Genomic DNA, 57,479 nt, shown 5'->3' with positions numbered 1-57,479 from the left:
AAATGTGACAAGCAATATGTGGCACATCTGGGTGGAAGAATTTAACAGTAACACATGGATCTGCCAAGGTTTCCTTCTCTGTTGTAGCAAACCCTAGAGTCCATGTTTGAATAACAATGTCTTAAAATGGCAGCTCCTTCATCAGTCTGGACCCAATGACCAGAGCCCCCCATAATAAGCCCATGTTGGACATGGCCCATAAGCAAGAAATATCCCTCAGTAAGTCACTGAAGATTGGGGGTTGTTTGTTACCACAGCAAAACATGGTCCATCCTGACAGGTACATAGTTTTGCTTAGCAGAATCCATAGTGCCTTACTATTTCCTTACTATTATTCACTAAGGTGCTAATTAGCCAATGATGGGGTGAAAAACTTAATGAACTCAAAACTGGGAACTCTTCACTCCCCCTTCTCTCACAAGCAAGCCCATAATGGCCACAATTCACTGGGAACTCATTCCAGGCAACTCTGGATCTGTTTGACAATTAACTCCCACGTTCCCAGAATTCTACTGGGCTGGGTAGCTCTATAAAAATCTGTCTCTCCGGAGGCTATTTCAGTGTTGATACTTGTTCAAAAACATTCAGCCAAACAAATGTCCCTTAAAAAGCTAGCCATCTAACCACCCAGGCAGAACTGGAGCAGCATTTTGAGGCTAGCTCTCAGGAACCAGCTCCAAATGAAAGGAAGAACATTCCTCCCAAGGTGGCATCCTGTTTCTCAGTAACTCAGGCTGCATGTCTGCTGTGGGCTTCCATGGTTACCAAGAGATCTGGTCTCCACAATTCTCATGATTCCCACTCAGTTACCATGGCCACAGCACACAGTTTGAACAAACATTTCTGACCTCATTTGGGTCTCACACTTGAAAAGTAAGACATTTGGAGCATGAATTCATTTTGAAACATAAAAATCAATTGAGGGATTTATAATTTTGAAGTACTGTGATCAAATGAACACAAGCCATGCCCTAGGAACCTCATTTTTCCACCCACAGGAAAAAGAATGACTACATAAAAGATCATTCAGAACACTGTTGAAGTTTCCATATAGAGTATAGTTTAAATAATAGTATCATATTGATGAGAAAGTTCCTGATTTTGAAATAATGGTACTGTGGATAAGAGAATGACCTTGTTCTTAGGAAATATACCCTGAGGCATTTAGGGGTGAAGGGTAGTGATGTTTTCAACAAACTCAAACTGTTAGTATGAAATAATAATGGTATGGAGAGCAAGAAAAAGCAAATATAATAATAAAATGTTAACAAATGGAAAACCTAGGTGAACAGCCAAAGTGTTTATTCTACTCTTCTTGAATGTCTTCTGTAGGTTAGAGATTTTTCAAAATAAAAAGTTTTTTAAAGATCATGCATGTTCCAGATTAGTGACTTTCAAACTTTTTTTAATGCTAACCCACAATAAAATATAGATTGTATTAAGCAATCCAGATATACGCATATATAATCTGAACAAATGCATACAAATTAAATAAAAAGTTTCACAAAACAATGTGTACTCCTATAATATTACAGGTGATGCTCTATGACTTTTGCATTCCATCTTGTTTTTGACATGGTGGTTACGACTTCTTATATTGAGTTAATGACCACTAACAGTCACAACCTGTTTGAACACACCTCTCAGTGGTCCTTTCTGCAACATTTCTAATACATAATATTACCTAGAGATACACAAGAAGTACGGTCACCAGGAAGAACTGACAACTTGATGCACCTTGAACCTGGGTAGGCTTTGAAAACCCAACACCTTTTATAACAACAGTAGGAAATATATTTTCTGCTGGCATAAAAATGAAGTTAGGGAGTACAAAGAAGTCACATCTATAGTAATTTTTTAAAGTTTTCTTAAGAAAAAGTTGGATGAAAGAAATGCACCTTGAGTTCCTTTATGCAATTCTTATTACACTTCCTATTCCTTGGACTAGCATATTTACAGAACTCAAAAATATATATAAATGTATATATGTACATACATACTTTACTAGGGTATATTCACATTTGTCTATGCAGTTTTGAGCATCCATGTGTTGTATAAATATAAAAATTTGTAATAGGTGCTTCCCTTTGTAAAATATCAATATCTTCTCATTTATCTGGGTGATATATTAGCAAAAATGTCTTTAAAGTTAAAAAAGAAAAAAAAACCAAAGAAAACCCACCTCTTCAAATACACAGAGAGGAATTCAGGACACAAAAATTAGGGATTTCCAGAATGTTGACAAATGTAGTCATCACTACCTGTGTATGGAGAACAGCTTGAACAAGTGTTTAGCAGACATACAGTCTTTGCTCTGACAGTTGGCCAACTCCCTCCCTGGGAAATATCTCAGCTTCCCTCCCTAGCTACTTGCTGCCTCCTTTCCTCTTGGCATTTAGTCAGCCCCAAAGTGTGCAGCCCATAATAATTTCCACAGCTAATAGGATCATCCAAGCTGGAGACTCCCTGTCCTGCTAACATAGCATTTCTGTGTCTTCTGGACACTCTTCACACAAAACACTAAGAAAAGATTTTGTGGCCTCTCCAGAGATTCACAATGCATGTTTGCAAATTGAAAGACTCTTAAAAGTCCCACAATAGTAAAACCTGTAAACTTTTTTTAAATCTTAGGATGTTACAAACTTATTTGTCCACAGATATTACCCCCTCTTTTTTCCCTACCCTTCCCTAAAGTTCCTTTCTGCCTAAAGTCACCTCTGAGAATAATTATGGAGTAAATGAAATGGATCTTTGTTTTAACCACCCCTAACATATCTCAGACTCCAGGAACTGCCACCACCCATAGGTCTAAGTCCCTCTCCCATCCCCCTTCTCTCCTATCCTGTCCATTTTCCTGGACCTTAGTGTCCTCAGGCCCAGGGGGAAGAGGATTGTGGTAGAAAACAAAGGGATTGAGTCTTACGAGTTGCCCCATCAGGAGAATTAGCACAGTACTTAATTCTTAGCCAATAAACTGACTCTAATTCAGATATTGCAGTCCCTGTTTCCTGGGAGATGGGGGGGGGTATTGGGAGGAGGGATGGAGGTGGAGCCTTGAGGCCCTAAGAGTTTCCAATTCCTAGCCTTCTGGTAAGAAGGTCCATGTCCATTCTTGCTTCTCTTTTCCAATTGATGCCCACATGACATAAGCAGACATCCATACCAGAATGTTGACCTAGGGCCACCTCTGGAGGCAAACTGTTCCTTCCATCTTCCACTGGAATTTCACCACCTGTTCCCATCCTGTTCCCCGACCATGAACACCTTCAAACCCAATTAAGTATATTATCCCCCACTGGCCAATGCCACCCCAGTGTGGCAGGGTCAGCATGTCTGCAGGATAAACACCACGTGCTGGGCCACACTAAGCAGGAGACTAGAGCCAAAGAGAAATAAGGTGTTGTGGCCTGAGCTTCCCACCCCAACCGAGGGAAGGATATCAGACAGTGAGGCATTGACTAGCCCTGTGGTGATGTTGGTGGACTCCTCCACTGGGGCCATCGGAGCCAGCAGCTTGGAGAGAAGACTGCTGAACATGTTCACAGTAGTAGCCACTGTCTCTGAAGGTGGGCCTGGGCTGGATGCAGTGAGGTTCAGATCCTCAGGGTCCATACAGAGGCCATCAGAGGAGTGCCCAAAGGCCACCTGGCTGAGGTCCAGGCCGGCCACAGAGCCCGGAGAGGCACAAGGCACATCGGTGACATGCCCAGAGCTCTCCATCCAGTCTTGCAGCCACTCCAGGCCGCAGTCACAGCGCCATGGGTTGCGGAAAAGAAAGAGGTGGCCCAGGAAGAAGCCAGGCTGGAAGGAAGCCCAGTTGAGCACAGTGAGGTGGTTGCCATTCAGGTGTAGAGCAAGGAGGCCTGAGAGGTTCTGGAAGGCACCCTCCTCCACAAAGGTGATGCTGTTGCGATCCAGGTAGAGCAGCTCGAGTTCAGCCAGGTTGGCAAACCATGTGCGCGCCACATGGCCCAGGGAGTTTCCACCCAGGTTGAGAGTGTGCAGGCGGCGCAGGCCACGGAAGGCATCAGCAGGCAACTCGGCTAGCAGGTTGTCATTGAGCAGTAGGTACTCCAAGGCACCGCAGTCGCGGAAGGCACCGGTGTGCACCATGCGCACTCGGTTAGCCTGCAGGCTAAGTGAGCGCAGGCGCCTCAGGCCTTGCAGGGAGCTGGAGGCCACTGCTTCTATACGGCTGCGCTCTAGGTGCGCATGCGTCAGGTTGGCCAGGCCACGCAGCGCACCTGGCACGCGGCGAAACAGGTTGTCGAAGGCGGTGAGCTCCCGCAGGGCAGGAAGCTCAGCCAGAAGGCGCTCTGGCACGCTAAAGAGGCGGCAGGCTGTCAGGTCCAGGCGGCGCAGGCGGCCCAGCGCGGTGAAGGTGCGCGCATGCAAGTATCGTAGTTCGCCGTTGTGTGCCAGGCGCAACTCTGCCAGGCGTGGCAGGCCCTTGAAGGCACCAGGCGTGATGAAGGACAGATTGTTGTGGCGTAGCGACAGGCGACGTAGCGACGGCAGCGTGCCAAAGGCCCGCTCACCCAGGAAGCGCAGGCCGTTCCGGTCCAGATCAATGGAGGCTGCCTCGCACGGGAACTCGGCTGGCACCCGCAGGAGGCCAGCGCGGTCACAGCGCACCAAGCAGCCGCGCTCCAAGCTGCTGCAGGAGCAGGCCTCTGGGCAGGTGCTCTTGCAGGCCTTCTCTGCCCAGGCGCTGGGCAGGCTGAGGACCACCACTTGGGCGGGGTTTAGGAAGGGGGAGAAAAGACAAAACAAGGAGTGACCATCAACCACAGGGTCACTGAAGGTAAAATCCTACCTGTCCGCATGGCAGGATGCAGCCCTCCACCAAGTTCTCATACCTTCTGCATAGCAGCATCTTCCAAATGGTCTCTTTCGGCTTTCTAGACCTTACACAGGATTCCCCACACCCTAGCATCCCAGTTATCTTAATCAGCAAAACACAGCTGGAATCCCAGCATCTGACCCCATTCTAACCCTCCCTCCTGCCTATATCATCATTTGTGCTCCCCTAGAATTTGACCTAGAAGGTGTGTTGTCTGCATGTGTAGGGGTCCTCAAAGGCATCACTGTGGCCCACACTTTAGGTCTATACTGCCCAATCTAGCCACATGTGGCTCTCAAGCATTTGAAATGTGGCTAGCCCAAATTGAGATACGCTGTAAGTAAAAAATACAGACCATATCTTAAAGACTTAGTACCAAGAAAAAGTAAAATATCTCATCCATTTTTATATTGATTACATGTTAAAATGATATTTTAGATATAGTTGATTAACTAAAATATTAAAATGAATGTCAACTATTTCTTTTTAAGTTTTTAATGAGGCTACTTGGAAATGTAAATATATGTGGCTTGCAATATATTTCTATGGGTGGTGCTGTAATAGTCCCTCTCACCATAAGAATTTTATTCCTGGAAACCCCTATTGAGTAACTTAAGCTTCATAAACAAAGGAGAATTAGAGAACAGGAAGCTGGAAATGAAAAAGCCTATCAATCTTTTTGCTTTAACAGTCACTAAAATGAAGCCATAAAGACAGCATACTAAATAAACCATCAATGACCTTCTTTCATATCTCAAAAGAATGATTGTGGATACTGTGTAGTTAATTTCCATTCACCAGCCCTTGCTCTCTACATCATCATGGGAAAGAATGGTGCTTATAAATTAATCTTTTTTCTGATCATTTGAATAGAGAATCAGATAAAGACTTCAAAAGCCCTCCCAGTAGGCTTGCCACCTGCAGCAAAGCAAAATGGCACGGTCTGCTTCCCTTTGGAAGCCAGAGGTCCCAAGCCCCATCTTGAGTTCCAATGAAAAGAGCAACCTGAAAGATGCATATGTTTTATTTTCTGGGCAGGTACAGGTCACAGGTACAGTACATGTGATCTGAACCTCCTCAGCAGTACTCCCAAATTCCCAGTTATCACTACTGGCCTACCATTCCATTCCCCTCATGGTGTACACATGACCCTGCCTTGCCTATCCAAGCCCTTTGGGAATCCGAAGGTGCAGCCACACAGGAATGTGCAAACTGTGCTTGCTGCCGCCTCTGTATGTTTGGTGAACTTCCAGTGTCTTTTCAGTACATCGGTTGTGCACACTCCACGTTTTTTCAGCTGCTGATAAGGGGATTTGGCCCTTTCAGACATGGCAGGGAGAACACTCAGCCCTTTGAGCAACCCGTCAGTTGTAAATTGTAGTTAGTTCAATATTCTTGTTACAGAGGCTTGACTTAGCTTTTCCCTGTCCCTAAGAACTGTGAACTAGACACCAAGTTTACAACAAGGTTCTTGGACCCTGTGCTGAGCTTGGCTATAAGCGGGGCAGCTGCTGACCTAGAGAAATACCAGTTTGAGAGACACGGCCAAGAATACAACCTTAAGTCCAGGTGTCAGCTGGACATATGTGGAACTTTTTTCTATCAGCTCTTCCAACTGGGTCAAGTAGAAGGCATCAGGTTTCTTTACAAATAGTCCTTAATTCTACTCTCTTCTCCTTTCTAATTAACAGAAATGTACTCTCAACCATATGACTCATGTTTCTGCTCCACAATAGCTAACATTGTTCCAGGCACACTGTATGGCTCAGTAAATGGTTACAGAGTTAAATGGAATTGATGCTTTCCTCTCTAATGATTCCTGAGAGAGGATGTAATTTATTTTAAAAAAAAAACTCTTTGTTGAGGAATTCAAGGGATTATGACATACAGGATAAAATCGATTTGCTTGTATAATGTAAGAGATCAAAAATGTAGCTGCTAATTTTTTTAAACATGCAAGAGGAGTGAAGTTTTTTATTGTATATCCTTTTTACATTTTAAAGCTTGAACCATGTCAATGTAATGCCTATTTCAGAAAGTAAATTAAAGTTTATTTTAATCTTTAAACACTCAAGATGTTGTCACTATTAGACCTGTTTTCAGCCTCTGAAACTTTGATAGCCATTACAAATAACTAATTTACTAGGTTATTTAGTTAAATTTATTTTTTAAAGATTTTATTTATTTATTTATTTATTTATAGAGGGGGGAGGGAGGGAGAACTAGAGGGAGTGAAACATCAGTGCAGGAAAGAAACATCATTGGTTGCCTTTTGCGTACACTTCAACTAGGGATGGAATCTGCAAGCCAGGCACGTGCCCTGGTGGAGAATCAAACTGGCAACATGTTGCTTCACAGAACAACATCCAACCAACTGAACCACACCTGTCAGGGCTATTTAGTAAAATCAAGTAAATTCTCAGAATACACAACCAAACTCCAGTATTGGCTTACCTAATATGAAGACTAACTACCTGCTTAATAACCCAGGGACAAGGGCACTAAAACAATTTTTTAAATAAATAATAACATATTTGGGTGAGTTCTGCTTGCAATAAATGACTGAGTAGTTTGTATTGGACTAATATTCCTGCCAATAACTGGTGTAAACTATGGGGGAAAATATTTTTTAAAAATTTTGCAGGCACTGGAAAGCAACCTAAACAGGCAATCAGAGCAGATACAACCCTTAAAAGGAAAGAAGCAAACTAGATGAGAGCCACATTTAACTAGTGTTTCCTCTTGGCATTTTCAAGTCCACACTGTACACAGGGAACAGAGCTCAAAGACAAAGCAAGTCTTATTGGACTGACAAGTTAAAGGTCAGAGAATTCAGCTGCTGCAATGGCTGGAAATTGAGGAGGGATAACATGGAAAAGAGGAGTCCTAAAGTGCATATCATATATGTGCGGTGACTCCAAGGAGCCAAGAACTGAAGGCTAAAAGAGCTAAACAGAGATTTCAGTAATTTCCTAGTAATGGGAGATAGATTAAGAGTTCAAGGTCCACACAGTGAAAAGAGCTTGTACAAATACCTGGAGCTTTCCATTGAAACCTGAGAAGGTCACACCTTTGGAGTAAAAACTGTTTCCCAGGACAAAGGGTAAAACTAAATTAGGCCTATTCTAACAAAGCCTAAAACCAAGCCTCTTAGCATCAAAGTGATTTGCCAGTAATTTAACTAAATGCCAGAACAAAATTCAATACTCTTCAAAGGAAGGGAAGAGAATCTAGAGTTTCTATAACTACCACCTATGATATCCAGTATACAGTCAAATAATATTAGATATGTGAAGCAGTAAAACATGACACTTATCAAAAGGGGAAAAAAATAGTTAACCGGAGCAAACCCAGAGACAGCCCAGATGTTGAAATTACCAAAAAAGGATTTATTATAAATATATTAAGGAATTTATAGGAAAAATACATATAATGGGTGAAGACATGAGAATTTGAATTTTAGAAAAGGCATGGAAACTCTAAAAATGAAGCCAGTTCTTAGTACTGAAATAATAGAATGTCTGAAATGTTTTTTAAAAAAAAATCATTGAATAAAAAAAACAGCAGATTAGATACAGCAGAAGAAAAAATTAATGAACTTGAAGAGAGGGCAATAGAAATTACCCAAAATGAAGCCCAAAGAGAAAACAGATTGGAAAAAATAAGATCAGGGCTTTAATGACCCGTGGGATAATATCAAGCAATTAGATTTACATGCATGTATTTGGAGTCCCATAGGAGAGAAGAGAGAGAACATGGCAGAAAGATAATTGAAGACAATTTCCAAAATGGAATTTAAAACAAGCTCAGCAAACTCAAACTAATATCACACACACACACACACACACCCTAGGCACATCATGGTCAAACTACTGAAAACCACATAAAGAGAAAAATTTTTAAAGCATCCAAAGAAAAAAGACACATTACATAGAGTGGACAACAATAAAAATGATGATTGACTTCTTATCAGAAACAACAGAGGCCATAAGAAAATAGAATTACTGGTATATCTTTTAAAGTGCTGAAAGAAAAGCAAGACCTAGAATTTTATAGACAATGAAAATACCTTCACAAGTGAAGTAAAATAGAAATACTTTCAGGCTAACAAAATTTAAGAAATTCATCTCCAACAGATCTCCTGTACAAGAAATTAAGACATTCTTTATCCTGAAAGAAAATGATTCTAGATGAAAATCATATCTATAGGAAGGAATGAAGAGTAATGGAAATGGCAAATATGTCACTAAATAAAAAAGACTAGTCTTCTCACCTTAATTGCTTAATAGACAAGTTACTGTTTAAAGCAAAAATAATAATGTATTGTGGAGTTTATAATATATGTAAATGAAAAATATAATAACAAAGAATCAGAAGGGAGGTAAACTGAATTGTACTGTTATAAGGATTTTATATTATTCATGAAATAGTATAAAATTAAATCAAGGTAAACCACACAGGTAAACAGGAACAGAATCACAGAAATGGAGATCACATGGAGGGTTATCAATGGGGAGGGGGAGAGGGAAGAATGGGGGAAAAGGTGCAGGGAATAAGAAGCATAAATGGTAGGCACAAAATAGACAAGGGGAGGTTAGAAATAGTATGGGAAATGAGAAGCCAAAGAACTTGTATGTACGACCCATGGACAGGAACTAAGTTGGAGAAATGATGCGGAAGGCGGGGTGCAGGGCGGAGGGGAATAAAGGGGAGAAAAAAATGGGACAACTGTAATAGCATAATCAATAAAATATACTTAAAAACATAGATGTGAGGATCGTGTGTGTGTACATATACATATACATATATATATACACATACATGTACACACACACACATATAACTATCCAAACAATAATGATGGTGACAGAAGGAAACTTGACTTTGGGTGGTGAGCATACAACACAATGCAATATACAGATGACATTACAGAACTGTACACTTGAAACCCATATAATCTAATTAACCATAGTTACCTCAATAAATTTAATAAATATTTTAAAACCAATTCTATAGTAACATAATAGACAACCCAATTAATAAATAGGAAAAATGTTTGAAGACACACTTTACCAAAAAAGATATACAAAAACTGAATAAACACATGAAAAGTTGGCCAACATCATTAGTTGTTAGGGAAATGCAAACTAAAATAGCCACCTATGAAAATTAGAAAGAGTAACCATACCAAGTGTTAGGGAGCATATGGAACAACTGGGACTTTCTTACTGCACTGCTGTTGGGAATGTAAAATGGTACAGCCTTGGAAACAATGTGGCAGTTTCCTTAAAAGTTAAACATATACCTACCTTGTGACCCACCCATTTACTCCTAGGGAAATAAAAACATATGTCCATACAAAAGACTTGGCACAAAAATTTCCAAAATTGGAAACAACACAAACACCCATCAAGAACTGAATGGGAGGGAGGGCGGGGGGCAAGGAGGGAAGACGGTTGTAGGGCTCGAGCTGGTGCCCGAACCTGGGTGGTCTGAGGGGCACGGAGACTCGGGGTTAGGGATCCTGCAGCATAATGGCGGCCCGGTATGAGCCGCCTAACCCTCCTCTTCCCCTCTGTGGTCGCCGCCGCCGCCGGAGTCGCCGGGACCCTTTGGTCTGCGTGTGTTAGTAGTAAGGCCGCTGCCCGTCCGTCAGCCCTCCGGTTTACCGGCGCTCCCTCTTACTGCCAGCCCGAGGGTCGGGCTGGCGAATAACTCCTACTCCCATCTCACCCACCAGTCAGCCGGCCGGGATCATGGAGGACTTGAAGCTGGAGTTCCCCTCTCTCCCACAGTGCAAAGAAGACGCCGAGGAGTGGACCTACCCTATGAGACGAGAGATGCAGCTACCTATACTACAGAAACATGGAATAACCCATATAATATGCATAAGACAAAATATTGAAGCAAACTTTATTAAACCAAACTTTCAACAATTATTTAGATATTTAGTTTTGGATATTGCAGATAATCCAGTTGAAAATATAATACGTTTTTTCCCCATGACTAAAGAATTTATTGATGGGAGCTTACAAGCTGGAGGAAAAGTTCTAGTCCATGGAAATGCAGGGATTTCCAGGAGTGCTGCCTTTGTTATTGCATATATTATGGAAACATTTGGAATGAAGTACAGAGATGCATTTGCTTATGTTCAAGAAAGAAGATTTTGTATTAATCCTAATGCTGGATTTGTCCATCAACTTCAGGAATATGAAGCCATCTACCTAGCAAAATTAACAATACAGATGATGTCACCACTCCAGATGGAAAGGTCGTTATCTGTTCATTCTGGTACCACAGGCAGTTTGAAGAGAACACGAAGAAGATGATGATTTTGGAAGCATGCAAGTTGCGACTGCACAGAATGGCTGAATCAAGAGCAATGTTATAGAAGATGTGAATTTCTTTTGGGGAAGGAAAAAACACTAGAGACAATAATAATGTAAAATGGTAAAAACACAAGTAGTTTCTTTTCAATTGTATGTTGCTTCCAGATGTGTTTCTTTACAATCTGTTAAGCAACATTTTAAGATGTTGGATTTCTGCATTAGATGGCACTGATGGTTTCACTCCTTTTCTCTCTCTCTCTCTCTCTTTTTTTTTTAACACTTTACAATTTTATTATAAACAAAGAATTTTGGACTTGCAAAGAGGTATTATTGCAATAATGCACTTTTCATACTTGAAATTTATTTGTATGATATAGTTATTACTTTAAACTAAATGCAAGTTAGGGGGATTTGTTTATAAAATCTGGGTAATTTATAACAAAAGAATTTCCTAAAGTTTGCTAAAAATTCATTGTGTTCTATATATTACATTTCAAAATAATTTTACAGTTCAATTTTATGATGGAACCTCTTACAGAAACATTAACAAATGCAGGAATCTTGCACATTTCTTTCTTAGTATAATTAAATAACTCAATCTGTTTTTTAAAAAAACTTCTTGATTATTACTAATCTTTAAATCATGACATTAGCCAACTACTTAAAGATGATCCAAGTACTGCTTCCTTTCCTATTATCTTTCTAATTTGTTTAGTCTATAGAAAAAGTTTAATGAACAAAAGATGCTTTTTGCATTTCTCAAAAGCCAAATGTGTGTGTTCTTTTTAGAGTTGCTTAGCTTGTTTTTCTTTGTCCAAAATGGTTCTAAATAGAATATAAACCAATGTAGCAGTATTTTTTTCCTAAATGAAGCCCAAAAAAGAAAAGTGCCTTGCATCATTAAAAAAAAAAAAAAAACTAAAAATAAATCCTCATGACCTCTAAATTAGTATGTAGAACAATGAAAAATTTTAACAATCTGAGGCTTGAAGAAACCTCAGTAAATAATTTGGAAATATTTACTCCTTATTTAATATTGTCTTAATGACTCTTTGAGGTTGTTCTGGCTCAGATAGAAGCTTTTCTTTGAAGGTTCATTTACTGGGGAAATTGATTTGTGGGAGACTTGAGTATGTTTTAAATTAGTGTTTTAATCAGTTCTTTACCTTGAGTTAATCTAAAGTCATTTCATAGATCCTGTCTTTCCCTATTTTTATTTATATATTGTTCTAAGAAAAACATTTTTGCTATTTTAAGTGTGTCGTAAGGGAGGAGGGGAGTGTTTTAAATTTTTTAGTTGATAATTTAGGTTAGCACAAACAAAACGCCTTTCTATCTCACTTTTATCAGTCCTCTCTTGAGGTGCTTTATTTCCATCCGTTCCCTTGGTACCTGCCAATAGGTACTATGCAAGGTAACATTACACCAAGTTACTTGCTTGGCTTTTCCTCCCTAAAATGTAATAATACAGTAAAAGCTTCTTTTATCCAGCATAGCAGGAGAGTAGAAATGAATTAAAATTGCTTTGTTAATTAAGAGTTAATTCCTGATGACCCAGGTGTTATTCCTCTTCTCATCTCCTTTCCCTTTCTCTATTTTACCACCCTGAAAACAAATACTGTTAATTCCACTGTGGTCTTGTATTCTGTTGTGTGATTAGGTCATTTGGTGTGGTAGAGTCAAGATTTGCATTAAGTGTTCAGAAATTCCTGTTGGTAAAGTGCCAGGTAACACAGCTTTCCTGTAAATAGAGCAGTATTGGGTAAGTCAGCAAAGATCTCTCTTGTAATCTATAATATATGATGCTTCATTTAGCAGAAACTCTGCTCAAAAGAATCTTCCTAGTAGTACATTTAGGTTTTAAAATTAGGTAAAGACTTTTAAAATTAGTTTCTTAAGCACACATGACTCTCTAGTAGTTGGGCCAAAAAATATACATTTGGTTATGTTTTAATTTATAGTTGGTAATTTTCCACTTTTCCTAACCACTGTAATTTTTATGTTGTCACTAAAGTGCCTGCCCAGCACTGTATATTGAAGACCATCTCTCACAAACACTAGGAAAAGGGACTGTCATGTGGACAAAACATGTTTATTCTTCCTTTCATATAAGAACATTGCAAATATGTTTTGTCTTGGATCCGTTCTTCCACCTAATGTTCAACTAGTTCTTCCCATTTTTCCAGTTGGTTCCATTTCTGTAATTCCTTTATTTCCACTGATGTGTTGTGATAGTTAATTACATTTAGCCAATCATGATTTATTTTCTAAATATTTGAATAATGTGTAAGTGATATAGTACCAAATTTTAAACATTAAATATGTAATCTGGGCACAGAATTTAAAGTGACCCTAATTGCATTAAGACATGGGACAACTGTTTTATTGTCCATTTTGAAAGTGTGAAGCTTAAATATTGAAAATATTCAAACTGGAATGGCAGTCTTACCTTCTAATTTCAGTTAACTGGTTCATATTTTTTTATCTAGTAGATGTTTAAATAGCAGTTACTTTTGCTTATTTTTATCTACTTCATGGTGGAAATGTTAAATTTGTTATAGTTCTTGCTATGAACTCTCAACTACTTAACTTTTAGAGCAGAATATATGTTTTGGGGGGATTTTGTGCTTCACCTGAATTTAGAAGTAATGTTCAGAAAATGTTAAGCATGTCCTTTTTAGAAAATACAGGGTTTCTAATTGTCTTATTACCATGGTAATTCAAGTAAATTAGAAGTATTTAACTGCATTCTTGAATTATAAAGTTGGGGTGTGTATATATGCATATATACATATATCAGGGTCTTAACTTGATGTAAAGTAAATGAGCAGTTACCTGGTAGACTTTTTTTTTTTTAAATAACTGGCTTAGCCCACACTTCCACAACAAAGCTTCACTTTAGTATTTACTTTATTGTTGTCCATTCAACAATGCTCCAAAAAAGGCAATGTTAAGAAATAGCTGAGAATTACTAAAAGATTTTATTTTATTTTTTTGGTTAAAAAATAAGTTTCTAGGTCTTTGAATGCTGGATTTCTTTTTTTCTTCTTTTTTTGTCTTACCTATCCATGGCAGCTAAAAAAAAAAATCACTCAAAATATTCAGGTTTACATGTTAGCTCTCTTTTTAGGGAGTTGCCATACCTCACAGTTCAAAGTGTATTCTATAGATCAGTAACATCATACTGACATGTAATTGCAATTTACTATGCAGCAAAAATTCAAGAAAAAAAATAATCTACAGTGTCTACTTACCTTTGTATAGGCAGTTGATTACGTTACTCTGCTTTCAACATTTGTACTTAGATAAAATGCTTATGTATGTATAGGAATGTCACAGTGCGACATGCTGCTAGCCCGGACACAAAGTATTAAAATTATTTTGTGAAGATTGGTGGTTGTATTAAAGCTGTTGTGCCATTATACCTCAAAAAAAAAAAAAGAATTGAATGGGTAAACAAATTATGATTATCCACACAATGGAATACTACTCAGTGATAAAAAGGAATGAACAATTGATATGTGCAAAATGGATGAAGCTCAAGACAACTCTGCTGAATTAAAGAAACCAGATGAAGAAAAGTACATACTATATGATTCCATTTACATAAAATTATAGAAGCTGAAGATTAGTATATAGTAACAGATCAGTGGTTGCTTGGGGAGGGTTGGGGAGGCAGGGTAGGGCAGGAGAGAGGGATTATAAATTGGCTTGAATCTTGGGAGTGATGACTATGTTTATTATCTTGATCTTGAGTATGTTGATTGATGGTTTCATGAAGGTTCATTTTAAATGTGTTTGGTTTGTTCTATGTCAAATTATACCTCAATAAACTTGTTTTCTTTTTAGAGAGAGAGGGGTGAAGGGAGGAAGAGAGAGAAGGAGGGAAAGATACCATTAAGGGAAGGAGTACTTTATATGTGGCTTGTGGACAGAATAGAAAAACATCTAAAGTGAATAATGAAAGACAACTAAATAAAAATGCAAAAGACTGGAACACTGCAAAAGAACATATTAAATAGCCATTAAGCACATGCAAAGGTGCTCAACATCATTAGCCATTAGGGAAGTGCATTTAAAGCTACAGTGAGATTTCCCTACACACCCAGTAGAATAACTAAAATTTGAAAGACTGACAACTCCAAATGTTGGTGAGAATATAGAACAACTGGATTCTCTTACATTGTTGGTGGGAGTGGAAAATAGTTCAATAACTTTGGAAAACTTTGGCAGTGTCTATTAAATCTAAACATATGCCTTCCCTATGACTCAACAATTCCACTCCTAAGTATTTACCCAAGTGAAATGAAAAAAAAAATGTTTGCATAAAGACTATACAAGAATGTTCATAGTGGCTTATTCGTGATAAATAAAAACTGGAAATTAGCCAACAGTTTAGTACAGAAACAAATTATAATTTATTTATATATCAGAATTCTACTTGGAACAAAAAGGAACAAACAAGTTATGTTGAGCAAAGAAACTTAACCAAAAGCATACATACTGTGTGAAAGCATTTCTATGCAGTCCTAGAACAAGGCTGCTGGCAATGGCACTAGGAGCTCCAGAGAACAAGGCCTACAGATGGGCTCCAGTGCAAGACAGCAAATATGTACAGGACATGGTTTAGGAATGTTATCTGGGTGATATGAGCTGTATAATGCTACTCAAATTAAATTTTATGGGTTTCATTTGTTCTTATTAACAACCAACTTTTAGTGTTTGCTCAGGGCTAACCTTGCTACATACATTATTTCACTTAAGATGACAATCCTACAAAGTAGTATTCTTTTCTCACAAAAGAGGAAACTGAGGTTCAGGATGGTTAATCAACACCAATCTTTGTTTTTTTGTCTTTCCAGTATACTGTAGTACTCCCCGCCCCATATACCTAACCTTTCTGAGGTTCCACTTCTTTGTGAGCTGAAGGGCCTGCACTTCCTGACCTTTGCGGGACCTTCTGGCTCTCATTTTTCCATGGTCTAGCAGTAGCTGTTGCCAACCACCATGTCTAAGGAAAAAAACACCTCGCCCAGAGTTCCATGTGTCTCTACCGCCTCCTCCCAACCACAGCTATTTGGGCCGAGGGCGAATATTTGGCCCAAGCAGAGTCACATTCATTCCTTCCCTGTGAACATGGAACAGACAGTGAAATCATGTGAAAACCAACCTGTATGTCTTCAAGGCTGGAATTTGTACCAAAGCCATGTGCAGATCAAAGCTATAGGGAAGCAGCAACCAAGGTGTGGGGTCAATGGACATGGCCCTTCCTCTCTCCCTGGCCAGAAGGAATGTATTGTTTTGGGAATGGATTATAACTCCCTCCTTACCTTCTTTTGGGAGCAGCTTCTGGTCCTGTGACTGCTTCTTGACCTTTTCTTTCTGCATGTACACAGAGGTAATGTAGTTTAGAGTCACAAGTAGGACATGTACCTCCTTTGTCTGGGACCCTGTATAACAAGCCTCAGAGTGGAGGAGGTGTTGTCTCTCTCACACAAGCCTGCTGCCATCAGTGCACTCCCTTGTAGTGTGAGTAATAAATGGGATGTCCACATAATGCTATTCCTTTAAGTGGGGTTTTTTTTTCCGTAATATTATGAACACTTAAGCAGCTCCCTAGTTTGGGGCTCCCATGTTACATAAGGACAAGGTGAGGAAGCTGGTGTGCTGAGAGACTAGAACCAATGTGAGAAAGACAAAGCTGGAGGTCAGGGAGTGTGGGAAGCTGCTAGCCAGCTCTGTAACGCCCTGCTATAGCTGTTTCTGTGACATTTCCCTGTTTTCATTTCAGAAACCCACTCAAACCATCTGCGTGGACAAGTAGATTTCTGTCCCTTGTGACAAAACCATGTCTGATAATAGTGGACATTAGAGATGGTTTCTGGCTCCCCAGAACCTTGTAAGCACTCTTTCTACACTTAGGGAGTTTCCTACCTTGTAAATCCTGCCTCTTCCAGGTTGAAACCAGAAACTTTCCCCATTGCCTTGCAGCTAGGGCCCAAGCACGTGACCTAGCTTTGTGGATCACATACACCCAGTGAGACTTGGATTCAGAAGTAGGTGTCAGGCAGTAACCATTTTCTGGACAGTATGATGGCACGGGCACCAGGCAAGGGCACCTGCCTTTTAGGCTGCCATGATGGAATTTCTGACACCCAGCACCCAGCTTGACTTCCATGAGCTTCCAGGTGGGTTGCCAGTGGTGGTGTCCACATGTTCTTTGCTACAACTGCACCACTACCTGGTTTAGGCATCGTTCCAGGCAGTGGGTCTCCAACTAGGAAGCCTGGGAACAACTAACATGCCTAAATAAACCCCTTCTCAGCCTGAACGACCTATAGTGGGTTCTCTGGTTTGCAACTACATTCCTGAGCAACATCCTGAGTAAGGCAATTTCCCTTAATCTCTGGAGTGAGAGACATTACCAACACTGTAAGAGAATCCATTTCCTCCTCAGGGCCCCTCCCCCTTTCCCTGAGGAACCTTGTGAACTCTTTTCCTTGAAAGAGAAAACTAAAATTCAAGACCAGACAGTGCCCTTCAACTAAAAGGAAGCTCCTTACCATTCATTGCCAATACAGGAAAGTGAATTCCAATTTGTTTAGGCTATCCCTAATTTTTCCAAATCCAAATGAAAAGTGGCTTCTCCTGGAATCAGCAGTGATCATTCCAAAAACAAATCTTGGCTGTTCAGAGGTGAGTTCCATGGGAATGCTTTAGCCAGAAAAACATTTACCAAATTAAAATAAAGATCACAGTTTGTGAGAAGAGGTCAAACATTGGCAGTTCTTAGCAATTCCTGTTCTCACACTGGTATTTTTGGAAAGGATCCATGTGAAAATCTGAAAAGGCTATTCAGTGCTTTTATTCCCAGTCTGAGGTACAGAGGGGAGATGAGAAACTCAGAAGGACTGGCCACAGCTGAGCCAGCCTCTGTTATAGCTCCAGGATTCACATGTGGGGCTTCTTCCAAAGCATTCAGTCTAGAAACATTAATCCTGAGGGTGTGGCTTCTCACTCTGGTTCTCTCATAAACTCCCATGACCACTGCCTTTCATTCCTGCTCTCTCAGACTTTCATTTCTGTTTTTGTTTCTCATCTCACACAACCTTGCTGCATCTCAGTTTCTTCATCTATAACAGGTGGACAATTATGAGGAACAGATGAGTTGGAATGCTTGAAACAGCTGTGAAAGCATTGAGCAAAGCTAAGAATAGGCTCCATAAGCCACTGTTGTCACAGCATTAAATCTCACCAAGGGACCGGTCCTTCAAGGACTATGTGGAAGTCTGCCCCAGTGTAGAAAGCAAGATACCAAGTATAAGAATATTGAAGTTATTACTACAAGTAGACTGCAAGGAGGAGTCTAGAATAATTCTCTATGTGAGTTGCACATGAGACCCACCTGAGGAACTTTAAAAAAAAATTTTACTTATTTTTAGAGATGGGAAAAGAGGGAGAAACAGGGAGACAAACACCAATATGAAAGGAAAACACCGATCAGTCGCCTCTTGCACATGCCCCGGCTGGGAATTGAACCGGGGACCATTTCACCATTTGTGAGTTGGTAGAGTGGACAACACTCTACCAACTGAGCCACACTGGCCAGGGCCACCTGAGGAACTTTTAACCAACCCACAACTCACAATGCCCAAGATATACACCCGACCAATTACATCAGAATCTTCAGCAGTGGAACCCAGCATTAGTCCAGTTAAAGCTATGCAGGTGATTCCAACAAACAGCCCAAATCAAAAACCAAGGGTCGTAGTGGGCCAACTTTATAAAAATGGGATTCATCTGTGTGGTATAAAATGTTACAAGGTGTAACATGGAATCAGCATATGCCCCAGCAGTTCCACTCTGATGTATGTACCCAAAGGAATTGAAAGCAGGTGTTCTAACAAATACTTCTATACAAATGTTTATAGCAGCTCTATTCACAATAGCCCAAAGATGGAAACAACAAATGTCCATCTACAGATGAATGGATAAACAAAATGTGGTGCATCCACATAGCAGAATATTATTCTGCCATAAAAAGGAACAAAGCACTGGCACATGCTACCACGTGGATGAACCTAAAAAGCACTATGCTATGTGAAAGCAGCCAGACATACAAGGCCATATATTGCATTGCATGATTCCATTTTATATGAAATGTCCAGAAGAGGTAAATGCATAGAGACAGAAAATAGATTAGTAGATTACGGAAGAGTGAGGCATGACAGCTTAATATGTACAGAGTTTCCTTTCAGGGTGATTAAAGTGCCTTGGAACTAGATAAGGGTGATGGTCACACAACATTGTTCAGTGTACTAAATTCTGCTGAATTGCACACTTTAAAATAGTGAATTTTATCTTATGTGAATTTTACTTCAATAAAAGAAATGTTGCCCTGGCACATGTAGTTCAGTGGATTGAGTCTCAAGCTGTGAACTGAAAGATCACTGGTTTGATTCCCAGTCAGGGCACAGGCCTGGGTTGCAGGCCAGGTCCCCAGTTGGGGGTGTGCGAGAAGCAACCAATTGATGTTTCTCTAACATATCAAGGTTTTTCTCCCTCTCTCTAAAAATAAATAAATAAAATATTTTTAAAAAAAGAAATAGACTTCTGGCCAATATGGAGGTATACATAGGTACACTTTGCCTCCTCACACAACCAAAAGGAGGACAACAACAAATTTGAGAACAAAAACAACCAGAACTGCCAGAAAATCAAACTGTATGGAAGTCCAACAACCAAGGAGTTAAACCAGAAACATTCATTCAGACTGGGAAGGAGGGGTGGAGATGGGCAGCTGGGATGGAGAGGACACATGGCAAAGCTGCAGCTGGAGGACCAGGCAGGTGAGGCATCGGCTGGCAGTCCAACATTTGTATGGGATAAACCAGGGAGAACCACTGGGGAGTGTGACAGACTGTGCAACCCAGAGTTCCAGTGTGGGGAAATAAAGCTTCAAACTTCCAGCCTCACAAGAGAGTTCGTTGGAGAGACCCACGTGGTCCTAGAATGTACACAAACCCACCTACCCAGGAATTGGCACCAGAAGGGCCCGATTTGCTTGTGGGTAGTGGGGGAAGTGACTGAAAGCCAGCTGAGAGCCAAGCAAGGGGCATTGCTCCCTCTCAGACCCCTCTCCCACATATAGCGCCACAACACAGAGACATGGGTTGCCCCGCCCTAGTGAATACCTAAAACTCCGCCCCTTACAACATAACAGGTGCGCCAAGACAAAGAAATATGGCCAAAATGAAAGAACAGATCAAAACTCCAAAAATACAACTAAGCAATGATGAGATAGTCAACCTATCAGACGCACAGTTCAAAACACTGTTAGTCAGGATGCTCACAAAAATGGTTGAGTATGGTTGCAAAATAGAGGAAGAAGTGAAGGCTATGCAAAGTGGAATAAAGAAAAATATGTGGGGAACCAACAGTGAAGGGAAGGAAATCAGGACTCAAATCAATGGTTTGGAGCAGAAGGAAAAAAGAAACATTCAACCAGAACAAAATAAAGAAACAAGAATTCAAAAAAATGAGGAGAGGCTTAGGAACCTCCAGGACATCTTTAAATATTCCAACATCTGAATCATAGGGGTGTCAGAAGGAGAAGAGGAAGAGCAAGAAACTGAAAACTTATTTGAAAAAATAATGAAGAAGAACTTCCCCAATTTGGCAAAGGAAATAGACTTCCAGGAGGTCCAGGAAGCTCAGAGAGTCCCAAAGAAGTTGAACCCAAGGAGGAACACATCAAAGCACATCATAATTACATTACCCAAGATTAAAGATAAGGAAAGAATCTTTTTTTGGTTAAAGATTTTATTTATTTATTTATTTTTAGAGAGAGGGGAAAGGAGGGAGAAAGAGAGGGAGAGAAACATCAATGTGTGGTTGTTTCTCACATGCCCCCTACTGGGAATGTGGCCTGCAACCCAGGCATGTGCCCTGACTAGGAATCAAACCAGTGACCCTTTGGTTCGCAGGCTTGGTGTTCAATCCACTGAACCACACCAGCCAGGGCTAAAGATAAGGAAAGATTCTTAAAAGCAGCAAGAGAAAATGAGACAGTTACCTACAAAGGATTTCCCATAAGACTGTCAGCTGATTTCTCAAAAGAGACCTTACAGGCAAGAAGGGGCTGGGAAGAAGTATTCCAAGTCATGAAAGGCAAGGAGCTACAGTCTAGATTACTCTACTCAGCAACACTATCATTTAGAATGGAAGGGCAGAAAAAGTGCTTCCCAAATAAGGTCAATTTAAAGGAGTTCATCATCGCCAAGCCCTTGTTATATGAAATGTTAAAGGGACTTATCTAAGAAAAAGAAGAAGATCAAAACTATGAACAGTAAAATAACATCAAACTCTTAACTATCAACAACTGAACCTAAGAAAAACTAACTAAACAACTAGAACAGGAACAGAATCATAGAAATGGAGATCACATGGAGGGTTATCAGTGCGGAGGGGGAGGAGGGAGAATGGGGAAAAGGTACAGGGAATAAGAAGCATAATAGGTAGGTACAAAATAGACAGGGGGAGGTTAAGAATTGTATGGGAAATGAAGACAGCTGTAATGGCATAATCAATAAAAATATACTTAAAAAAAGAAATACTACAAGGTGTCCCTGAATCTGAGCAAACAGCAGAAATAGGTCCTTGTGTGGTGTACTGACTAGCCCCTGAGCTGCAGAGATGCCATGGTTGCTGGGCTCACATGCTCCACAGACTGATGTCTCAGTGCAGACCAGCTGAGGAATTGCTCCTTTGGAAGCCCTTAGCTCTTCTAATATGTGCTTTTCCCCCCTTGAGGTTTGCTAAAACAGTTACTCATGGAGTTTCCAACCACAGACTGAGTTTCAAGTGTTTCTTCATTTTCATTGTTTTCAAAGAACTTGTGCCGCATGAAACCAAAATAGCAAGAGAGAATATGGTCAATTTTCTGGGTTCAGCAAAATCTCTTCAGCCACTTTGGCTCTAGAAGTCATTCCCTTCCCACTCTTAGCAAATTCTACCCCAATTGCTCCTCAGGCAAGATCCAGTGCTGGATCTTCAAAACAGAACAGGCTGGGGAAAGGGGTACAGAAATTCAATGGGGGAGAGTATCACTTGGCTTCCGACCTCATGGTGACCTCAGAACTTGCTTCTGACACATTTTGTGACAGGAAAGAAAGGATCATGGATTCATGTTCTAGCTTTGTTGGCTAATGTGAATCATGAAGGATGGAAAAGTCAGTCCATCTCCAGAAGGGTAGTCTGCTGATGGCCCTCACAGGCCCTGTGGATCTTGAGGTAGAGAGTTGTCCCATCTAAAGAGTAGAGCACAAGGCCTCAGAAAAGCCTTGGGGAGTATAGTTTCATATTGCCCCAAACTGGAAACAAATGTTCAGCAACAGGGGAAGGAATAGACAAATGAATATAACCATATGAGGGAATACTACACAGCAGTCAAAAGGAAGGAGCCATGATCTATGCAGTAACATCAATGAATCTCTCACACATACTGCCCAACACTCCACAATGCCTGACTCTCAGTGATGAGGGATTTTTTTTCTCCCTGGGGGGCAACTGTGCTCTCCCTACAGCTTTCCTTTTTCTTCTTAAATCAAGTTGACTGAGGTATAGTTAACTTACAGTAAAATCTGCCCATTTGAAGTGTACAGTTCAGTAAGTATAACAAATGTATTCACCCATGTAACCACCACAGTACTCATGATTTATAACATTTCTACCACCCAGAAAGTCTCCTCAAGGCCCTTTGACAGCCGGTCCCCTACCCATCCTTGACTCCAGGCAACCAACAACCTGTTTTCCGAGCTATAAATTAGTTTTGCCTGTTCTAGAGCTTCACATAAGTGCAATCAAATAGTTATTTTAGTCAACATTATGTTTGTAAGGTTCAGCTATGTTGCTCTGAATATCAGTTGATCATTTTTTTATTACTGAATAGTTTTCAATTGTATGAAGGTACCTCAATTTGTGTGTATTCAGTCACCTGTTGATGGGCATTTGGGTTGCTTCCAGTGTTTAACTATCACAACTAAAGCTGATGTAAGGACTGGTGTGCAAGTGTTTTTGTAAACATGTGTTTTCATTTCTCATTTATCTAGGAGTGGGATTACTAGGTCAAATGGTAAATAGATGTAGAACTTTAGATTCACAGGGGTGTCAAACTCATTTTCACCGAGGGCCACATCAGCCTTGTGATTGCCTTTAAAGGGCTGAAGTAATTTTAGGACTGTATAAATGTAACTACTCCTTAACTGTTAAGGAGTTGAAATTACATTCGGTCCTTTGAAGGCAACCACGAGGCTGATGTGGCCCCCAGTGAAAATGAATTTGATACCTCTGCTTTAGAAGAAACTGCCAAGTTGTTTTCCAAAGTGGCCAGACCATCTTGCATCCCCACCAGCAGTGTATGAGAATCCCAATTGCTCCACATCCTCATCAGCACTTATCATTGTCTGTCTTTTTTATTCTAGCCACCCTAGTGGGTGTAAAGTGGCATCTGATTGTAGTTTAAATTTGCATTTATCTGATGCCTAATGATGTTGAACATCTTTTCACATACTTATTAGCCATTTGTATGATTGTTTTGATGAAGTAGCTATTCAAATTTGTTTGCCTGGTTTTAAAAATTGGGTTATTTGTCTTGTTGAGTTATAAGAATTTTAAAATATATGGGTGTGTATGTATATACTATTACAATATCATATAAAGGTTTTGCATCTGGAATATATATGCAAGACCTTTATCTGATATTGTAATAGTTCTAATTTGGGTGGCTTCACCCATTCCACAAACCCTTATTAAGTACCTACTATGTCTTAGAATTTAGAAACTACAGGATGAATAAAACACAAACCCTGGCCCTCTTTAAAGACTCAGTTTAGAGCACAGGTGGCAAACAAAAGGCCTGAAGGCTGAATCCGGCCCTCCATCTTGTTTTATCTGGCCCGGCACCTTGTTTCTACTTGGCAGCAGCACTGAACTCCTTGCCCCTAGTTAAGGAGTAGTTACATTTACATTTAGTCCTAAAATTACACTCGGCCCTTTGAAGGCAATCTCGAAACTGATGTGGCCCCTGGTGAAAACTAGGAGTTTGACACCCCTAGTTTAGAGCAAGCCAACAGTGAAGTACTCTGTAAAGCAAGTTAAGAACTAGGATATTATGCTGTGAGAAGCAGGATGTCCCCTCCCAATAGGAAGGGAAATTGGAATGGGATAAGAGTCTCAGCCCTTCTAGATCCTTGTTTCCAGAGAATGTCTGTTTCCATTTTGCCCCAGATTTACTCTGCTGTGAGGCACTTCTGATCCATTTTTTCAGGTTCATTTAATTGTTTTTCTCTAGTTGAGGAGGTAGGGCTCTATCTCTGCCTGCTGCTTGGGAACATAGCGTCTGTAATCCTTGTGACTTGTAGTCAAAGCAATATTGTCTGTGCTGCTGAGTGTGTTTTAAATGAAGTGCCAGGGGATGTCATTAATTTTAAGTGCATCTATTGTTAGCAAATGATGTCACCACTAAGCTCTCCAACTTGTCACAAGAAGTCTAGATGTATTTCGGTTTCCTGCAGCAGGGACAGTTCCTGTTTTGCAGCACACAGGCTGTGAATACTGTCCATGTTCTATAAGGAACCAGAGAGCTTTTGGTGCACATTGAAAATAAAATTGGCTCTTCAAAGTAACCATTCTGTACCAATGAGTCAATCACCTCACATTCTTTCTAGGTAGGGGGAATGGCAAGGAGCTTGCTGTTTGTAATTATATAAATGTCAACCTCTGTCCTTTGCAGGCTCCTCGAGGTAGGCAGTCATGTACTATTTATCATAATGTTCCCTGTGCCTTGTTCCAATTTTTTCCTCATTTATTTCTTGGGTCTCCCATAAAAGAGTGTAAGTTTCTTAAGGACAAAGTCTATGCAATCATCTCTCATAATTTCCCTGGAATGTATTGAAAGTAAAGTGTGTACCTCTTGACTCTAAATCGAGCAAGTTCTACTTTTAGAAAAGGTAGAATAAAGAGTAAGAAAATTCACCCTGGCTGCTGTGGCTCAGTGGATTGAGTACCGGCCTGTGAACCAAAAGGTCACCAGTTTGATTCCCGGTAAGGGCACATGCCTGGGTTGCAGGCCAGTCCCCAGTAGGGGGCACATGAGAGGCAGCCACACATTGATGTTTCTCTCCCTCTTTCCTCCCTCTCTCCAAAAATAAATAAATAAAATCAAAAAAGGAGTAAGAAAATTCTATTACCATTTTAGAATTTTCTGGTAAAAATTTTCTCTGCCAGCACTGCTATTACATGGGTAGTTATAATCTCAAATATTAGGGTCAGAAAACAGATTCTTTGTTTAGAATTATTACCTGCAGAACTTAACAAGGAATTTTTTCCTTGGGCTATCTTAGATTTGAGCACCTAGAGCTGTAGAGGTGTAGAAATAAAAATGTGATGAGTCTACTGGTTCTATTAAAACCCATGGAACAACAGGGCAAAAACTTGGAAAAAAACTTTCAACATCCGTAATCACACAGTTCCAACATGATAGTTTTCATTTTAGGAAAGCCTTTAGGAAGCTTTTAGGAAGATGGTTTCTTTAAGGGATTTTTTAACTTAAATGAGCTTACAATAATGTGATCAGAAAGCCACTATAGTTTTTGGTGACTACATTAATGAATTCATATTTGCAATTAGAATAAGCAAATCACCAAAAAGTTATTTCATATATTTGGCTCAGGAGTTTTGTTTTTAAATCAACAAAAAAACCCACCACCTACTGTTTATCTCTCATTCTCCATCCCCTCCCCGCCAATCACACATTAAATGAAATCTAATGTGAACTGGTGTCCAGGTACACAGCTATCATGGAAGCCAGTTGAAGACTGTGCTCCTTGGGTTTGCATGCATCTTCTATGAGCTTCCCAAGCCCTGCACCTACTGGTAACTGACTGCTGGGGGATAGAAGGAGCGGACCTCAAAACTCACCAGGCAGCAGCAGGACCAGCATCCCGTGACCTCTCACGAACCTGGTGGCTTACAACCACCCACCTGTGGGACCCCTACCTGAGGGGAAAGAGCACAGGTCACCAGGTGCCCAAAAGTGGTCCCTAGAGAACCAGGACAATCAGACACCTCCTCATACCTCCATACTTCCTCCTTGACTGCCCTGCTTTCTCCCTTTTCGTCACACTCATTTCTCTCCATAATCTTGGTGTTAGGCTAAGGAAAACCAGTAACAACAGCCAATCAGAAGCTCCCTGCAAGGCCCTGGATGGCGTAGCTCAGTGGATTGAGCGCGGGCTGGGAACTAAAGTGTCCCAGGTTCGATTCCCAGCCAGGGTACATTCCTGGGTTGCAGGCCATAACCCCCAGCAACCGCACATTGATGTTTCCCTCTCTCTCTCTCTCTCTCTCTCTCTCTTCTCCCTCCCTTTCTTCCCTAAAAATGGATGAATAAAATCTTTAAAAAAAAAAAAAAAAAGAAATACTTAAAAAAAAAAAAAAAAAAAAAGAAGCTCCCTGCAAACTGAGAGCTTGGATCTGTTTAGAAACCCTTCTTCAGGCTAAAACCCTGACAACAGCCACTCAGTTGGACTCACTGACAATCCATTAAGAAAATCGACGGAGGGGAACCCTCTAAAGAGAAGCATTAGTGAATAGTCCCCAAATGTCACTTACCGTTCTGGGGGTCCTGCCTGGTCCTGCTCTTCCTCCTCTGAGGCACCCTTGGGCTCCCCCAGCCCATTCATCTCCCAAGTCAGGCAGCCACAGATGCTAAAAACCCTCCAACAGAGAAGTAAGGTGGGGGTGCTGGTGAACTGGGGTCAAGGAAGAATAGTTGCTTGTGCAGGTTTGAGAGCTTTTTTTCTTTCTCCAGATTTAATGGCAGGAAAATCCTGTATCAGATGAGGATTACCAGCGATGAAAGAATGTGTCTGCCTTTTGAATCACTAAAGCCTGTGGCAGATTTTGCTGACACACCAATCGGCTTTACCTCTAGGCCTTGGCCTCTCCATCTGCCTGGCCCCTTTCTCTCCTTAAACCCTCTGCAGACCCCACTTCCTGCCCTGACCCCAACCCCATCCCCAAGCAATATGCAGCCAGAAATTGGCTTCCTGCCACCCAAAGAGCGTTACCAGCATTTGCAACAAGAACACGTTATATAACTTGGAGAGGTAGGGAAAAGCCAGGACAGCTTAAAAATAATCATGTTTTCCCGAAATGCAGGCTGCTGATTTTCCTTTCTTTGGAGTGACTGATGGTGGATGATCCAAAAACATACTAGGGAGAGGGCCCTTCACGACAATCAGGCTAGAGACCCAGTTCGAGGGTTGAATATGTGCTGGCCACCGCCCAAGGCAGCAGGTCCCTGGGCCATTTTCAGAAGCTGGCAGGGGTTTCTCAAATCCATCAGGACTCAGTGAGGCCCTTGCTGCTCAATGTGTGGCCCAGCAACCAGCAGCAGCAGTAACATGGGGGACAATTAGAAATCTGGACTCTCAGCACACCCCCCCCCCCCCCCCCCCCCCCCCCCCCCCCCCCCCCCCGCTACCCCAGACCTCTGGAATCATCATCTGCATTTGAATAAGATTCTTATGCTCATGAAAGTTCAGGAAGCCCTGGTTTAGGGGAGTAGTTGTGGGGTCTGCTCTAGGTGTGGCTGCTGTTCAGATGTCCCCACATTTTTGTAGCCCCAGCACATCCATTAGGCCTGGCTGTAGGGTCTGGCCATCTGCTCTGCTGGAACCGAACTGCCAGGTGTCTATGGCCACCTACCATCCTGGCTGTCCTGGCCAAGCTGGCTTTGGTGTTGGAGGCATCCTTTGCAATCTTCATCCTGGACCTTGGCCCAACAAAGCCTCTCCTCACTACCCCAGCAGCAGGCCAGAGGCTTGCTCTGTGCGAGCAGCCTGTCTGCACCTACACTTGTCTGTGGCTTATGGTGTGGACCTTGCATTCAGTCTTCTCCAGGCTAGCTGGCCTGTTGCTCTGGGTCAAGGATCTCCCTGAGGAAGACTTTCTCAGCTTGTGAAATCAGACATTTCTCCTGAGTGGAAAGTAAGGAACAGACACCTTCAGGGGAGATAGGAAGGGGCTCATCCACCAGGTGACTCCAAGTCAGGGGACAGGCAGCCATAGAATCAAAAACTTGTCCCTAAGGGGAAGAGGTTTTCACAGGAAATGCAATTGACTGGCATGGCCCCAAGAGAAACTTCAGACAAGACCCTTTTATCCAAAGATCTAGCTAGCCCTGCCCCCAGCCATTCGTGGGTTGCCAGGGTAGTTTGCACCCTGCTGTCTCTCTGTCACAATGCATTTGTTGGCTGATAAGAAGGGGCAGAAAAGGGGAAGAGGGCTGTGCTAAGGGAGCATGTGAAATAAAGGGGGCCTAGGATGCAACACTTTGCCTTTGTAGGTGGCCTTCTAGAAAAGCTTCCCTCCACAGGGAGGGTGGTAGGAAGCCCTAGCATTTCTTTGTAATTGCTGCTGCATTGGTGGGGAGCAGTTGTCAGGGTCTCAGCAAGGGGCCTCTAATGAAAGGCAAAGGCAGCATTCCTCCTTCCATTCAGGAGTTCAGATGTTCAGCAGCCTCCTATGGGGGGCTCTCAGAAGAGACTTAGATATTAAAACAGAGTTCTATTTCTCTGCTCCTGACTCCTCCTGTTTGCACACATCACATGATCACAAGACCATTCCTTAGGGCCAGAGGGCACGGGCAGGTTCACTCTGACACCAAGTGGAACAAAGCCAGGTGCTTCAGTTCATCTGATATGAGACAAATGAGGCAAACTCAGCGATCGTTTCCTTCCACACCTTTATTTACAGATGAGGAATTAGTCCCAACTGCAACGTGAAATGTCCTTATGCTTAGTTCGGGTTCCCCCAGCAGCAGATCCTGAAACATGGATATGAATGGAAGCCCTTGATTTGGGAAGTGATTACGTAAAGCACCAGCAGGGGAGTGGGGAAAGTAGAAAGCAGTGGTGCTATCAAGGCTGTGTGAACTGTGGGCAAGTGCTGTTTAATCTGTGGCCAACTATGGGCAATGGTGTAGAGCACATATCTCAGATTCTATCTCAACTGCAGGGTAGGGAGCCAGGGTGTTTATCCACCAACTCCCACCCTTGGTAGAGGGCTACTCCCAGAGGCTATGAGGGCTGTTCATTCTGCAGCAACCTCTGGCTACCAGGCAAAATGAAATAGATGCACTGATACCTAAAGAAAGCTTCTTTCCTTGGGTCATCTCTTTCAGCACGTCAGGGCCCAGAGTTCCTTCTGAAAGCTCAGAGTAGCTAAGCTTCCCCGATTGGAATTGGTAAATGAGCACTGATGACCAAGGTTGCATGGTGTGTGGAGGGGTACAGGGACTTTTACCCAGTGCATAGCTGCCCTGGCTGGGATGGGCTCGAGAGTCTCGTCCTGCTCTGATGGGTGAGGCTGCCCGTCACCAGCTCTGTAGCTGGTGGCTCCATCCTACATGGGGCAGCAATAATGGAGGCTTTGCCTGTTATTCGGAGAACACAGACTGGCCTTTTGCCTTTCTGTACTGTGGTCACAATTGACAGACACTCCAACCCTGAATGGCAGGTTCCCGGGCTTTTGCTCCTTTCTTACCCCACCTCTCTCCCTGATGAAAGCCCACCCTTTCTGGCAGGTTTAGCACACATGTTACCTTCTCTAAGAAATGAGCCCCTTCCCAGCACCCTTACTCCTCCCACAGGCATCAGTCTTTCCTGTGATAGTGTTTGGATGGGTCTGCACTTGACCCAAATCCTCACATTGGGCAAGGTGGAGGGAGATAAAGGAGGAGTCATGGGGTCAATGGACACACCCACCCAAAACCACATTCTGGGTACCTGGGACCTCAGAACTCCCTACCCAACAAATTCTGAACCCACTTTTATTAGTCCATCCTCCTGAGGGTAGGCTGTGTCAGCCACTACTGTGCACACTTGGAGAAGTAGCCCCATAAGTAGTAGCTGTTTGCTCCTGAGGACATGTGGGAGAGGACCTTCATGGATGGACCCAGTCTGTTAAGAGAGAGAAGCCCATTGATCTGGGGCTACTCTCTTTGCCACCATGTTCTAATTCAGAATTAGTAAAGAAGTGCCAATACAAAGAATTTAAACTTGAACTTGGCCTTCCAGATTATTATTGAGGTATCTCTGACAAGGTAATAGGCTAGAACATATTTTATTTAGCAGTTTGTTACTTTGATTTATAACTTTTAAATACTTGAACATACGGTATGTGGGCCCATGTGTTCTCTTGCTCCAGGTCCCATAAACATTAGGGGCAAGCATATGTTCTACAAAAAGGCTGTGATACACAATGTTTGCTAATGAAGCCCATGTGAGAATGTGGCAGGAACTATAGAAAGAGGACTGGGATGGGTGACACCCTTGACCCCTGGCCCCACCTTTTTCTGGGACTTACTGGGTGGTCTCAGGACAGGCACTCCCACTTCCTATTTATAATACATTCCACCATCTACGGCAGACTACAATTCTTCAAGTGTGGTAAACTGAGACCCACAAAGGTTAAGTGATCAGGATGACAGATGGAGGTGGAGCTAAGGCCCAGTCCTCCTCCAACCCAGTCCCTGGGTTTTTCTTGGACCCTAGCAAGACAAGGACACAAAGGATCCCATCCCTGTGGCCACTCCCGTTGCCTGCGTGAGAAGAAGGGGGAGACTGCCACTTCTCATCAGGCACTCCTAAACAAACTCGACTGCACCCATCCTGTGTCTAAAGCACCTAATTCCTTTGTTCTCTATTAACAAACCATCCTACTTCCCGTTGTTTCATTTCCAACCTTCCAACTGAAACCCAGCTCCATGGCGGCTGGTTAGATTAGCATGATCTCAGGAACCTCCTTTCTAGAAAAGGGAAGGGGGAGGGGCAGAGAAAACAGCGCCTACATTCCGTTTTGCGCCGGTGGAGTGACGCCCCCCAACTGCAGGCCCTGATATAGTCAAGGTGTGGCTCGCGCCCTGTTCGGTTCCCCGGGGCACAGGGCACGCCACTGCGGTAATTGAGGGGCAGTCGGCAGCCAGTCACGAGTCTGGACGTTTCAGCCCAGCCCCGCCTGGTTGGCAGCCCCGAGTGACACTGTGGTTTTTTCCCCTTAAGGTTATGTCCTTGCGAAACCCCTGCAGCTTCTGCCGGCATCCAAAAAGCCCAGCCCCACCCGGAGGGCGAAGAGGCGGGGAAGCAGGCCGCTGAGCGCCACTTCGCCAGGCGTGGCCGCCAGGGGGCGCTGAGGCCCCGGAGCCGGGGCAGACCGCTCACCGCTCTCAGCCTCCTCCCGCCCACCTCCCCCGGCCCGCGCCGCGCCGCGCCATTCTCACCAGCTCCGTAGGGCGAGGGCGGGGGCGGGGCCGGGGCAGGGAAAGTCCCAGGGCGAGCCTGTGCCGGAAACGTTAGTCACGCACCTGGAGCTGCAGAGAGTCCGGCTGTATGGGATGCCTGGGCTAGGGCCTGACTTACCAAAGGTCACACCCTGGGGAGGGTCTCCCAGTACTATGCCCTCTTGACCCAGCCACATAGTTCTGATGGTGGCTGATAACCTGTTTGTTCATTTGTACAGGAAGAGCTGGCCCAGGATCCCTTCCTGCAATTTTACTCTACACTGTCCACTACCCAAAGATATACCTCCTTGGAACCTCATTTGAATTCTTTTTAGATTGCATCCAAAGGAGGCCCCTTTTCATTTCCCAAAAGAAGAAACCAGAGCTCCTTGAAGAAAAGCCTGCTTCTAGGTCTGGGGCAGGCAAAATACAAGGTCTTGGAACATCATATTATTTGAGAAGTCAAGCCATCAAGATAGTTGGGTGACAGGAAGGTTAAGTGATTCCACTAGCCAAAGGTGGGAAAAGCATCAACAAGAATAGTGACTGTAATGAGAGGCGAAAGCGCGAGGAGGGGGGAGCGTGGGGGAAAATTAAAATAAATTTAAAAAAAAGAATAGTGACTCGAATGAATTGAAACATAGCAAGTAAAATTAACGTATATTTGTTTGATCCATGACTCTATACTGATATCTTTAAAACTTCATCAGTATGGAACACAATAGAGAGCCCAGAAATAAACCATGTCAATGTGGTCAGTTAATATTTGACAAAGAGGCCCAGGCTGGTGTGGCTCAATGGACTGCACACCTGACTCTGAAGCAAAAGGTTGCTGGTTCAATTCCCAGTCAGGGCACATGCCTGGGTTGCGGACCAGGTCCCCATTAGGGGGTACATGACTGGCAACCACACACTGATGTTTCCCTCCCTCTCTCTAAAAAGAAATAAAATCTTTAAAAAATATATTTGACAAAGGGGGCAGGAACATAAAATGGAGTAAAAATAGCCTCTTCAATAAATGGTATTGGGAAATCTGGACAAGTACATGCAAAAAAAAAAAAAAAAGAAAGAAAGAAACCCAACCACCAGCTTACACCATACACCACAATAAACTGAACATGGATAAGACTTAAATATAAATCATGACACCATAAAAATCCTAGAGGGGAACATAGGTAAGAAAATTTCAGATATCCTATGCAGCAATATTTTCACTGATACATCCCCTAGGGCAATGGACATAAAGGAAAGAATAAACAAATGGGATCTCATCAAAATAAAAAGCTTCTGCACAGCTAAAGAAAACATCAACAAAATGAAAAGGGAACCAACCTTATGGGAAAACAAATTTTCCAATGATACCTGGGACAAGGGTTTGATCTCCAAAATATATAAAGAACTCACACGACTCTAGGAAGACAAACAACCCAATTTAAAAAATGAGCAAAGGATCTAAACAGACTCTTCTCCAAAGAGGACATACAGAGGGCCCAGAGGCATATGAAAGGATGCTCAGCATCACTAGTCATCAGAGAGATGCAAATTAAAGCCACAATGAGATACCACTTAACACTGGTCAGAATGGCCATCCTTAACAAATCAACAAACAATTTCCGGTGAGGTTGTGGAGAAAAGGGTACACTGGTGCTGGGAATGCAGACTGGTGCAGCCACTATGAAAAACAGTATGGAATTTCCTCAGAAAACTAAAGACGGAACTGCCTTTTGACTCAGTAATTTCACTGCTGGGATTATACCCTAAGAATTCTGAAACAGAAATTCCAAAGAACCTATGCACCCCAATGTTCATAGCAGTACAATTTATAATAGCCAAGTCCTGAAAGCAACCTAAGTGTTCATCAGTAAATGAATGGATAAAAAAACTGTGATACATTTACAGAATGGAATACTACACAGCAGAAAGAAGGAACCTTTACCCTTCTCAACAACATGGATGGAACTCAAGAGTATTATGCTGAGTGAAATAAACCAGGGGGTGAAAGACATACCATATGATCTCATCTTTAAGTGGAACCTAATTAACAAAAGAAATTAGCAAAATAGAACCAGAGACATGGAAATAAAGAACAAGCTGACAGAGACCAGAGGGGAGTAGGGAGGGGGATAAGGGGGAAAGAAGGGGAAGGATCAAGTCAAGGAACAAGTATAAAGGACCCAAGGACAAAGACCACAGGCTGGGGGGCAGGGTGGGGGATTGACTGTGGGAGTTGGGGGGATGGAGAAGGGAAAAGCAGTGGGGGAAAAAGGCAAGACAACTGTAACTGAACAACAATTTTTAAAAATTGTCAAAAACTTAACAGTAATAAAAAAACTTAATCAACAGACTCTGGAGGTAACTAGGGCATTATTCTGAAAGGTGATAACTAAAGGGAAAGAATCAAGCATTTATCTTGCCTTTACTTAATGGACTGTATTTCAGGGTAACCAAATACACTAGGTGATGAGAAAAAGGCTTTCTTTATTAAAGAATCACAGCTAATACGTGCAGAAGTGATAGAATGAGGAAGTCACTATGTTGCACTGAAATCACAGATCCTACTGATCATTCCTAACATGTCTTCCAAATGGTGAAAGCAGACATTAGGCAACTCCTCATGCAAAGTTGTAGAAAGTACACAGTCCTACCACTGATGTGTTCTGGGCCCAAAAAGAAAAAGAACTTAAAGCTAATCAGGCCTCCACATCTAGCTACTATTTAAGAAAAAATGAAGGGTGGAGAGGTATGTTTAAAAAAAAAAAAACACACAGATACAATCAGTTAAACAGATAGACTACAGAAAGTTCTCCAGGGCAAATGATCCCGTTTTTCCAACACAGGGATGGAATGCAGGAGGAGGGGGAAGAAGGGCCATCTGTTAAATAAAAGACTTAAGATATATCAATCAATTCATTTTGGAACAATTTTGAAACAATCAGTGGAAACAACATACAGATTGATTATGAAATAATATACAGAATTGGTTTTTAGTTAAGTGTGATAATGGTGTTATGGTTCTATGTTTGAGGTTCTTATGCAGTAGGGAAAAATACAGAAATATTTATTGTGAAATGATGTGATGTCTGGGATTTGCTTAAAATACTTTCACAAAACAAGTGGCAGAAGAGAATTGAAACAAATAGCAGAAAGTTGATAACTGTGGAAACTGGGAGATGAATATATGGGGTCTCTGTACTTTTGTGTGTGTTTGAAAACATTTTATTATGGCTTTTTAAAAGTATGCCCTTCATTTGGCCCCTTCCAGGTATATAGGTAAGTAAATTAGGTGGGAAGAAAATTATCTATTTTTCTCTCCATTTACTGTCATGCACTCCTATCAACTTTTCTACATCTCCTTCATTTGAAAATAAAAATAACCTATAAAGACTGAACTAATTAGCAATTCTCCATTCCTTTTTTAAGTCTAGAACAGTTTTATACATAATCCAGAACTCAAAATGGTTAAACTGAAGATGAAACTGAGAATCAGAATGTCTTGAGTTTTATGACTCATTTGATTTATTGTTCCTCTTTTCTTCTCTCTCTCTCTCTCTCTCTCTCTCTCTCTCTCTCTCTCTCTCTCTTTTAGATAACCTTAGGAAGTGGCTTATAATAAGAACTAATTCTTATGGTACCGAAAATGTGCTGTTCTGATTTGGGTGCCTAGCATGTCAATGTATGAACAAATCTGTGCTCTTCAGTTAAAGCATGTGAGTGTCAATTCTTGGTTGAAGCAAAGGAGAAGGTTTAAGCTCATTATTGAGCTGTAGGGCAGCAGCTTCAGTCTACGAAAATCTTTCCCCCAAACAGGCCCCTTCTCTGTTTCACTTCCCTCTTTTGTAAACTGGAGGTGTTTTACTTCTTCTTCGTAGAATTATAAAGGGCTAATTAAAGCCTGTGAAATCACTTTTAAAGATCTTAAGATGTACCATGCTTGAGAAGTGAAAACCATCATTAATATATTTTAATCATCACCTTAAATACCCACATAGACACACCCACCTCTTCTTCATTCAAGCAGATTTTTGCAAAGGAGTAATTAACGACGATGATGTCATAACCGCAGATCGCTGCAAAGTTTCCAAAGGCGTACTAACTCTTAATTAGACTTTTAAAAACATATTAAGTAAGTACAAATTCATCATATACTTGAGTGAAAGCATGCTGGAAAGAGAAACATTTTTCCTTGTAAACCGATTAAGTGAACATTAAAAGTGGCCGTCTCTTAGGTAAGCAGTGTAAAGAAAAAGAAACAAAGCTCTGGTGTAAAATGCAGAGATGGCATATTTGGGAAACAAGAGACTGCCTCCAAAACGATCCCGCCCTCCGCAACCTGTACGTGCCTTTTAAGTCCTCACTAGGAGGTAAGGAGCTACAGGATTCCAGTCTCCTAGCACCTAGAAAGGAGTGACTGACACTTTTCAGCCATTAAATGCCAAGCCCTCCTGAAAATAGCTGACAGTGTACCGCTAATGCAGACGCCAGCTACAGTAATGGAGCGCTTTCAAATTCTGATACAGTGGCTTCAAATTTCCTTGCGGTGAGAAACCCTGTGTCTTTTTCCAATATCTACGGAAAAGCACCGGGAGAGTGTTGGTGGGGCAAGGGAATCGTACGTTTTACCTAATGACTTCCGGTTATGATTTCCGGCTAGCTCAGAATTCTCTGTAACCCACATTTCACCTTTTGTTTTCTCTCCTCTCTGTGTCAATTCAAACATGTAATAAAGCTTCTTTTCTGGACTTGCCCCGAACACCACTCACCCACACTGCTGTGAATGTGCAGCTAACATTTCTGAGGATTTGCAGGCAGCAATGGGGTACTAGCTCCCCGAAGACAACACAGGAGTGTTAATAGAATAGCAGCTAGCCCCTCTGCCATTCTCCTTCCCCTCATCTCACCCTCATTTCCCTACCAGGGATCCTTCCGCTGCCCATCTCAGCTCCACCTCCAGCCGTTTTGCGGAACTTCTGCCTCCTCTTTGTTCCTTTCCCTAGCAAACTCACCCCAAATACCCCAAATTCTCATTCTTTTGCTGAGAAGCCTGGCAATCCCTTTGTCTTACTCATTTCTGGGTGGTCCCAGCCCTGCTGTCTTTGTTCAATCACAATGGCCCATCGGTTTCTTTTCTAAACAAAGACAGTTCTCCCTCAAGAATTGTGTTATCACTCAGGAATGCTTCTTAGAAATTAACCAGTTCTGCAGCAACTTAACAGAAAAATGCACCTAATAATGCCTTGTATCAGCACTTCTCAAACTTTTTTGGTTTCAGGACTCCCTTACATTCTTAAAAATTAAAGCTTTTGTGTGGGCTATATCTATGAATATTTATTGTATTAAAAATTAAAGCTGAGAAGTTTTAGAAATTTGTATTTATCAATTCACTTAAAAATAATAAGTCCATTACATGTTAACATAAATACTACATTTTTATGAAAAATAGCTCTGCTTTCCAAAACAAAAACAATGGGTGAGAATAACACTCTTATATTTTCTGCAAATCTTTTTCTTGTCTGACCTAATAAAACACAGCTGTATTCTCTATCTGCTTCTCCCCTTAGTCTGCTGTGACATCAAACGCCATGTAGCCTCTGGAAATTTTCACTCTGCTCATGAGAGGATAAGGATGAAAGGGGCAAATAACATCTGTCTCAGTATTACGCAAATTGTTTTGTCCTCATGACCTGCTTAAAGGGTCTCAGGTATGCCCAAAGATCTCCACAACATACTTTAAGAACCACAATCTTATTACATAAAGACATTCACTGTTTACTTAATAAGAGGTCTGAGGTAGATGGACTCAGGGTTGATTTGGCAGGTAACATCGCTGAAGACCCTGGTGATTTCCTACATTCCATTCCACCAGCATTGCATGTGGGCTCCTTATCTTCAAGCTTCTGCAAGGAGGCAGACACTGACTTTGTGCACATTAAAAGGAAAGAAGCAGGGGGTGCATACAAGGAAACCACCACCATCTTCTCATCTCTGTTTTTTACAAGTAAGAGAAAAATGTTTCCAGAAGCCTTCCATCAAACTTCTCCGTGAACCTTATTGGTACTGATGGGTCTCATTGTTACCAGACAGGGGTCTGTCCCTGACTGGGTCTCCCTAGGGCCAGCTGTAGTGCGTGGGTTATTCACTATGTAGGAAAGATTTCACACCACAAGTCCAGGTGACTATGAGGATCCATTTATTAAAGCTGGGAACAGTGAAACAAGGAAGGGCTTAGCAGAAAAGAAGCAACAAGAGAATCTAGGCTAGGCTGCCTTAGCTCAGTGGCAAGTCATGCGGAGGGGGGATTTGGGGACAGCCTCAGGGGATCAGCCTGGGATAAGCTGCCGACTGCCCATTGCCTTAGAATTTAGGAGACACATTCCTGTGGGAGAAAAAGTGGGGGAAGAAGAAAGGGAAAAGGATGGGGAGGGAGGCCTGAGTCCTTTGTCTTCAGGCTTTTCTCTCTTTCTAGCAGGTGGAAATCTTAGAGGAAGTCTGAGGGGCAGGGTTTCAGTAGAATATTCATCAGTTCTCCAGGTGTGTCCTTTCAGGGTCATGATCTCCAATGATTGGTCAGTGATAGGACAGAGAGTCATGTTAGTCATTTAAACTGATCCTGGTGTCACATGCCTGGTTTTGCAGCTTTTCTGGACCAGGGGCTGAAAACTACTGAAGCCTGGATGTTATCTCCAAGGAGGAAAGGCCACAGGAGGAAATGTTACCCTACGGGTGTGGTCCTTGTTTTCCCAGTCTTGCCCCTGCCAGGCAGTCGCCCTGGTGAAAATCTGCACCTGACTGTAAATTGATCAGCCATGGTGTTCAGCTTTCTGCCTCAGTTTCCCTAATCCATTGCCAGGGGATTTTCCTGCCCTCTTACTGTCCTGTCTCAATGTGACTACTCTTAACTATAAAGGGAAATGGGAAAGTAAGTCTCTAGAGAAGGGGGAAAAGACAGCCATTAAAAGCTGAACCCAAGCCTTCCTACCCCTGAGGATGGGCACATGGTTGCGCAAACAAAATCAGGATTCTGTTAACAATGGAGATGAGTGATTGCTGTGTGGTAAGCAACAGCTCTTAAAGTAATAAATATTTCTCCTTTACACTTTTATCCATAATAAGGAAGTAGAATGTGTGGCTGACCCAATACTATTGGCAAAGCCTCAACCAAGAGGTTTGGATTTCTAGTGAAAATGGACTAGAAGCTCCAATCAACTTGAGCCACCAACTTGGATGAAAGCACAGCAAAGCAGTGTTATTTTTCAAATATTAGGGTGAACATTAAATTGAACATTGAAAATCCTTCATCAAATAGATACCGAAGCCATGTAAGATCATTTTATGAATATTGTGTCAGAAATTAGTTCTCTGTGCTTCCTTGCATGTTAGGTTTTCGTGAAACAACAAAACCACACTAAGTATTATCATAAACATTGAAGAGTATTATCTCACCTACGCAAATTATCAAACAAAGCTGCCATCTTACATAATTCTAGTACAGTGAGTGTCCACAGGTGATGAGCTATAAATTTAAAGATGCTCAGCCAATCTGTCTAGAAATATCCATTGAGCAGACTTAAAATATATACATAAGAACATTATTATTTGTTTTTATTTGAAATGTATCTCATTCCAAAATAGATTCTAATAGTATACAATACACACAAATACATTGGGTATCTACAACAAGGATTTTTGTCACCAAATTTTTTCCAAGCAAAGTGAAGAAATTGGACATGAAGGAAAACAGGATAAGAAAAATAACATGAAGCTGAGGTTAATGCCTAAAATTCATGACATAAGTTTGCATACTGTTTTTAGAGGTGACTTTCAAATTTGACACTTAACTTCCAGGAGCCCAATCAAAAATAGAAATGCAGTCAATTACACAATTCCACAGTTACTAAGGAAAATTTTCTCCCCTAGGCCCACATACATACATATAGGCACTGAAATATATTTTTAAAAGCTCTCAGTGGAGAGATCGAGCAAAAAGGTAAAAGGACCCATGGACATGGACAACAGTGTGGTGATTACAGAGGGGAGGGGGCATGGACATGGACAACAGTGTGGTGATTACAGAGGGGAGGGGGCATAAAGGAGGATAAATGATAATACAAAAATACAATAAAAAATAGAAATAAAACATAAGCTCTAAATTTTTTGAAATAAAACCTTTCAAAACCATCTGAACATAATCACTAATAAATACAGTAAACAATTAAATAGAGCTACTTCCTAATATAGTCCTCAACATAGATGGAGCTCATGATGCCAAAAGAAACTTACATAAACATCATGCTTCAAATGCCCACAATATTGGGGCACAGGCACACAGCTCTGCATGGATCCCAAAGGCAAAATTTAGAGACAGCAGAGGGCTGCAAACATCAAGGTGCGAATGAGAGATTGATACATTGTAACATCACTAAATGACATGTTTCATGATAAAACATAAAATCAATCAATAAATTCTGAGAAATACAATTATTTCTCACTACAAGTTGAATTTTATTTTTTAAGGATTTTCTTTATTTTATTTTTGGAGAGGGGAATGGAGAGAGGGAGAGAAATATTGATGCATGACTGCCTCTCTTGCACCCCTTACTGGGGACCTGGCCCACAACCCAGGCGGGTGCCCTGACTGGAAATCGAACCGACAACCCCTTGATTCACAGGTCAGCACTCTACCACTGAGCCACACTAGTGAGGGCTACAAATGGAATTTCAATAAGAATATTTACCAAGCATAAATGACTTGGAGGTGGGAGGGCAGACAGCAGAAAATAAAGTTTTTAAAGCTATACTTTTAACAGTGCTACATGAGAATTCAATGTATCTTAGGTTAATAATAGGAATAAATATTAAATTATACAGTTGTGTAAAAACCTAATACACTGGAAATGTTAGAAAAGCAGACATGGTAAGGTTATCTTCTGATATAATTCTAAAGGAAAAAATAGTTTAAGCACCCCACATAAACTCCATAAATTGACAGGGAGAGAACAAATAAAAATTAAAATGAATTTAAAAGGGAATAGAATATTGTACAATTTCATCAATTAAGGAGTTAAATATAAACAGGCTGAACTCTCCTATAAAAAGAAGGCAACTCCCTTATTGTTAAAAGGACAAAATCTAATGATTTGTTGCTACAAGAGACACACAAACAAAAGAAAACCAACAGAGTAGTAGTGTTAGAGGATATGCTTATGTGAACAGAAGAAAAGTTGGGATTACTATTTTGGAAGCAGATAGAGCAGATATCATAGCTAAAGGCACTATAAGAAATAAATAAGGTCATTACATAATGGCCAAATGGACAATAACTTATGAAAATTTTTTTCAAAAGTGAATGTAGGTGTTATAAAAACCATTGCAACAAAGTCCAGAAAAGGCAATAGACAGAAAAGGCCAGAAGAAATAGAAACAAATATTTCACTTGAAATTCTCAAAATTCCACTTTGGGAAATGAAAGACAAAAATAAATTAGAGAGTACTATATGATTGAATAACTCATGTAATCAAAATGGAGGGGGTGAGGGAGGCTCACCAGGTTCCAGGGCTAGAATACAATTTCATAAGCAGCAATGAGTGTAACAGACATGTGGAATAACTAAATATGGGACAAATTATGATAGTCTCTTTTCAAGTGCACAAAGATCATACCATCCACAAACAACATACAAAAAATGATGATCCTATATTGCATCACAAAGACTCATTCTTTAATTAGTGTAGCACACGTTAATTTGTTTATTCGATTTACTAGGTTTGGTTCACAGAAAGGCAGAAATGCCATCCACCAAATGGTCAAACCACAAGGCATTACAATGTTTAAAAAATAAAAACAAAATACCAGTATCATAAGAATGTTTTTGAAACATTTAAATGCTCTCTTTGGTCGTGCTTGAGTTACACAGGAAATTCAGACCTTATGTAGTAGACATCTGTTGTTTTCCCCTGGCCCTGTTTCTTCTGTTACCAGAAGTGTAAAAGAAGTCATCTCTTTCTTTGGGGAACTTTCCCTTCTCAATTCTGGTAAAACTGTCATTCCCCTGGTTCTGTGATAATGAGATGACTCAGATGGCCTGAGAAACTCATCCCCCTGAAGACAGTGATTGTCCTAGAATGGGCATGTGATCCAAACCCACCAATCAGAGCCCTTTCCAAACACTGATATGGACATTGAGGAGAGACTCATGGTAAAATCTCTAGGATTTTGAGGATTAAGGAGGACATAAATCTAGTAACACTAGTGACTATATCAGTTGTCATATGGAGGGAGTCTCCCTGAGACTGAAGCCCACACAAAGGAAAGAAGTAAGATATGGGAGTGAGAAGGCCAGACTCCTAATGATATTGCATGGATTTCTGGATCCAGCCATGACTGAAGTGAGAGATTCAGCTGCTAGAGCCAAGAAATTCCCCCATTTTAAAAATTGTGGTAAAACATATACAACATAAAATTTACCATTTAATCCCTTTAAGAGTGCATTTCAGTGGCATTTAAGTCAACTCACATTGTTGTACAACCATCCCCACTTTTCTTCTCTAGAACTTTATCATCCCAAACTGAAACTCAGTACTCATTACATAACTCTCCTTTCCTCCTTCCCCCCAGAAATTTTCTTTGAGGCTTAAACTGCTTTGAGTTCAATTTCTGTACCTTCTAATCAAAAGAGTCAACACTGCTTATTTTTTAAACATTGAAAACATGTACAAAATATACAATTATTATGCATAACAAGAACTATAAAAGTATGCATATTCTTTGACAGAATCATTTTATTCTCGGGAATATAACCCAAGGGATCTCCCCCTTCAATAAACTTATATCATACAAAAACATTCAAGCTATTGATAGTAGTGAATTATGAAAATAAGATGATATACAGCAACATGGGTGATGACTGAGCAAAAAAAATAATGACATTCATGGATCATGTAAAAAACATGAAAATGTTTATATAAAATAATATAAAGTAAAAAAGGAAGAGAAATAGCAGGCACACGTTGATCATATGTGTATGGGGATCAAAGATTTGAATACATAGCTCACAAAAGCCCACGTAAAGTCACTCTGTTTCATTAATTTTAAGGGAATTACAAATTAAAAAACCATAATGACCTAGCTGGCGTAGTTCAGTGGATTGAGCGCGGGCTGGGACCCAAAGCATCGCAGGTTCAATTCCAAGTCAGGGCACATGCCTGGGTTGCAGGCCATGACCCCCAGTGACCGCACATTGATGTTTCTGTCTCTCTCTCTTTCTCCCTCCCTTCCCTCTCTAAAAATAAATAAATAAATAAAAATCTTTTTTAAAAAACCATAATGAGACACCACTTCATACCTACATAATGACTCAAAAGAAAACACAATACCAAGTGTTGCTGAGGATATGAAATAGCTGGAAAATCTCATACATCATTGCTGGGAGTGTAAATTGGTACAATCGTATTGGATACTGTTTTGTAGTATCTATTCCACTCCTGGGTATAGACCCAAGAGAAATTCACATGCTAGAATGTTCAGAGTAGTACCATTTATAACAGCTCCAAACTGAAAACTAATCAAATGCACATCAGCAGGAGAATGGATCAATAAATTATGGATATTCACACAATGGAATACTATAGGCAGGGATCTGCAATCTATGGGTTATGGGCAAGTCTGACTTGCTGCTTTTTTCTGTAAATAAAGCTACTTTGTTGCCCTGGCTGGTGTGGCTCAGTGGATTGAGCACGGGCTGCAAACCAAAGGGTCGCCAGTTCGATTCCCAGTCAGGGCACACGCCTGAGTTGCAGGCCAGGTCCCTAGTGGGGGCCACGTGAGAGGCAACCACACGTTAATGTTTCTCTCCCTCCCTTTCTCTCTCTGTTCCCCTCTAAAAATAAATTTGAAAATATTTTTTAAAAGCTCATTTGTTTATGTATTGTCTTTGGCTGCTTTCATGCTGAAACAGCATAGTTGAATGATTATGACAGAAACCATATGGCCCACAAGCCTAAAATATTTACTGTCTGGCCCTATACAAAAATGGCTTGCTGACACCTACTATATAGCAATGAAAATGAATGAACTGCAAGTACGTGCAACAAAGGAATGATTCTATCGACTGAGAAATAATATCTACTAGGTGTTTTGTCACAGAAAAGGATTTATTTGGAAAAAAAGAAAGGGTTGCAACCTGGTGCATGCAGACTTGGCAAGCCACCGGCGTTCTCTGGCCTGCATGCCAAGATGGAGGGTTATTTATATAAGGGAAAGGGAAGTCAGAACCATAGAGTTTTATTATAAACATGGAGTTCTCCCTGTAGAGTTCTCAGGATCACATAGAGTATGAGAAGTCCTCCCATAAGCCCCAGCTCTTCCCAGAGACCCTCCTGACTTAAAGTTCCAGTTAGTCTTTATCAAATCTCACAAACAGACTGTTTTTACATGAAGTACAAAAACAGGGAAAATTCTTCTGTGCTGTTGGAAGGCAGGATAGTGGTTCTCTTTAGGGGCATTGTATCTAAACTAAGGTTTGAAGGAGCTTTTGGGAAATGCTCTTGTTCTGCTTCTTGTTCTGGATGCTATTTGTAAACGTTCACCCAGTTCTGTACTTACCATATGTGAGCTTTACATATCACAGTTCCTAAATGCAGGGCTGGGATAATGACATGCATTCACCATAGTGCCCATATTTTAAAAGCATAAAAGGACAATTACTCAAAACTGAAAAGTTTGAAAAACAATATGTATTCAATGGAATGTGTTATCATAAATTGGATCCTGGAACTAATAATGACATTAGTAGAAAAACTGGAGAAATCTGTAGTTTAGTTAATAGTAACAGACTAACATTGGTTCCTTCATTCTAGCTAATGTACCATGTACATGATGCAAGATGCTAACACTAGGGGAAACTTGGAGAGAGGAGCAAGGGAGCTATGAACTAGCTTTGCAACTTTTCTGTAAATCTAAAGTCATTATAAAATGAAAAATTAAAAAAAAACTATAGAGCTAGCAGCAGTTCACAAATGTTTGATCTCACAACCTCTTTATACTCTTAAATATTACTGAGGACCCCAAAGACCTTTGTTTTAAATGGGTTACATCTATCAAGAATTTACTGTATTTGAATTTAAAATTGAGAAAACTTTAAAGTATGTATTGGTTAATTCATTTAAAATGAGATAAGAAACTCATTACATATGAACATAAATCATATACTTTTATGAAAAATAGCTCTTTTCCAAAGCAAAAAAAAAAAAAAAAGTAGCCAGAAGACTGGCGTTGTTTTTGCGTTTTTGCAAATCTCTCATGTATGACTTAAGAGATGAGACCTTCTTTCTCCAAGTGTTTCCCCCTTCCATCTTCGTGTCAGCAAACACACAGAGCCCTTGGAAAATGCCACTGTATGCTAGCAAGAGAATGACAGCAAAAACAGCAAACACTGTCTTAATGTTATTATGAAAGTGGTTTTAACCTTGTGGCATCCCTGAACTACACTGTATAGGAATTGATATTTTTTCCCATTTGACTCTGTGTTCAGTAAAATTGCTAAAATTAGATCATGTTTTTGGTGTTAAAAACAAAACGAAGTGTCTCACAGGAAGTTAATTAAGCATCACCAAGAAGGCAGCAGCTCCTGTTCTAGCTTGTGTTTCTGCATCTCTCCTGCAACAGAACCAGGCTCCTACCCTCGTTGCCAAGGATGCCCTGTTCTGGATGGGAAGCTCTAGTCACCACCTAGGGTTCTTGTGGATGTCCATGCACAGATTTTAAATGTGATGATAAGAGACTGAGGCTGAGGTCATGCCTGGGGAGGGAGTGTAGCCTGCTCAGGTTTTATTCCAGGGCTCACGTGAGGGCACTGGACTGAGTCCAAGCTTCAGTGCATGTATGTGCCCAGGCCTGCACTCGAAGAGTCACTGCCAACAGAGCACTGCCAGCTAGGACAGGCTGCCCCAGCTCTGCCCTGTGCTGCCAGCACCACCGTGCCAAGTACCACCTTCTATTTGTTTTGGGGTTTTTTGTTTTTTGTTTTTGCTATTTGTTTTAGATTTTATTTATTTATTTTTAGCAAGAAGGGAAAGGGGGAGAGAGAAGGAGTGAAATATCAATCAGTTGCCTCTTGCATGTCCCCAACCAAAGACTTGGCCCACAACCCAGACTTGTGCCCTGACTGGGAGTTGAACCGGCGACCTTTTGGTTTGCAGCCAGCATTCTATCTACTGAGTCACACCAGCCAGGGTGGCTTAGAACTTTTTATTGAGCTGTAACCTATATATGGAAAAGTGCACATATGAGAAGACACAGATCTATGAATTCCCACAAACTTAGCATATCTGTGTGGCCCTTACTCTAGAAGCCCCCATGAGCCTAGTTAAAATGTACATATTCTTTTGTGTGCCTCTTTTGCTCAACTTCATATCTGTATGAGTATCCATGTTGTTACATTTAGTGTGGTTCATTGATTCTCATTCTTAGATAGTAAGTATTCCATTGTATGAGTCTACCACAATTTGTTTATCTGTCCTCCATAGACATCTGGGTTATTTCCAGTTTGGGGCTACTATGCATAAAGATGCCATGAACATTCTGTAAAAAATTTGTGTGACAACATTACCTAGTTTTAAATTTAAACTTACCATGGTCATGGTTTGGTTTTGTTTTAAAATCCAAGAGCACAGGCTATAATGTGAAAAGCAGAAATTACCTTCTCCATCTCTTCCTTCTTTCAACACCTTTGTTGTAAGCCCTATTAAGTTTCCCATGAATTCTTCCAGAAAGTTCTTAAGCATATAAACACACATGCTCACAAATGAGATCACTCTTTTTGTACTTAGATTTTTTTTCATTTAACAGTTCTCTTGGAGATTGTATTAGTCATGATAAGCTAGAATAAGTTGAAGTAATGAAAAGCATTCACAATCTCAGGGGTTCAAACATTTCTTTCCCACTCCAACTACATGTCCAACCCAGGTGGATAAGAGGGTTACACTCATCATTGTCACTTGGACACCCAGGCCCCATCACAACACATGTGACCCCAATCACTGGGGCAGGAAGAAGAGAATGTCATGCACTAGCACTTCAAATATTCACCCAAAAGGGACATATGTCATGTCTGCTCAGATCTCATTGGCCACAAGCTGCACGCCCACCTATCTTCAAAGCGGGTGGAAAAGTGTAATTCTACCCTGTGTGGGGAGAGAGGAGAGAGGCAGAACACTCAGGAACATCTTTAATGACTACCACGGAGATCTTTCTTCATCAGTACCCATAGATCTATTGCATCTAGCACAACAACGATGGAGTGCAAACTACTTAACCAATGTTTATCATTGAACAATACGAGCAACATGACAAGGAACATTCTTTCACATTTATCTTTACCTGCTGTTTCAGTATATCTGTGGATAAATTCCTTGAACTAGAATTGCTGGATCAAAGATTTATGCATCTTCAAACTGTGCCAAATACTACCAAATTGCTAGGTTTTGTGGAATTGTCTCCTGAAAGAGTTGCCAATTTACACACACAAAGAGACTGAGAAATTCTATTTCTACTATATCCTGGTTCTAACTTTTAAACCTTTGACCACTAAGTAGGATAATACTGTTGTTTCAATTTGCATTTCTTTAATTAGGAATTACATTGAGCATCTTATCACACGTTTATTGGCCATTTATATTTCTTTTTCTGTGAGTTATCTGTTCCTGACCTTTGCCCATCTTCTGTTGGGTTACAGGTCTTAGTTCTTATTGATTAGATCTCTTCATGTATTCAGGAAATTAGCTTATAGCCCACCACATGTATTTCAAGATTTTCTTTTTGGTCAGTATTTAGTTATGGTATGTTTGTTTGCACAGACATTTTATATTACTCATTAAATTATTCATTTTTTGCTTTGTGGATTCTGGATTTGGGAACTTGTGTTAAAGGCTTTTTCCCAACCAAAACATTTTTTTAAATCATCATGTTTCTTCCTAAAACTTTTATCTTCCTTTACTTTTGGAGGAGCTCCTTCAAGGACAGACTGCTGTTACTAAAAGCTTGCTTCTTACACAGAGAGTAGATAAATATTGAGACAAACTCTTATATTGTCTCACATGTTAGACTTAAAAACTCTTTTCCTAAATTCAGTCCATTCTTTCTCCAGGAAAATATCACAACTGGCCTAATAACAGGTATTTCACTTGGGAAAAAATTTATCTGGGTCAGCAGGAGCTGTTTTTGCCTCCTTTCCAAGTCTTGTTTCCTGCACACAGACCCCATAATTATAGGTGGACCCAGTTGAGCTGATAGAACAACCACAAAACTGGCAAGATAAAAAGATCAAGAAAACAGAGGGTAGCTACTTTGTATTCCCTTTTTCCTAGGCATGGGAACTGCGAAAATCCACAAACTAAAAGCCTATGATTTAAGTATAAGAAGGGAGAGGGGTGGCCCTGGCTAATATCACTCAGTTGGAGCTTCATCCCACAACAGAAGGGTTGTGGGTTCGGTTTCCTGCCAGGGCACATACCTAATGTAGCGGTTTGAACTCCAAGCCCCAGCCCAGGTATGTGCAGGGGGCAAGCGATCGATGCGTCTCATGTACGCATTGATGTTTCTCTCTCTCCCTTCCTCTCTCTCTAAAAGCAATGAAAAAAGTCCTCATTTAATTATTAAAAAATAATTTAAAAATTGCCCTGGTTCAGTGGATTGACTGCCAGCCTGTGAATCAAAGGGTCACCAGTTCAATTCCCAGTCAGGGCACATGCCTGGGTTGTAGGTCAGATCCCCAGTTGGGGGCATGTGAGAGGCCACGGATCACGTATCTCTCACACATCAATGTTCTCTCTGTCTTTCTCCTTCTCCTCCTCTCTCTCTAAAAGTAAACAAATAAAATCATTCAAAAATAATTTAAATTTTTAAAAAGAAGCAAAAGGGGATGGAACTATATATTCTGTCATGTACATAGAAGTGGCACCACTTTCTGACTTAAACTTTAACAAATATATAAGTGGTCCAAACTGGAAACACCTTGACTGCACATTAACAGCAGAAAAGATAAATAATAAATAATGTAATACTCATACCATGGGATACCATACAGCAGTAAGGCAGTAAGAAGGAACAAACTAAAGCTACACACCACAACATAGAGCATCTACCCCACCCCCACCAATGCATACACTCTAATGGATTTCTCTAAAGTTCAAACACAAGGAAAGCTGAACCATATTGTTTTAGAATGCACACGAGTGGTCAAAATATAAGAAAAAGCAAGAAAATGATTACTATAAAAGTCAAAAGAGGGGTTATTTCTTTTCCTTTTCTTTCTTTTTTATTTTTTTAAGGGATTATTTCTTAAGGACAGGTGAGAACTATCTTTGGGAGGGACACCTGGAAACTTCGAAGGTGGGGCCGATGTCCTAGTTGTTGATCTAGGTGGTATTGACATGGGTGTTTGCTTTATAAACACTTCTTAAATCACAAGTGTAAGTTTTAGGCATGTTTCTTTCTTGTTTTTTGTTTGTTTGTTTGTTTGTTTGTTTACTTCACAATAAGAAAAGTTTTTAAAAATGCAGTTTACACAAAGTCGAATTACAGTAGAAATTCAGATTAAAGTGGTTGTGAGGAAGTCTCCTCCTACATTTGAGGAATTCAGGTAGAGTTGCCAGATAAAGTAGAGGATGGCTACTTGTTAAATTTAAATTTCAGCCCTGGCCAGTGTGGCTCTGTTGGTTGGAGCATTGTCCTGTAAACAAAAGAGTTAGGGGTTCAGTTACTGGTCAGGGCAAATGCCTGGGTTTTGGGTTTAGTACCAGGTTGAGGCATATACAAGAGCCAATCAATTGATGTTTCTGTCTCGCATCGATGTTTCTCTCCCTCTCTCTCTGCCTCCCTTCCCTTCTCTCTAAAATCAATGAATATGTCCTCAGGTTAGTATTTAAATTTTTTTTTACATTTCAGATAAACACCACATAGTTTATTTTTTTTAGTGTATTTCAAGTATTTCATGGAACGTGTTCGACCTAAAAAAGTATATTCATTATTTATTTGAAATTCAAATTTAACTTGGCTTTTGTATTTTAATTTGCAAAATCTGGCCACCCAAAACTGTCCAGGACAAGAATACCAAAGTCAAAGAAATATTAGAACAAAAGATAATCCCAGTGCTCTTATCACTTAGGAATTTACAAGGATTTTGGAAGCTCTGTACCAGGTACTGGGGAAAGAGACCTATATATATATTTTTTTTTTTTTCTATTATCTCACAAGATGTAATTGCATTAAAATTGGACACATTTTATTTTTTATTTTTTTTATTGTTGTACAAGGACAGTTATCTCCATTTCCCACACACATACACCACACCTCCCCCCGCCCCACACATCCCTGCCTCCCATACTCGAACCTACCCCATTTGGCTTTGTCCATGTGTCCTTTATACATGTTCCTTTTTTTTATGCTGTCTTTTTTTTCTAACTTTTTTTTATTGTTGTTCCAGGACAGTTGTCTCCATTTTCCCCCCATTACTCCCCCCAACCTAGACATCCCCACTTCTAACCCCTGATCCCACCGCCCCCCTTGGTTTTATCCATGTGTCTTTTATACTTGTTCCTGAAGACCCTTCCCTCCACCCCCCACTATCCCCTCCTACTTCCCCTCTGGTTACTTGAACACATTTTTAATATATTTATATCAATTTTTTTTATTGAACTAGGTGGTAAAAATCAAAATATTTGAACATCTTTATATGCTTCAAAAACATTTTTTAAAGATTCATTTGTTTATGTTTTAGACAGAGGGGAAGGGAGGAAGACAGAGAGAGAGAGAAACAGCAGTGTGTGGTTGCCTGTCACACACCCCTTACTGGGGACCTGGCCTGCAACCCAGGCATGTGACCCAACTGGGAATTGAACTGGCAACCCTTTGGTTCTCAGGCCAGCGCTCACTCAACCAAGCCACACCAGCCAGGGATCAAAACTATTTTTCCCTAAATATTCAAAATTGTGTGTAAAGGGGACCAAAGAAAAACTGAAATTATATTCTGGAGGGTGGGCCTCTTGTAGTACAGGATTTCCCCACTAGGTTCCCATCTGTATCAGTGTACCAGTTGGCGTTGTTCTGAGAGGCTGCATTCAGCGTCAGTGAATTTCTTTGAAGCTCTTTCAATGTATTTGCTCATATTATGAGGGTGATTTACGAGCATACCTGCCCACTGTGCTAAGTGTTCTGCAGTTTTTGACCAAAAAACAGCATGACCCCTGTGCTCCACCCTCCCTATTCACCTGATCTCACCCTGAGCAGCTTTTTTGTTTTTGTTTCCCTCCCTTGAGATGAAAAAAGTCCTCAAAGGGAAACATTTTGCTGATGTGGAAAAGGTGAAAGAAAAAACTGAAGAACTAACAGGCATCAAAATCGACAAGTTCAAAATCTGTTTTGAGCAGTGGAAAAAAGTCTCAATAGGTGTATTGCATCAAATGGAGAGTACTTTGAAGGTGACTGAAGGTGTTTAAGTATTCTTAAACATGTAAGAATAAATACACAATTTTTTACAAACAAATTCTGTTTTTTACCCTCCCCCCCATATTAAAATTAAATGGCAGTGGTTACCAAGGGCTGGGACAGGGGGAATGAGGAGTTAGTGTTTGGTGGGCACAGAGTTTCTGTTTTACAAGTAAAAAGAGTTCTGGAGATGGATAGTGATGATGGTTGCACAATATAAGTGTACTTAATACCATTGACTGTACGGTTAAAAAGAGTTAAAGTGGTAAATTTTGTTATTTACCACAGGATAAACATTTTTTTAGAGATTTTATTTATTTATTTTTAGAGAGGGAAGGGAGGGAGAAAGAGAGAGAGAAATATCAATGTGCGGTTGCTGGGGGTCATGGCCTGCAACCCAGGCAGGTACCCTGACTGGGAATGGAACCAGCGACACTTTGATTCCCAGCCTGCGCTCAATCCACTGAGCTATGCCAGCCAGGAGGATAAACATTTTTAATTAAATGGTAAAAATAATCAACAGACATCAAATTTTTATCTAAATTATTTACATAAAGGCATTTTAAATTTAAGTTTTTTAAAATATAATTCTTTCTTATTAAATATTTTGGAACAGTAAAACAATATAAAAAACTGGTGTCACATTTCACACATTTGATCAAGACCAACATATATACCAAATCAAAAGTAATATAAATTTTTAAAATATTATTGTATGTTTGTTTTTAATGTTTGTTTTTAAATACTCTTTAGTACTTTGCTGATGTTCCTCACCTGCCATGTTGTGAAAAATCACTTTAGTTCATGAGTACCTTCAGAACCATACAAGCAGTACTTACATTCATGTGTTTTGAGAGAAACACTTTGACAAATTCCATGACGATGTCTTTTCTCTTACCAAGCACTGCGGTCCTGCAAAGCCTCCTCCTCACACTCTGAAACGCTCTTCACCTGTGGTGTCTTCAGCAGCACAACCCACAAATTTCCACAGCTTGTGGCCATGGTTACCTTTAGTTTGAAGGACACAGGATGTCTAAACATCTCATCATTAATGGGAGTAGAAGTTCAAGGTCGCGTCCAGGCTGTGCCAGTGCCTATCCTCAGCCAGGCGGTGCCCATGTGTTAATAAATGTGTTTTTGTGACCTGTGGAGCTCTCTGAAATGTGGTGCACAGGGCAGGCACCTCAGATCTAAGGATGGTACTAGCTGTGAGAAGCTGATCAGATCAAAACCAATTTAAGAACCAAGTAATCATCCAGAACTTTGGCAAAGGTAAATTTGGCAAGCTTTTCTCCAGTTCTACAAACATGAGGAAACAATAGTCTTTTTGCAGAAATTTCCCTCAGAGCTAAAGTGAAGTATCAACCAGGAAAATAATTGTGCTGGTTTAGCCACACCCCACCCAAATCCTACACGTAGGAAGCAAGGAGCCCCTCACAGAGGCCTTCCCTGTTTCTTTCCTACCACCAGATAAGGAGAGAGGGAGTTCCTCCTTCTACAGTTCCTAAGCCCAGCTTGATTGAGGGACACCATTTTCCACCCTCTCTTCAATTTGGGGCTAATTTACAAAATATCCAAGTTTTTTAAAGATTTTATTTCTTTCTTTTTAGACAGAGGGGAAGGGGAGGAGAAAGAGGGGGAGAGAAACATCAGTGTGTGGTTACATCTCACATGCCCACAACTGGGGACCTGGCCTGCAACCCAGGCATGTGTCCTGACTGGGAATCGAACCAGCAACCCTTCAGTTCACAAGCCAGTGCTCAATCCACTGAGCCACACCAGCCAGGGCCAAAATATTCAAGTTTTGAACACCCAAGCTAGGGGCTTGGCAGCTGACCAGGAAAGGGCATGAGGTCTGGACTGAACTTTGCTCTTCTGGTTAGCCAAGTGTCTCCACCCTGCCTGCCCTTTTCAGGAGTTGGCAAGTTCCAACTTCATCAGGGTGTGTCTTATAACACCCTCACCCCACCCCCACTACAGGGATTATAAAACCTTCTCTGCTATTCTTTTGAGCAATAAGCTGAAATCACTGACCATTGCAAAATCTACAGAGGGCTTCTCACCTAAAGAGGTGGCTGCTTGTCTTCCACTCTATGACTCCATGATTGAGGCTGATTGCAATTATTCATCATTCTCACTGAGAATTTTTTAAATGTATCTTTTTTTAAAAGATTTTATTTATTTTTTTTAGAGAGGGAAGGGAGGGAGAGAGAGAGAGAGAGAGAGAGAGAGAGAGAGAGAGAGAGAGAGAGAAACATCAATGTGCGGTTGCTGGGGGTTATGGCCTGCAACCCAGGAATGTACCCTGGCTGGGAATCGAACCTGGGACACTTTGGTTCCCAGCCCTTGCTCAACCCACTGAGCTACTCCAGCCAGGTAAATGTATCTTTAAACATAAGTATTTGTATGTCACAAAAACTCATCGCAAAACTGATTCCATTTCATTGTAATAATTACTAAGTATCCATTTAAAATAGGGTTTGTTGCATAAGCTTGTGTATAAAAATACTAAAATCACTTCATAGGTAGCAAGACTTAGGTGTGAAACAAAATAAATGAATCCCAAATCAATTCAGGGTTAGGCTTACCTCCTGTTTCTACCTCTCCTCATTCCCCAGCCATCATCCACTTGTCTTCATCCTACAGTTCTCTGCAGACTTTTTAGGAGAGAGCTTTAGATGTTTTGTTTCAGAAAGTGAAAACTTTGCTGCTATATCCCCAACTCCCACAATGGTGCCTGGCATACAGTAGGTGCTCAGTCAGTAGACACTGAACAGCTGAATTGATTCTCTTAAAATTTATTGGGGTTTAGCCCTGACTGGTGTGGCTCATTTGGTAGGGTGTCTACCTACAAAGTGAAAAGTTTGATTCCCAGGCAGGGCACATGCCTGGGTTCCGGGTTTGGTCCCCAGCCAGGCTGTGTATGAGAGGCAACCGGTCAATATTTCTCTCCCTCTCATTCTCTCTCCCTTCCCCTCTCTCTAAAAATAAATAAAATTTTTAAAAAATCTATTAAGGTTTACAGGAATCACATTCCTGATCAAGAAGAGTTATTTCCTGCTCAAGAACAGAAGTTTGTTGTTTTTTTCTTTTTTATCATATTATTAAAAAAGTAATTCGGAAAATATGAAAATTTAGGAAAGGGGAGAACTTGGAAGAAACTGAAAAGAGACAAAATCCTGGTATCTTACTACTCTGGGCTACCACAAACATTTGAAGGTTTTTAGGATTATAATTAATCTAGTAATCCACATTCATAATTAAAATTGAAATAGAAGCAATAAAGAAAAAAGGCAGAAACAGCAGCATTCTCAAAGGAGGATGGCTCTGGCTTTGAGCTTTAAAGCAAGCAGTTTGCAATTAGCGAGGGCTTGCTGGGACATTGCTCTGAGCTGCCTTACAGACAGGGTCTATAAGGACAAGGTCTGGCCCAGCCTCCACATTTGCAGGGTCCCATATCAAGTCTAATTGTTTTAACTGTATAACATCAGAATTTAAAGTGAATGTGATTTAAGTCATGCTGAGATATTATTAATTTGAAATTTTAATTAAATCTTGTTAAATGTTTTTATAAATATATAACTTTTTACATTATTAATGGTCAATGTCCATCCAGGTTCCATTATGGAGAACCAATATCCTGTTTCTGTATATTATGAGTATGTGTGTGTGTAGATATCATACATATGTATAATGTCAGAGTAATATGATTTGTTTACTGTCTCATAGTGTTCCTTAGCCACCATGTGATACCTCTGGAACCACAATTGGAACACAGAGAAGCAAGAATACAGACATCCAGCATCCGTGGGAAGTGGTACTTGGGTCTGTGTAAATCTCTTACATTCATGCTATCTGGAATGAAGGTTTTGACAAGTTAATTTTTTTCTTTCACTTAAACTTTCTGCAGCTCAAATCCTTCCTGCCCTCAAAAGCAGTGGCCAACTCCAAGATCAGAGGAGGCACAACCCCCAAACCTTCGTGGCATCCATAAATAGTTGCCTTTGGTTTTCACAACACAGGCTAAACACTGGACCTAAGTATTTCCCTGGGGCCTGAATAGTGTTAGTCATGTGGGTGGCTGTCTCTAGAAGGGAATAGCTCAGGGCTATGCAGGTACTGACCACTGGATCCCACACAGAGGTACCCATGCAACATCTACCACCTATGTTTTACATGTTCTGGTGGTATCTGGCACAAGGATTAGTAGCTTCCTTTGCCGCCTACAACAGCTCAGCCTGTGTTGTAGGCCAAGCCAGGACAGGGCAATAAGAGGCTTTGACAAAGAATGCTTTTAGGCAATCACCTGTGCTTCATTTTTTTAAAGCCTATTTCATTTTATTTTAATCCTCACCCAAGGATATGTTTATTGATTTTAGGGAGGGAGGTAGAGGGAGAGACAGAAAGAGACAGGCAGAGAAACATCCATTGGTTGCCTCCTCCCATATGTGCCCCAACCAGGGATCGAACCCACAACTCAGGTATGTGCCTTGAGCAGAGATCACAGCTGCAACCTTTAGTGTACTGGACAATGCTCCAACCAATTCATTCACCCAGCCAGGACCAGGCTTAGTTTTGAAGCAACTTGCCAGGGGCATTACCAACAGGCATAGATCACCTTATCTGCTGCAATGCTGTTTCAAGCAGGAAGACAGGCCCCATTCCAGGCAGGCCCTACAGCATTTTTTGTAGGGAGGGCTGCTTCCCCCACCACCTCACTGAAGCCAGTCAGAGCTTGGAATGAAGCCAGGAGACTACAGCTGTGTCCAAAGTCCCCTGGCCCTGGGATGGAAGGAGTTCCATGAGGGAAGCTGGGTTTCCTGGAAGTCCAGTTGACTAGGCTGAGGAAGCAGGCACCATCACAGCCATGGAGGACTCCACATCACCAGCCCCATTCACAAGATTTCTTAGAAAACACCATGGATGAGCTGGTGAGATAGTCACATTCACCATTCCTCCTTTTCACAGTGCAAATCTCCTCTGATGTAGGACAGAGGAGCATGGCAAACAGTGCCATGAGTGTGAATGGGGAACATCCAAACTGTGGGAAACCCTACAGGACAAGATGGCTCAGGTCCTTCAAGAGATAAATTATAAGAAAAAGAAGGGGATGGAAGAGAGGAAATAGGTTAAAAGTGGTTTAGAAGACATTTAAATAAAAGTTTTTATTTTAAAAAAATTTTCTTTATTTTTAGAGAGAACAGAAAGGAGGAAGAAAGAGAGGGAGAGAAACATCAATGGAAGACAGAAACATTGATCAGTTATGCCCTGACAAGGGATCGAACCTGCAACCCAGGCATGTGCTCCAACCAGGAATCGAACCAGGTTTTGTGGAATGATGCCCAATCAACTGAGCCACAGGAGTCAGAGCTAAATAAAAAAATTTAAAGAACAAGCTAAATTATAGAATATAGGGGTGCACAAATAGACAAAACTATTTGTTGTGGTTAGCATAAAAGTTTGCATCATGGTTATTTCTCAGAGATCGAAGGAGCTGTGATTTGGATAGGAAACATGAGGGGTTTCTAGGCTGGCTGGCAAAACTCTATTTCTTGACCTGAGTGATGGTTACAAGGATATTTGGCTTAGAATAATTTATTAAGTCATGTACTTGTTTTGCTGTGTTTCTGTTTTATTTTACAGTGAAAAGGATTTTTTTTTAGATCCCTTGGAATATCAACTTGCTATATAATTACAAGGACTTTGTTTTGGTGTTCTTAGGACCAAAAAACCCTCACTTCTCTGGTATCTGTTGTGGCCACACCATTCAGGCAGATGTTTTCCACATGTTGATCATATGTTCTGGCTATTCTGGGGCAGCCATGACTTTAAACAGTGTATTTGCTTGTTATTACAAATCATCATTTTTCCTTAAATTTCAGGATCTTCACAAATTATATCTAAATGAACTAAAACATTAAGCATTTTTGAGATCTTAGGACTGAAAGAAAACCCAAAACACCACCTCACAATTATTCACAAAGTTGAGTTCACAGTGAGCCATATTCTGTTGAGGCAAGACTGTGCGTGCAGCACATTCTGATCAGAAGGCCTGGGTCAAGAGGCTGGGGAGAATAAGAAAAGATCAGAGGTGAATATTTCCAGACCCTTTTTCCTGAACAATATCCACCTCCTTGAAGTACAGTGGTTGATATCCAGAAGACCAGGAACGGTATACAGATTTCTATTAAAGTGGAAGAGCCAAGGGTAGGCCTGCTTGAACAACCACTGGTGTTAAGGATGGGAAAATAAGGTCATCAGGCAAGTCTCCAGGTTATATAGGAAGAGACAAAAACAGGGGCAAAGCTGCGAAACAGGAGATGGACAGGACAGAAGTGGGCATGTGTGTGGAAGTGATGGCTTTCCTTCCTGGCCATTAATTCTTGGTGTGTGTGTGTGTGTGCGGGGGGGTAAGATGACATGATTTTAAGGGCAGCACCCATCCCTCTGTTGTCTCTCACCTGGGCAGCTAGGTAGGGAAAAGTA

General features: G+C 41.0%; 2 protein-coding genes across 2 annotated transcripts; one reads left to right on the top strand and one right to left on the bottom strand.

Moving 5' to 3' along the window:
• Positions 1–1,377: 1,377 nt before the first annotated feature.
• NYX (nyctalopin) lies at positions 1,378–27,225 on the bottom strand. Its single transcript, XM_036017161.1, has 3 exons — positions 26,845–27,225; positions 26,152–26,229; positions 1,378–4,733 (listed from the first exon to the last, which is right to left on the bottom strand). The coding sequence occupies exons 2-3, from the start codon at positions 26,171–26,173 to the stop codon at positions 3,325–3,327; spliced, it is 1,431 nt and encodes a 476-aa protein (XP_035873054.1). The 5' UTR covers positions 26,174–26,229; positions 26,845–27,225; the 3' UTR covers positions 1,378–3,324.
• LOC118498596 (serine/threonine/tyrosine-interacting protein-like) lies at positions 10,297–14,562 on the top strand. The gene has a single exon (XM_036017162.1). The coding sequence runs from the start codon at positions 10,600–10,602 to the stop codon at positions 11,170–11,172; it is 573 nt and encodes a 190-aa protein (XP_035873055.1). The 5' UTR covers positions 10,297–10,599; the 3' UTR covers positions 11,173–14,562.
• Positions 27,226–57,479: the final 30,254 nt, after the last annotated feature.

This window comes from Phyllostomus discolor, chromosome X (genome assembly GCF_004126475.2).
Source record: "Phyllostomus discolor isolate MPI-MPIP mPhyDis1 chromosome X, mPhyDis1.pri.v3, whole genome shotgun sequence".
Taxonomy (NCBI): Eukaryota; Metazoa; Chordata; class Mammalia; order Chiroptera; family Phyllostomidae; genus Phyllostomus; species Phyllostomus discolor.
The sequence above is the reverse complement of the archived record's forward strand: the minus strand, read 5'-3'. Positions and strand labels throughout refer to the sequence as shown.

Bases quoted from the DNA above. Each gene is read 5' to 3' on its own strand.
- LOC118498596 (XM_036017162.1), top strand. From the start codon at position 10,600: ATGGAGGACTTGAAGCTGGAGTTCCCCTCTCTCCCACAGTGCAAAGAA.
- NYX (XM_036017161.1), bottom strand. From the start codon at position 26,173: ATGCTGGTCCTGCTGCTGCCTG. The intron at 4,734-26,151 runs GTGAGTTTTGAG...ACCCCGCCCAAG, and splicing joins GCTGGTCCTGCTGCTGCCTG to TGGTGGTCCTCAGCCTGCCC.